The 72,089-nt window shown below is 43.3% G+C and overlaps 1 protein-coding gene across 2 annotated transcripts; it reads right to left on the bottom strand.

Moving 5' to 3' along the window:
- Nucleotides 1-745: 745 nt before the first annotated feature.
- On the bottom strand, nt 746-53,425 carry mxi1 (max interactor 1, dimerization protein). Of its 2 annotated transcripts, none has more exons than XM_015967566.3 (6): nt 53,059-53,425; nt 50,857-50,959; nt 42,262-42,291; nt 9,604-9,718; nt 1,448-1,640; nt 746-1,132 (listed from the first exon to the last, which is right to left on the bottom strand). In XM_015967566.3, the coding sequence occupies exons 1-6, from the start codon at nt 53,282-53,284 to the stop codon at nt 969-971; spliced, it is 831 nt and encodes a 276-aa protein (XP_015823052.1). In that variant the 5' UTR covers nt 53,285-53,425; the 3' UTR covers nt 746-968. The 2 variants fall into 2 exon arrangements, with proteins under 2 accessions (XP_015823052.1, XP_015823059.1); XM_015967573.3 differs by lacking the exon at nt 53,059-53,425 and adding an exon at nt 51,150-51,427.
- Nucleotides 53,426-72,089: the final 18,664 nt, after the last annotated feature.

Below are 72,089 nucleotides of genomic sequence, written 5' to 3' on the forward strand. Positions count from 1 at the left end.
ATTGCTAGTTACTGCTGGAGAAAGGGTCTTAAGAGATTTTAGCTGTTCTTTGTGTGTGTGTGTGTGTGTGTGTGTGTGTGTGTGTGTGTTGTGCCTTTTTTCACAATTACCTCTAAAGAAGGTAAGTGCTGGATAGCTTGTTCTTGCTTTTTGGGTGGTGGTTTAGGGGGAGGGACTAAAACAAAACACACAAAATTACAATTTCCATATTAAAAAAAAAAAAAAAAAAAACCAAAGCATTAAGAACCCACAATCGGCAGGAATGTATTTTTTTATTTTTATTTTTTTAGAGTTTTCTTTTCTGTTCCTCCACTCTTGTGGCCGTTTCCTTTCGTGCTCGGTTAAAAGCGATAGCAGACGAGCTCTGAGGCGGATCTGATCCCCCTCTCCGTCTGTTGGTTTGTGCCTCAATAGCACCAACGTTAAGGTCCAAGCCTCTGTGACGTAGAGCAGAGATAATAAAATAATAATAATAATAATTATAATAAAAACATTAAAAATAATCAGATAAGGGTTAGATTTATGCAGGTCGGGATGGTTTTCAAGGCCAAGCTGGACTGATATGGCAAAATTCACCCCGTTGTTAAGTAAGTTGATCTGAGACAGCAAAACCAGTGAGACGAACTAAAAGCGGGTCAGCTCAGAACAAAGCCACGTTGAACTCAGAACATCTATTTTAAGGTTTTAAGTGCCTTTTGAGTTAAATTAGGGGTTGTCCATCTTTTAAAAACTCTAAAATCGGAACTACTCGTATCTGATCTCCCTTCAGATGGAGCCAGTCTTGCATCACTACGTCTGAGTCCCTGGTACCGGCGAGGCCGGAGCTCCTGCTGCAGACCCACCAGCGTGGATGGAAGATGTGCCGAAACAAAGGCCAGAAGTAGCCGGCGACGGCTGGATGGATAGAGGGGTGAACAGATGAGAGGACAGGTGGGTTTGGCAGGGCGGTGGTGGTGGAGGCGGTGGTTTTAGGAGGAGAAGGCAAGTTTGACACTGCAGGAGGAGTAGCCCTCGTCACTGGCCATGCTTTGCAGGCTGCTGTGGTCGTCCAGGTCGCTGGTGCTGGCTGTGCTCACGCTGTCCAGCTCTCCATGGGAGAACTCCGTGCTTTCCACGTCAACCTCGATCTCTTCTGGAGGGGGTTAGAGGAAGAGAGCGCGCGAGAGAGAGCAAGAAAAGAGAGAGGGAAGGAGAGAGAGAGGAAGAGAGAGAGGAGAGGGAGAGAGAGCGAGATCAAGGAGAGGAAGAGAGAGAGGAACAATGTTACAAACCTGTTTTTATAACTCAATGAGTGATTTGGAATCAAATCAGAAACTTTTTTAACACAAACAAACAAACTAACAAACGCTTCATATTTTCTTCCTGCGCCCCTCCAGCATCACTTGGCCCGGTTCCAAACTGGGTGATGCCAGAGTGAACAGTGGCGTGAGGCCGGACGCTCGCTCACCTTGATCGGAGTCGGATCGGTCGGAGCAGAGGGTGGAGCCAACGCTGTCTATGCGTATCCTCTCGCCCTCCCCCGGGCTGCTCTGGACACCACCGCTGCCCCCCAGCAGCTCCAGCTGACGCTGTAGGTGCCTCTGCTCGCGCTCCAGAGACTCCAGCTGGTACTGGCTCTTCCTGTCCGCCTCTTCAAGTTTCTGGTGGGGTGGGGGAGTGGGGGATAAGTTAATCATCATAATTTACTTAGACCCTTTATTGTTCTGATGGAACCATAATTATTACACTATTTTAGAGGTTGGTCCCTATGGCTGACACAGTCTTGGATCTGCAGTCCGTTTTAATATTCTTTAAATGCTTCAGGTTTAATCAGTAGCTCCTCGGAGGGAGAGAGGTGGCATCCATTAGGGCTGTAGCGAAGCCTCGACGAAGTCGACGGCTCGATTCTAAAAATTTGTCGACGTCAGATCCGGAAGTCGACGCACCGCGCCCACTTGTTGCATCCCCAGGAGTTTGTAAATAGAGGAGGAATCTGCCTGTTTTTCCTCTAGTTCGCCCTCTTCTCCGCCTTCACTAACATCTCCGCCAAATACCGAAGACCCGGAACAACGTCCGTCCACTACTAGATTATTTTCCTGTTTTGCCCGCCTTCGTCTCCCGGCAACGGACAACAACTTCCGGGGTCAGATGCGCTGCTTCGTGTCTATCGCAGATGTAGAAAATCACCGGGAGCGTTTCTCCCTTCATAAAGGAGCTTCTTTCAGACATGAGGAGAGCTGTTTTGGTGGTAGCAGTCTCTCCTCCGTGCTGGTCTGTTTGCTGCTGGGTGTTTTTGGTTTATTTAAACTTGGTAACTTGAACTTAACGTTGGTAAAGCTACTGTTAGCAACTTCGCTAACAGCTTCTTGCGTTGGGATAAGCTGTTACGTTTTGGTTTAGAGTTCATCTTTTTTGTGGTGTAGATCTCCGTTTTATTACATTTAGAGTGTTGTGGGTTTTCGGTTTAGTGTAAAATACCACCTGAGTTTGGTTTAACCCGTAAGACCACTCGCCTCACGCACATAAGTGACCAAAACAAAGCAGCATGGAGACACTCCATCTTCTACCACCTCTCAGGCAGCAGCCTGCACTCCCAAGTTCTACACGTCACCAGAACATAACCAACCAACACAATAAACGCAGTGTTATACAAAATGGAAGGCCTGTAGTGTTTATTCTCTTACAGTAAAAATTTATCAATTTTTTTGAGGAATTTATTTGAGATTTTCTGGTTTTTGTTAATTGTGCAATAGAAAAATAATCATTAGATTAATTTTCTAAATAGTCATTAGAATAGTCGACTATTCGATAAAATAATCGTCAGAATAATCGTTTTAAAAATAATCGTTTACCCCCAGCCCATCCATGAACATCAACTCAACACAAAATCCCATAAATTCTTACATTTTTACTCATTGGGAGCATTAGCAGCTATAAGACAATGGAACGCCATAATAAAAATGTAGAAATGATAACACTGATGTTAATCACGTTTTATTCAAACACGCTCAAAGTATTTAGATTTTTTATATATTATATTTTACATTGTTTAACATTTCTAGGTATTTTTTAAAAGTCATTTTATTTTTGCTTTATTAATACAAAAGAACTCAAACGAGCTCTACAAAGTGGTTGACCTTGGCCAAAGGGTCGAACCAAAATACTAAATGGACGGACCAACACCCCCGTTTCTAGCGGTTACGCAGCTAAACATCTCGTGTCTGTGGATTTTCTTCCTTCCAGCCCTGAAAACGATTTTCCGCTCTTGTTAAGTTTCTCGTCTTTGCTCCTTTTATAATGTGTTCTGTGGTTATGATGCGGGCCGAGACGGCGCCTGACACAGCAGAGCGGGGATCTAACCTTCCAGCCTCGAGTCACACTCGCCATCGCCACCGAGCGTGACTCTGAGTGATGGAGAAACAACAATAGACCATCGATAAGCTAAGGAGAGACTCTGTTTGACAGCAGCAGGAGTGCAGGGAGGAGGAGGGTATGTGTGTGTGTACAACAACAATATCAGCTTTATACTTGGCCCTCCCAGACACGTGAACGCTCACTGAGTGGCGTTTTTCACACGCAGACTGCTCCATCTGAGGCCGGTTTTGGTTGGTTTTTTTACAACTCCATTGAAAACTGCAAAGCTGAATCTCTTTGTGATTATATAATATTCAAAGCTCCACTATAAAACAGGGAAGTTCCCCACAGCAGCATGTGACAAATGCAAATATCTAAAAGCAAACAAACAACGGTGCAACGTCAACCCACCGTTTACTCAGAAATAAACAGCTAAGCAGATGAGTGACAATTTAAGCGCAGCCCTAACAAAACCGCGTATACGTATGTCACGTCACCAGATGGACTGATTGTGAGATCCCACAGTTCATATGCACGGCCAGAGCAAATAACCCTGGCTACACACGTTCTGCTGTATTTTACCCTGACAGGAGATGGAATGTCTGCACGCAGGCTCTTTAATCAGATGACTTCATCAGCTGAACTGAAGCTTCATCAGATATTAAAGATGAACAGTAGCATTCCTTTCCCCAAGGTTCCTCACAGGAGAACTCCTAAAATAAACTTTTTACTCCCAGAAGAAAAGAAGATTTTATAATATAAGTGTCATGGTCTGCATCTGCCCCTTCATTCTGTGTCTTATGTTTGTAGCCCTTTAAAGTCAATTCCTCCCAGGTCCTGTGTCATTCATTCATCCCCTGCCCTCCAGCTCTTCCTTCACGTTCTGTAGCTCCAGCCTCTTTGTCCCCTGCTCAGTATTTTTGTGTGTGTGTGTATGTCCTTCCCTCAGTCTTAGGTTTAGGCCCTGTCCACACGTAGCCGGGGATCTGCCAAAACGTAGACATTTTTCTACGTTCTGGCCTGTCATCCACATGAAAACGGAGTTTTTTCACACGAAAACGGATCTTTTTAAAAACTCCGGCCAAAGTGAAGATCTGCGTTTTCTCCGTTTTGGTTGTCTGCGTGTGGACGGACAAAACCGAAGTTTTAAGGTCCGCAACGTCACTTTCCACGACAAAAAATGCTGACATCACGTGTGCGACCTGTGTTTACACTAGCCGACAGCATGGATGCCCTCAGAGCTGCGCTCGCTTTATCATTTGTCCAAGCGCTTTCTGCTTGTTTGGTTTTGCAAGAGGAATTACTGCTCCTTGTGGAAGACCACAGACGAAGGACGAGGTTAAGAACGGGGGAAGTACTGCCGCCTACAGGTCTGGCATGTCCTTAACAACGTATTTATCCGGGTACGTGTGGACAGAGTTTTTTTTTTAAACGCTGTGGTGTGGATGCAAGTTTTTGGAGGGGCGGATATTCGTTTTTAAAAAACCCCGGCTACGTGTGGACTAGGCCTTAGTTTTATGTTTTAGGTCTTTCTGCCCTCCACTGGTTCTGTTTTCCCCATTTAGATAATTTGTGTCACCTGCCTTCCCTCCAGCCCTCACTCCACACACCTGCTTCCTGTTTCCTTAATTGTTCTCCATGTGTATATAAGCCTTGTCTTGTCACTCTGTGGTTGTTGGTTCATTGTCTTGGTCAGCGTTGTTTTGTCTCCTGTCTCCTGTCTCCTGTCTCCTGTCTCCAGTCTTTAGTCTCTAGTCTCAGTCTTTAGATCTCTGCTCAGAAAGTGAGCTTTTGGATTTTGGTCTTAGTTTAGTTATCGGGTTTTTGCCTTCGCCCCTTGGATTTTTTGGTTCTCCTCCTAAATAAAGGATTTTTACTTTTCAACTGCTCCTGCCTGTGTGTTCTGGATTTCCTGCACCTTGGGTCCTAACCTCCTGCTCTCAACATGACAATAAGTAATAATTTTATATTTCAGAATAATCCTTGAAGAAAAGAAGATCTTACAATTAATAATCACTAAATATTGCCATGTATAATTATAAATGAAGTGTTTCACAAATATGTTCAATGATGCTAAATATGTTTGCTGGATTAGATCACTCACACCAGACAAGAGGTAAGGCTAAATTAAGAAGCATTACACATAAACTAACCTTGTTTCGCAGACTAATGGGCCATTCCCATCTGTACCGGGTCGGCCCGGGCCGGGTAGCCCCAGTCGGCCCCAGCCTGGCACGGTTGATTCCACACATCCTTGTCTTAAGCCCATGTGGGCTGATTCTACCCACCAATCAGAGGCTTGCTCTAATGGAAGGTGTGAATTTGCTGTCAGCAGTGGGCGTGTTGGCCCTGGTCGGCCTGAAGCAGTACCCCTCGGGAAGAGGGCCGAGAATGAGCCTTGGTTGGCCCGGGAAAATACCAGGCCACCCAGATATGTAAACAACCTACGCTACCCGGCCCGGGCCGACCCGGTACAGGTGGGAATGGGGCTTAAGCGGCTCTGCATCACAGAGGGTGCGTTCTGAGAATTCTTGATAACTTTGGTAATAGATAAACAGCAGGCTATAAAACCAGCCGCTCTGCTTCCACCCGGAGACAAGTTCGAACCTCCAACAGAACGAGGGTTTAAGACTGGCCACCTTTAGCTGAGCTACCAAAGGATTTTGACACACTGTCAAAACCTTAAGCTTTTGCACCTGCAAAGCTGAGGACAACAAGAGATTTTTCCTGCAGAACAAAGCTGATTTTGCAACACTCCTTCAGAGTGGTTTTGAGATGCTTGGTTTCATCCAGTCCACCTGTGTTACCTGGAGCGATCCTGGACCGACCTGGTCGTACTAGAAGTTAGTCTACGGACTTCTGTCCCCGGGATCTCCAACCCCCTGATACCTCGGATCCGCAAGGGCGTCTCCACTTGGGTACGTAGAACACAGTGAGCTAGCGTCTGTATGCAGTTTGATAAGACCAGCTTACAGGTCAGATGCAAACCAAATTCTTTTATTATCCAGAACTCACCTCTCTCTGAGATGCGGAGATTTTGACTCTGAAATACTATATTCACACCTAGTTCCAGACACCCATCTCTTAGTTCGCACCCACTCACAGAAAATACTAGTTTAAACCATTTGTCAAGGCTTAAAATTGTTTGTAGAATAAATTCTTATTTGTTTGCAAACACTGACTGGTTCCTGAATCAAAGCGAAGTGTGACGATCCCTTAATAATTAAAAGAACCCTAGAACCTTCTAATTAATCATCCAACGACCAAGCAAGGTAATAATCTATATTAATACAGTATTACAGCTATTGGTCACAAAGTAATGAGAATAGAAATAAATAGCTCTTAAGCAGTTTATTTAATCCAATTTACCCTCTATTGACTTCATTACACGTATGTCCTTCTGACATTTTAGCCGTGCACTAATGAATAAATAAATGTAGAAAATGGAATATGTTAAACTTTCCTCTTTCGTATTACGGAAGCTCAAAGTCTTTTTCCTTTGATGTCAGACATGGTAGGTGTTGGTTGCTGTGGATGATAGCTCTGCTCTCTGATGTATAGATTAGCATGATCTCGCTAATGGGTCGCTTGAATTCTGAAAAGGTTAAAAACAAAATCTGCACAACACATTTTTCTAGTCAAAGAGACGTCGCGGGTCAGGAAGCCGTGTGAAACAAAAATCTAAACTTAGTTTTTGTGAAACAGAAAGTAAAAGAACATTCTGGCAAAAGAAAAGGGGAACGAATGAGACATTACTAAGACTCTGAGACAAAGCTGCAATAAAAACAGTTTTTGTACGTTCTTGCTGTGTTTGTCTTCAAATTCCATTTTTGGTTCTTTTTTAAACACAAATAAGGTTTTTCTTTACCTTGCTGACTTTTCGTTTGCGTCTGCAAACAACTTCAGAGCTGACGCTGATGGTGGCGTCACTTCCTACTCCGTTTACCCGCGGGCAGCAGAGGACGTTGTCGCCCTCTGCTGCCCGCTCTCCCCTCCCTGATGATGCAGTCCCATGCGCGATCCAATGAGTAAACTCCATCGTCTCTGTTCATGGTCCCACATCCACGTCTCCTTATCTCTATAGTTTCTTTTATCCATCTTTTGTATTTCTGTTGTTCGGTGTTTATGATCCTTGTGTTGTCCCAGTCCATTATATGGTTTTCTCTTGTGCAGAAATCTGTTACGGCCGATTTCTTTACTGTACTTTCTGCTTCTTCTTTTCCTGCTCTTGTGTGTCTTCGACTTGTTTCTTTCACTTTCGACTGCGTCATTGGAGAGGGGAGAGCGGGCAGCAGAGGGCGACAACGTCCTCTGCTGCCCGCGGATAAACGGAGAAGGAAGTGACGCCGCCATCAGCATCAGCTCTGAAGATGTTTGCAGCCGCAAACGAAACGTCAGCAAGGAAAAGAAAAACCTTATTTGTGTTTAAAAAAGAATCAAAAATGGAATAAAAACATTTGCTTGACACCTGTGCAGCTGTTGTAATTCTTTTGCAATAACTTCACACCCTCAATTTAACCCTGCCGTATCTCAAACATGTTCTATGTACCATTTCTACAACAATACAGCACAATCCTACTAAGATTTGGAATATTTTCTTGTTTTTTGTGTCTTTTACTAGCTGCCAACAGTCACAGCCCATTGAGCTACTGACTTTGGGAGTAACTCAACTTTCTTTAAAGAGGTCCTTCACTGAGAAACCATCTTTTACTTATTATTTCTGAAAATGATCAGTCACTCTGACATCATCATGCAGGCTGAACGCGACAATAGTCTCCTGCACCTATCTCCTGCATTAGCTTCTGATAGAAAAGAAACGCGTGGATTTGAAAAGCCTGACAGATCTACATCAAGCTGTGTCTTGGACTCGCCCATCTTGGCTCGTGACGGGGAAGGCTGTTGCTGGTTGAGCGTCCGGGAAACAGCAGAGAACGACTCGACTAGCTAACTGCTGGCATCAGCAACTCCACCACACAGCAGAACTCCTCGAGGCGTGTGTTATTTGTGGAGATAAAACATCAACGTTGCAGAGGAAAAGGAGTCGGTGGTAGAATTGAGTTGCTGTTAGTCAATCTGAAGCGAGATGTCAGAATGTCAGGAAATGGAGTTGTCTACTTTCTCCTCCAGCTCAATTATCTATGCTCAAACAAGCGCAGCTGAAGTTCTGGCAATGGAAACACGGCTTATGAGAAAAGGACCTCTTTAACTTAACTGGCACTTTATTGCTTTTAGTTATAATTTCCAGCAGGTCGATGATCGTCTCTAAACTCTCTGCACTGTTTCGGGCCAGTAGATATTGGTTAATGCCGTTTACAAGAAGGGACACGGCAGACTGCACTTCTTGAGGTTTTGTTAAATGTTCTTCAGATTCCATTCCATTCCATTTATTTGATAAAGCACATTTAAAAACAGCATGTGAGCTGACCAAAGTGCTGTACAGGGGTAAAAACATATAGGGTTAAAATAATAATATAAAAGAATAAAACAACTAGAGCAAAGCACAAAGAACCAACCATGAGAAGTCAATAAAATCAGTAAAAGAACAATGTAAATAAACCATCGATAAAATAGCTAGGTAGTAAAAGCAAGCGAATAAAAGTAAGTAAAAGTAAGATAATGAATTAATTGACAAAGTTTTTGCAGGGTGTGACAAAAAACGTTCAAGGTCAAGCTCCTGGGGCTAAGCCCCCCCCTATATCTCAATCCTAGTGACGTCCATGGCTGCAACACTGACCGCTACTGGAGATCCTTCCTGCCAACAGCCATTGTAATATACAATAAGTCTTTGATGACTTGATTATTATTATTATTATTATTATTATTCTGAGCTACTACAGCAATCAATTTCCCTCTGAGATTAATAAAGTATTTTTGAATTGGATTGAATTGAAGCCTTCACTCTGCTGAGGCCAAATCATCAAAGACAGAAATCTCTAAGCATTGTTGACTCAGACCACTGTAGCACGATGAAATCACAACAATGACATATTCAGCTGTTTCTATCCACAGCTGCTGTATTCTACAACCACTGTAGACTTGGATATAGATAACAGTTTTGATGTGCTGTTGAACACCAGTTGTTTTACGTTCTAACTTATTTAGTTTCTGATGTCACACAAGAGGCAACTATAATTGCAAATGCTTTTTGGCGTTTAGGGTCACTTTCACTGCTTCTATTGAAGCTTGAGAAATATGAATGGACAAGAGACCGGTGTCTAAATGGGTGGCCGTAGAACTCAGTGTACAGGTGCCCAGTATCTGTAGATGTACCTTTATGTGTGCTTTGGCTTTGTTGAGTAGGCCCAGGGTGGTGTGGCGGCTGCAGTCAGGTCCCAGAGGTATGAGGGCCTTCAACCTCTCTAGACATAGCCGCAGGTGAGCTCGTCTACAAATAAAAGCAAACAGAAAGCAAAATGACAGCTGAATAAATAGAAAAACACAATAGATCTTGGCGACAGCATCACTGTAAATGCATGATGGCTGTTAACATGACCTGTTCTAAAGGCACTCTTTGTTCCGGCTGTTGCAGTAGTTGGTTAACTAATTACTAACTAGTTAATATAATGTAGCTGAAAGTTTGACGACACTACCTCCATTTAAAGGAGACTTAAACACTTGTTTTTTTCAAAGCATTTGCAGTGGTCTCTAGTATAAGTGAATGTCTTGCGAGAGGATCTCTGAGGAGGAAAAAAGCTCTGGCGCTCCTGTTTCAGGAAGTAGAAGATAGCAACAGCAGAGTTAAGTGGAACTTATTCCCTGAGATTTGGACATCTCACCTCTGATTGGTTAACAGAAATGGGACTCTACCACTGACTGTTTGCTCTGCAACACTGCTGTTTTATCTTCACAAATGACACAAGCCTGAAGGAGTTCTGCTGTGAGGTGGAGTGGCTAATGCTAATGGTTAGCGTCTACTAGTCGAGACATGCTCTGCTGTTTCCTGAATGCTAAACCAATAACAGCCTTCCTTGTTGTGAGTGAGGATGGGAAAGGCCATGTATGTTGATTAGACACTTCAACTGCAATTGTCAGGCTTTTCAAATTTGAGTGTTTCCTCATCTACTTTCTGTCGGTGGCAAATGCAGGAAATAGAAGTTGAAGAGTATTTTCATGTTTAGCCTGCATCTTAAACTCATCGTGACCGATTATGGTTAAAAAATAACAAGTAAAAAACAGAAATTGGCCTTTAAAATGCAGCTCAAAACTCATCTTAAGAAAAACTGTTTTTTTTTTGTACCTTTTACTTTTCTGTTTCTGGTGTTGTGAAGCTCAGAGGATTTTTACTACTATTTTTTTCTCTTTTGAGCATCTGTTATGATGTGTAACCATGGCAACAAGCTGGTTTACAATCGGGAGCAGCTGATTAACATTGGAAAAGGTGAAATAATAACTCAACTGAAGCCACAAATCTCAAATGAACTAAAATGCAAGAAGCGTGGATGCAGAGCGGGAGCAAAACGGGGACAGAGAAAGAGGAAAGTCAAACCATCTCTTCCATCGATCATAATGGGCAATGTGAGATCATTGGCAGACAAGATGGATGAACTCCAAGCCCTTTCAAGGACTCAGCCAGAGTATCGGCAATGCAGTGTTATGTGTTTCACTGAGACGTGGCTGCAGGACCATATCCCCGATTCCAGCGTCTCTCTGCCAGAATTCCTGACTGTACGAGCAGACAGAGATCTGAAGAGGAGCGGGAAAAGAAAAAGAGGTGGAGTGGCAGTGCTTGTCAACAACAGATGGTGCCATCCAGGTTATGTTTCAGTGAAATGTCATCTCTGCAGCCCAGATGTTGAACTCTTGGCAGTAAGTTGTCGCCCATATTATTTGCCAAGAGAGTTCACCAGACTGCGATGGACAGGCTCTCTCTCCAGGGTGTACCCCGTCTGATTGCCCATTGACCGCTGGAGATAGCCACCAGCAAGAAGCTGGAGAACAAACTACGGAGGAACAACATCAGAGATGTCTGGTCAGGGATGAAGAAGATCACAGGGTTCAAGCAGAGGAAGGATTGCACAGATGGCAGCCTGGACACAGCCAATGAACTGAACAAGTTCTTCAATAGGTTCAGTTCAGGAACAAACCCAGCATCCTCCTCGCCTGTCCCCAGCCAATCAGACATCCCATCCTCCTCTGATCCAACATTTTCCTGTCACACACCAGCTCTTTTGTCCTCTAACGCAGTCATGGACTCTTCTGGTTCTATAAATCTGTCTTCAACCAAGTCAGGAGATGCTGCTGCCCCATTTACCTCCCCCTCCCACCTATCTGTCTCTAGAAGTCAGGTGAAGAGGCAGCTGGAGAGACTGAACAGAAACAAGGCTGCAGGTCCATATGGTGTCAGCCCCAGAGTACTGAAGGCCTGTGCAGAGCAGCTCTGTGGGATTCTGCAGCACCTCTTCAACCTCAGCCTGGCCCAGGTGAAGGTTCCAGTCCTGTGGAAGACATCCTGCCTTGTTCCAGTTCCAAAGTAAACTCGCCCATCAGTCAATGACGACTACAGACCGGTTGCCCTGACATCCCACATCATGAAGGTCCTGGAGAGACTCCTGGTGGTCCACCTGAATAAGCAAACTAGGACATATCAGGACCCGCTGCAGTTTGCTTATCGCCATGGAGTTGGAGTTGAAGATGCCATCATCCAGCTGCTTCAACCAATCCACTGTCATCTGAACAAAGCAGGCAGCATTGTGAGGGTCATGTTCTTTGATTTCTCCAGTGCATTTAACACAATCCAGCCTGATGTACTTTGCCAGAAACCCCAGAAGACACAGGTGGGGGGCCTCAACTATCGCCTGGATTAAAGACTACCTGACAAACAGACCACAGTTTGTGAGGCTGAAGAACTGCACATCAAACCAGGTGATCAGTAACATTGGAGCACCACAGGGGACTGTACTCTCACCATTCCTTTTCACCCTGTACACCTCAGACTTCCAGTACAAATCAGAGACCTGTCATCTACAGAAATACTCAGATGACTCTGCAGTTGTCGGGTGTATCAGAGATGGACAGGAAGCTGAGTACAGAGAGCTGGTGGAGCGCTTTGTGGCATGGTGTGGAAACAATCATCTGACCTTGAACGTGAACAAAACAATTTGATTTTAGACTTCAGAAGAAACAGGGTGGAGCCAAACACTGTTTCCGTCATGGGAGAAGAAGTGGAGGTGGTTGAGGAATACAAATACATTGGATTTCACCTGGACAACAGACTGGAATGGAGAAAGAACAGCGAAGCCGTTTACAAGAAGGGGCACAGCAGACTGCACTTCTTGAGGACGCTTAGGTCCTTCAATGTCTGTAGCAAGATGCTGCAGATCTTCTACAAGTCTGTTGTTGAGAGTGTAATCTCTTCAGCCATCTTCTGTTGGGGTAGTAGCATCAGAAGCAGGGACCTGAAAAGGCTCAACAGCCTAATAAGAAAGGCTGGTTCTGTTCTGGGGACGACTGTGGAACCACTGGAGGAGATAATGCAAAGAAGGATTCTCCAGAGAATCAAGAACATTATGGACAACACTGAGATTTCTCTTCACAAGACTGTCCGACAACGGAAGAGTGTCTTCAGTCAGAGGCTTCTTCAGTTTCGCTGCAACACTGACCGCTACTGGAGATCCTTCCTGTCAACAGCCATTGTAATATACAATAACTCTTTGACAACTTGATCACTATTATTATTATTCTGAGCTACTACAGCAATCAATTTTCCTCTGGGATTAATAAAGTATTTTTGAATTGGATTGAATTGAATCTTTTCATGTGAACTCCTGTGGGTCTGCTGCTGCTCGTTGGCTTGTTAGCTCATTTCCTGCTTACGGTATGTTTCTCCATATTTATTTACATCTACTTTATTTTCTTTTTGTTCTTGTGAAGCGCTTTGTGATTTTCATCTTGAAAGTGCTGTACAAATAATTTTTCTTCTTTCTTCTCCTCAATCTGTTGTAATTATTTACTACAAATTAGCAACTCTTCACATGTATTTTCTACAATATAAACAGTTTTATCTGTGTGTGTGTGTGTGTGTGTGTGTGTGTGTGTGTGTGTGTGTGTGTGTGTGTGTGTGTGTGTGTGTGTGTGTGTGTGTGTGTGTGTGTGTGTGTGTGTGTCCATCATGAACCCTGGTCAGTGTGTTCCATCATCCTGACAATACCTCCCTCTGCGCCTGGAGTCAGGCCTCAGGTACTATCTATACAACTAATGGACCCAACTTGAGAGGTAAAGATAGATAATTGTAGCTTTAACCCAATCATGGATCCATTAGTTGGGTCTGCTCTTTCAGCTAGCCTAAGGAAAACGGTGGAGAGGCATTAAGAGTCAGTAGACTCAGTGGACTGACCCAGACTGGAGCATAATCTCTGGGGCAATCCAAGGGAGACGAGCCCAGAGGACCAGGGCAGGAATTCAATGCAAATCCCGAGCAGCGTGTCTCTCAGCTACGCTCTGCTGCTTTAAAACTGGCAGGTGCATGTGAGTGCTAGCCAGGGCGTATCTACCTCTGTGTGTGTGTATGTTGACAAGAGCAAGCCCTTACAGCTATTTCACTGGTCTTGTTTAGGTTATTGTATGTGAACAAATGTGGCATTTCTGCAGACTAAACAATGCAGCAGTCATCTGATGTGATCAAAGTCACAAGACACACACACACACACACACACACACACACACACACACACACACACACACACACACACACACACACACACACACACACACACACACACACACACACAGGACAAGGTTTGCATGATGTCTATCAGTCTGGCTCCGGTAATCTATCTGTTCAATCAGCTCCATTCATCCCATGTTTTTTCTACACCAATGTATATCTGTCCCTTTCATCTGTACATACAGATATCAATTGCCACCTTTTCACATCCTACTCCCCCAGCAGCTCGAGGGTGGGGGTGGCTAGGTACACACATCTCCACCTGGGACAGATCACAGATAAAACATGACTAAACGTTTCTCAAAGTGGTTTTGTCCGACTCCAAAATGACAATAGTTGATGATTCTGCAGGAAGGAGGCACGAGGCGTATTTTACAATCCAATGTTTCTGTTCCAATCAAGTATTTACATAGACAGCTGAAAGTGTGTTTAAAATTAAACACAAGCATGAAATACAGTATTTTTAATGCAGACAGCCATGAATTGCCTGATCAGAAAAAGAAGAGCAGGACACACTCGTCATGCGGGGGCCTGTCCGTCTGAAAGTTCCGCCTATCAGACATAAAGTTAACCATCTCCAGACACCGGAGACTCTGGGTTTAGAGAACAACCACCGTCTCAGCAGACAACCCAAGATAACCTCCTTTTCCAAGCCCTCCTGCTCTTTATCCTCCCTTTTGACATCACCCAGCGACATGTAAAAATGCTCAGAGGTATCTGAGGTGTGCTATGACATGGCGTAGTGTCACCATATTTCTAGCACCAGCAATGACAGCAACACCATTATGGTTAAACCACAACTGGTTTGAGGAATCACTTTTTGGCCTGCCGACTCACCACCTAATGCAACCAGATGGTGTTGATGTGGATGAGAAGCTCCGCCTCCGTCAGCACTGTCATGACTGGTTTTGCTGTTTGAAGCGACTTATTTACTATTTCATCCTTTTTCTGGCATAAAGAAACACTTTCTGGCAACTTTCCGACTCTCATTATACCTCTTACTGATGAGGATGTGTGTTAGACGCATGCTGGCATTTCTTCTAATCTCTGAGTGTGTGACACACCCATCTGTGTGGCACCCTGATAATTATAGATGGGAATGGAGCCCCCGGCGCATAAGAGGGAGTGCCTGAGGAGCGGTGTGTAATTGTGAGGGACGAAAAAAGAGAAGGTGCCCTATTCCAACTCACACAGGACGTCTTAGTAACGAAAAATCCAGGATTCACATCTTCTGAAGGTTTCGTTCTGTGACAATTGTTCTATATGAAATTTTTGCACACACATGCTTAACGTGAAAATCACCTGCATTTACCACAAAAAAGGAAATAGATGGGAAAACGAACGAGCTAGAAAAAGCCAGTCTCTTCTACGTCACAGGGAACATTTACATTCATGGCCCCGCCTACCTCTGCATTGATTTAGCGGCACGGAGTGAGCAGAGCACGTCTTGGCTGGCAGAAGCTAATATTAGCATTAGCAACCGCACAAGAAGTTCAAACACCTTCGGGCTTCATTTTGATCAACTCTGCATTTTTTTCACACATGAAAGAAAGAGCAGAGGCAGCGGAAGAGTTGTGCTGCTGTTAGCCAATCAGAAGCCAGATACTGGCCATGACTATTAATGAGGCAGACTCAGAATCTGGCCGTTTTCCGGCCCCCACGTGGGCAGCACTAGATCAGGAGGTAGAGTGGGTTGTAGGATATACATAAACACAAATACTGGCCGTTTATATATTTATGCACACCCCTTACAAACATCTAGCCCCTGAAACAGAAGCAGCAGAGCCTTTTTCCCACAGAAAATAACTCACAAGGTGTTGACTCATTCTAGAGAACACAGCTGATTCATCAATAAAGGAGTGAACTTGAGCTTTAAGGCTTTCTTTCCATCATTTGAGCTACCTGTCTGCAAATGTGAGAAATGGAGACTCAGTTGGATTCAAACTGAATTGGTGCACATGACACTTCAGTGTGCCCAAAAATACATTGTGTAATTTATTTAGCGTTCCTCCACCACAATGTAGTCAAAAACTGTCTTGATTTTCTCCGTTTATCACAGGAATGAGGCTTTTTTAATTTTTTAACAAAAGCTGAAAACCCTCAAGAACATGTTGTGACGTTCTGGAAACACCCACACAAATGTGCACCACGGTTTATCACCAATAGTGTCAGCCTGGTGAGATACTGGCTTTACAATGACATTTTTATTCACTTGTTTTTATGCCTGCCTGCAACACAAGTATCCAAAGTCTCTGGTTAAAATGATGGGTCAGCTGAGAAGGGTTGGACCTTCAAGCATCCCTCTATCAGAGTGAGGTTTAAGAGCTTCAGCAGAGAGGTTAAAGGTCATAAACTCCCAGTGATAACCCCAAACGCAGGACAGGTATCCCCAAAACAGCTTGTTAAATACATAGACTTACAGTTAGAAATCTTAGGCCACACAGGACTTGAAATCAAGCGGAAGCTTGCGACCATACCTGCACGCTGCAGGCACAATATCTATTTTTTTCCTCCGCCCTCTTGGAGTCACGTAAACAGAAACACGGGCTTCTGTTTGCAGAGTTCTTAGAAAAGGCAGACGCTAGTTACATAAACAGCTATGGATTTACTGTGAAGCCTCATAACTCTGTCCTCAGCTGCGAATGCTACGGATTTGCGAGATATACGCGGTAAAAGGAAGTGACATCACTAGGTCAAAGGTTGTTTCTGTGAAAGGTTGTTGCTTCAGCTGATGAGGAAATCGTCCTCAAAGCCAAGGAGTGACCACCGCAAGTGTGTGTGTGTTTAGATGGATGCTGTGAGTGAGTGAGTCAGAAGCAAAAACCAGCTCCTGTTTTAGTTTTTTATCTCCAGCGGGGAATGAATGGCGCAGTGAGCTGCAGGTTGCCTGAATGAGGAACCCTCCATCTGCCACGGATTACACAACACGTGGCCCTTTGCTACCAGGACCTCTCTAAAACTGTCACACATAGCGGAGATGTCAAAAATCTCACTAAAGTAAACAACGTAGGCGAATCATGGTTTGTTCTCATATTCAGCAGGAGATTCCTCAGAATCTAAAAGCATTTAAAAGGATTCATCCCCACCTTTTTTTTTTTCATCCCTAGCAGGTATACCTCTGCCCTTTTAAAGCCCATTCTCCCTTTGACAGCGCACATCTATGAACACATCGATCAATAACTGGCTATTAAAAAAAACCACATCTGAAGCTGCTGGTGGAGCTTCTGATCTCCCACCAGTGCATGGGAGTTACCTGGAGCTGACAAAGAAAACACCCACGAAGCCAAAAACAGGTGAATTTAGTTTGGGAAATCAGCAGAGTAGGATTAGAAAGCATCTCTTCTGTTTCAATTCAAATATGATAAAAAACATCAGAAACCGGAGCAACAAAGCTATCAGCTGATTTATAAATAGTTTATCAACTGCAGCATTATGCATAGCTCGGCTGGATCCTTAAGGAAACACTGGCGGGGAGTCAGGCTTTCCTTTCCTCCTGAGACAATGGGCTGCTTCCAAAGTGCTCACTTCACTGAAGTATGTGTGTTTCTGTCTGGCTCAGGACTGCGCGAGTGTGTGTGTGTGTGTGTGTGTGTGTGGCTAGGGACTCATGTTCCTGACAGGCCCCAGATGGGTGCACAGGCAGGAAGCTCTGCCTTTTGGCTTTGACATGTGAGCGAGCAGCCAGCCAGCCCTGGGTCACTGCGCGGCACCTTTCCTCCTGTCATGAACTCCTCCTCTTAACCTCCTCTGCGGGCCGGGCTGGCGCTGCACTCCAGTTCCCAGCATGCCTGTCACCGACGCTTCCCGGTGACGTCATCCCGCTGAGCCTATTTAAGGACCTGTCACAGCTGAGCCGGCACTCAGTCATCATCTAACGATAGACGCCAAGCCATTCTAAGACCTAAGACACTAACTCTACAGACCATACGGGAAGAGAACTTCCCACGCTGCCACATATCAGTCTCCATCCACCACTCTCTCCGCGCCTGGGTCTCATAACCACTCCAGCTCAGCCCACCGAACCTGACAGGATGACTGAGACCCGAGTAGACCCAGCGGAGATCGCACAGCTGCGAGCTGAGGTAGCGCAGCTGCTCAGCCGAGTAGAACGCCAGGAGGCGGACAACGCCCAACTCCGTGTGGAGAACAATCAGCTGCGTGCTGTTACTGATCGCCTCGCATCCAAACTCGATTCCGTCACCGAACTGGTAGTCCAACTCTCCTCAGCCCTCCAACGACAGTCATCTGCCACTCCTAACGTGGTGGAGCCGTATCTAAGTCTCCCAGAGAAATGGGATGGGATTAAAGGATCCCCGGAGAGCATGTTGGCCGTTCTGTCAATGACTTTTGAGTGTCAGCCGGCACGCTACCCGACTTCCTGCTCTCGCGTGGCTCTGTTAACCTCCCTGCTGACTGGGCGAGCCGGTGAATGGGCGGCTGCTCTGTACCATCAGAAGTCCCCAGTCTGCAACGACTATGAAGCCTTCGTGAAAGAACTGAAGAAGGCATTCGTTCATCCCAGCAGCGAGGTCGCAGATGAGACACGCCTGCTCCAGCTTCGACAAGGCTCTCAGACCGTGGCCGAATTCACCTCACGCTTCCGGACCACCGCTGCCCGTCTAACCTGGGGTGATGCCGCGGTGAAGGCTGTGTACTTGGAGGGATTGTCACCCCGCATCCGTGAGGGCATGATTGGTCACGAGGCTCCAACCACCCTGGACCAGGCGGTGGACCTGGCTCTCCAGCTGGACCGCTGCCTCCTCACCAGACCAGGAGTGAGGGCGGTTCCCGTACAATCCCGAACTTTCCCCCGCCGTCAGGAGAACCAACCCATGGAGGAACCCATGCAACTGGGTCATTTGCCCCCCGAGGAACGGGCGCGCCGTTTTCAGGAGGGACGATGCGCCTATTGTGGGGCTCTGGGTCATCCCCGTGCAACATGCCCCATACGCCCGGGAAACGGTCCCTCCGGGTCGGTGTAGGAGCTGCCTCACTCGGAGTTTCCACTCATGCAGCTCCTCATCACACCACCCTCTCGGTCTCCTTCCAGCTGAGCCAAGGACCGGTCCCCCTGGTGGCCCTCCTCGACACCGGAGCTGCAGAAAGCTTTATCGATCAGGGGTTGGTCAACCGGCTCAAGATCCCACTCACCCTCCTCGATCATCCCGTTCCCGTCACCTCAGTGGACGGGCGCCCTCTCATGCCATATCCGATCACGCACCGATCCCAGAACCTCCGGATGACCATCGGAGAACACGTAGAGACCCTTCATTTCTTGGTCATTCACGCCCCTACGACTCCTCTCATTCTGGGTCATTCCTGGTTCCGCCTCCACGACCCTCACATCTCCTGGTCCACCAGTAAAGTCATGGCATGGGGTGTTAACTGTCGCCTTCATCATCCGTCTCCAGGATCACAGCCTAGGGAGACACCACCCAAGGATGTGGATTTAACACTCCTTCCAGGATCACAGCCTAGGGAGACACCACCCAAGGACGTGGATTTAACACTCCTTCCACCCCAATACCACGATCTGGCTCGGGTCTTTGCAAAAGAGCCTACCACCAAGCTGCCTCCTCATCGCCCCTACGATCTGGAGATCAGGCTTCAGCCCGGAACCACCCCGCCTCGGGGTCGGCTGTTCTCGCTCTCCCCGGCAGAGACCCAGGCGATGGACGCTTACATCAATGAGGCTCTCCAGAAGGGGTTTATCCGACATTCCACGTCTCCTGGGGCGGCAGGGTTCTTCTTTGTGAAGAAGAAGGAAGGTGACCTCCGGCCCTGTATAGACTATCGTGGATTGAATAAAATCACCATCAGGGACCGCCATCCTCTTCCCTTAATGAGCACGGCTCTGGACGCCACTGCCCAAGCCACACTGTTTACCAAGCTGGACCTCCGCAGTGCATACAACCTCATCCGCATAAAGGAAGGAGAGGAGTGGAAAACCGCTTTCATTACACCCACTGGACATTATGAGTACCTGGTCATGCCCTTCGGCCTCTGCAACAGCCCTGCCGTTTTCCAGCGTTTCATCACTGATGTCCTCCGTGACATGCTGGGTCGTTGGGTTTTTGTTTATTTGGACGACATCCTCATCTACTCCCGCACGGCCGAGGAACACACCCAGCATGTTCGAGCCGTTCTGTCACGCCTCCTGGAGCACGACTTATTCTGTAAACTGGAGAAGTGTGCTTTTCACCAGGAGTCCACCTCGTTTCTGGGATTCATCATCTCCTCCCAGGGCCTGCGCATGGACCCACAGAAGGTTCAGGCGGTCGCGCAGTGGCCACTACCCAAGACCCTGAAGCAGTTGCAGAGTTTCCTGGGGTTCTGCAACTTCTACCGCCGGTTTATCCGCAACTTCAGCGCCCTGGCGTCACCATTAACTTCCCTGACGAAAACAACCAATCAGCCTCGCCCTTTCCGCCTCTCCCCGGAGGCTGTTGCTGCCTTCCATGAGCTGGTCCGCCGCTTTGTAAGCGAGCCCATCCTCCTCCACCCGGACCTAACCCGGCCTTTCGTTGTGGAGGTGGACGCCTCTGAGACGGGCGCGGGAGCCGTACTGTCACAACGTGGCCAGGACTCCAAACTCCATCCCTGTGCATTCTTTTCCCGGAAGTTCTCTCCTACCCAGCAGAACTATGGGGTCGGGGACCGGGAATTGTTGGCGATAAAGTGGGCCCTGGAGGAGTGGCGACAGTGGCTCCAGGGTACCCCCACTCCTTTTCTAATCTGGACTGATCATCAGAACCTCATCCATATTCAGACCGCTCGCCAACTCAACCCTCGTCAGGCCCGGTGGGCCCTCTTTTTCGAACCTTATAACTTTCACATCGCCTACCGCCCCGGCTCAAAGAACCTCAAGGCGGACGCCCTGTCCCGTCAACACACCCAGGATCCAAGGCCTCCTGAACCGAGGTCCATCCTCCCGACCGAACGGTTCTTGGCCGCCCTGCAATGGCCCCTGGAAGCCTCCATCCGGGCGGCTCTCCCGGCGGACCCGGCGCCCCCAGAGACGCCTCCTAACCGCCTTTACGTTCCGGCCGTGTGTCGACAGGAGGCCTTGAGGTGGGGGCATAGTTCACGGCTCGCGGGACACCAAGGCCAGGCTCGTACCTTCCAGTTCCTCCGCCGGGCCCTGTGGTGGCCCTCTATGAGAAAGGACGTGCGTGAATACACCGCTGCATGTGACACTTGCGCCCGGTCTAAGTCCACCACCCAACCTGGAGCCGGGGAATTGCAACCGCTCCCTGTGCCTAAAAGGTCGTGGTCGCACATAGGTGTGGACTTTGTCACGGGGCTTCCCGTTGCCGACCACCTGGACACCATCCTCACCATCACCGACCGCTTTTCGAAGGCTGTGCATTTAGTGGCTATGGCAGGGCTCCCCACGGCTAAGAAGACGGCGGAGCTCCTCCTCGATCATGTGGTGAGGCTCCACGGATTTCCCCAGGACGTGGTGTCTGACAGAGGGCCTCAGTTCATCTCACGTTTCTGGAAGGCTTTCTGTCGGTTGGTGGGCGCTTCTGCCAGTCTGTCGTCAGGCTATCATCCCCAGACTAATGGTCAGACGGAGAGAGCAAACCAGCAGCTTGGGCGTTACTTACGCTGCTTCGCCTCGTCTCAACCGTCCACCTGGCCTCGTTACCTCCTATGGGCGGAGCTCTCTCACAACCTCCAGACGTCCTCCGCCACGGGTCTATCGCCCTTCGAGACCTGCTACGGATACCAGCCCCCTCTTTTTGACCATCAGGTGCCGGAGGTGGAGGTTCCGGCGGCTCAGGATATGGTCCGCCGCTGCCATCTCGCTTGGATCAGGGCTCGCGCCGCCATCACCCGGGCTAATACGGAGTACTCCCGACAACACTGCCGCCGCCACCGGCCCGGCCCTGTGTTCCAGCCTGGTGACCGGGTTTGGCTCTCTACCGCAAACCTCCGGTTTCCGGCTGGTTCCAGGAAGCTGTCGCCTCGCTTTTTGGGGCCCTTCCCAGTCCGAGATGTCCTCGGTCCGGTCGCTTACCGGCTGCGCCTCCCTTCCACTCTTAAGGTGCACCCGGTATTCCACGTCTCACAGCTCAAGCCGGTGGTGTCTTCTCCTCTCCATCCGCCTCCGGCCCGGGTGCCGACGCCCCGAGATGTCGATGGGGACCCCGTCTACACCGTCCGCAAGATTCTGGACGCCCGCCGCCGGGGCCGTGGATGGCAGTATTTGGTGGACTGGCAGGGTTACGGTCCGGAGGAACGTAGCTGGGAGCCTGCCCGCTCGTTTCTGGATCCTTCCCTGTTGGCTGATTTCTGGTCGCGTCGCCCTGGGCCTTCTGGAGCCGTCCCTCGCGGGGGGGGTCCTGTCATGAACTCCTCCTCTTAACCTCCTCTGCGGGCCGGGCTGGCGCTGCACTCCAGTTCCCAGCATGCCTGTCACCGACGCTTCCCGGTGACGTCATCCCGCTGAGCCTATTTAAGGACCTGTCACAGCTGAGCCGGCACTCAGTCATCATCTAACGATAGACGCCAAGCCATTCTAAGACCTAAGACACTAACTCTACAGACCATACGGGAAGAGAACTTCCCACGCTGCCACATATCAGTCTCCATCCACCACTCTCTCCGCGCCTGGGTCTCATAACCACTCCAGCTCAGCCCACCGAACCTGACACCTCCCAATCCATCCCTCTCTCCAAACAAGACTCAATCACATTTTTCTATTTTCTTTCTTAAAAACGATCTCAGTCACCCAAAAGTTGTTTTGTGTAGAGCGTCTCCTTTTTTCATTTAGAAACTAGCATCCAGAGGTGTGGACTCGAGTCACATGACTTGGACTCGAGTCAGACTCGAGTCATTATTTTAATGACTTCTGACTTGACTTGATAAAATCTATAAAGACTTACGACTTGATTCGACTTGCATCTAAAGACTTGATGATGAGCATATTTGATATTTTAGCACAAAAGTGGCACGACGTGGACAGAAATCAGAAATCATTCTGGGTTTGATCTTGTTCTGCTAACTGCAGCAGCACTTTGTTTATAATCAGTTTCAGTTGCACTTTCTGCTTGTTTCAGCAAATAAATGAAGCTTTAATAAGCTTTATTTCTGGAGTTTATTTATTATCATTGTCATTAAATTGAAGTTGGACTGATGACTTGATTACGACTTGAAAATTCAAAGTTAAGGACTTGGACTTCCATATCATTGACTTTGGACTTGACTTGGACTTGGTTGTCTTTGACTTGAACTTGACTTGAGAATTGACTGGAAAGACTTGTGACTTGCAAAGGTGGATACACCTTCATTGCTTCGGTTGTGTGAGGTAATGCCGTGTTAATGAAATATTTGTAGATATTCCCGTAGTGGCCAGTTCTGAGGACTGTCGTCCCCACAGCTCTCAGCTATTCAAACGGTTCTGGAAGCTTTGCGCTAAACGCTAGCTTTGATCGTCCTCACAAATATGTTTTAGATGATGTAAAATAATATCTAAATCGGTTGGTATGACCCGTATACACATGCATGTTCACCATGCAGCTCCTGCTGCTTTTAGATTACCCACACGTGCATGTGTCTGGAAGGACACACACAAAAATACGCTTGCTAAGTCTAACACTAGGGTTGTCACGGTATGAAAATTTAACCTCACGGTTATTGTGACCAAAATTATCACGGTTTTCGGTATTATCGCGGTATTTTTTAAACGGTGTTGCATATGTTCAGAAAGCATTGATAGTCCTGTTCTACACAAACTGAAATAGTTTTGAAAAGGTTTAACAGTGTTTATTAAACCTAAAATAACACAAAGCCTTAGCAAAAGTGCAACTTTTCACAAGTAAAGGAACAAATAGCTTATTTTTCTGGAACATGTTACAGTAGTCAGTGCAGGTTTAAATTATACAAATCCAAACATTCAAAACATAAACAATATGTAAACAAATCAAAGAAACACCACTTGTTTTCTCATATACTTGTTTTCTTCATTATCAAAATGAAAATCTAAAACTCCAGTCCACACTTGACTTGAGCACTGTACAAGTCAACCTTAAAAAATATGTATTTAAAATAAATATCCACTTTAAACAAATTACTAAAATAACTACTACACTATGTAATCAAATCCAAATGTTCAAGTATAAATGGCATTGAATAAGTAAACAAATCCATGACAAGGAACTAATTGTATATTTCTCTTCATCATCAACAAATAAGATGCTTCATCCAGCAACAGGGTGTCCGTGACACGGTTTAAATGCTGGCAGAGGACGCTGCGGCTGCAGTATATAGTGACTCGTTGCATTCTCCCTCTACCAAAAGTCCTCGCGTCATGCATTTCAGCTAAAATGCTCATGTTGACTTACCTTGCACTGGCTGTGGAGACGTGGGTGATCGTCACGCAGATGTGCCATGAGATTTGAAGTGCTGCTGCCTTCTGCAGACAGTTTCCTGCACGTTCTGCAAACGGGATAGCCGTCTTCTATTAACTGTCCCTCAGCATTTTTCAGAAATCCCAAATATGCCCATACTTCCGATTTAGTCTTCTTTGAGGGCTGATGGATGTCCTGGGCGCTGCCGTCTCCTCCTTCGGCCATTATTTCAGCTTCAAAGTTTTGGTGCCGTTGCAAATTAAAAAGTGCGTGTGCGCGCAGCGGGAACTTCAGCTGAAGCGACGGTGGCTGGTAAGGGTCATCGCGCCGAAACCGCGGCCACGGTAAACCCACCGAGATAATATAGTTTTTTAAAAACTGGACGGTTATTTTTATTGTCAACTTTTTTACCGGGGTTTACCGCTATACCGGTTACCGTGACAACCCTATCTAACACAATATGCAATTATATCATAGAAACATGCAGACAAAAAGCCTTTAAAGGTTCGTCATGGTGAGAGAAGAATGGCTAGCCTAGTGAACTAGACCAAATTCTTGCTTTGCAAAGAATGGTCTAGGCATGCTCCATTGGAACCTCAGCAGCTCCTACCAGGACTCTGGCTGGCCAATCACAGCTCTCTAGAGGGGTTTCAAACACATAAAGAGCTGTGATTGGTCCATAATGGTGGGCCAATCATAGTGCTCTATCTTCTTAGTGAACAAATCACAGAGCTTTATCCACTTTGTGGGCCAATCAGGGCACTCTATATGCCTGGTGGGTGGGATGATGCAACAGAGTGAAACAAGTGTATGTCACATTCATTGTCCAGTAGCATGCGGAGATCATTTGAAAGACAACGGTAGAACCCGCCCCACAACCGAGAGCCGTCAATGGAGCATGGCCAGACTAAATAATACATTTATTTAGTCTGGCTTGCCAGGCTAAAGAATGGCGGCAGCTAAGCTCAAATTCTCATCTCATCAAAATGACGAGAGCAATGAGCAGCGATCAGAGCGTCCCAGAAATATGTCAGTGATTGCGGTGGAATAAAGGACGAGACAAAAGGGACAAGAAAACCTGAAAGTGAAGGCCAGTCGTGCACAGGAGCACACACACGTGCTCGCACGCATTCAATCACAAAAACTGACAACATGGTGATAGAACTTGTAGAAAAACTGAAACATAGGCAAGTTAAGGCTCCCTCTCTGTGCCAACCAGATACAATCAGAAAAATGAAAAAGCCCATCCTTACTGGATGGTCGGTAAGATATTTATACTTTGACTAAAAAATGTCAGAACAAACTGAGCTCAGAGTTAATAATAAATAAATAAATAAATAAATACTAAAGACATCAAATAAAAAAGAATTTCAAAACATTATGTTTCAATATGTTATCATTACAGTTGTTTGGCCGTGTGTGTTCATGCTCTTAGTGGGACAGTACAATAAACCACAATCAAATGGGGAATTCACCCAAACAGGAGTGAAAAAAAAAAAACATTTTCTTTAAAGCCGTTATGGCGAATCTACAAAACAAGCTAGGTTTTGAACACAAACGCGGAACACTCACCCCTCCCCCTTGGGTATCTTCCCTGAGACACTTCTGCTGGAATAGGAAACCTGTGATGCCAGACGAAACGAGATAGCGCTAAACACCAGTCGCCGTTTTCTAGGTCCAAACGTCTTTTGTTGTTCGTCAATTCGATTGGTGGTTTTATTTTTGGGACTCTGGTGGTTGAGCCTGAAGTTGAAAGTAGCAGCCGGCTGTTTCTCCTTCTCTGATGTTATAGAGCGGAGCATCTCTCACATCAGTGGTGTTCTGTTGATAAATACGCGAGTGTGTAATGAAGGGAGGTCCCAGGGAAGTGTGGCAGTTCAGCCAGACTGACAACCGGATGGTCCAATAGAGGCTTTTGGTCTGAAACGTGTTATTGGTGGAGGCTTTTGTTCAAATGCGAGAGAACCACTTTATTAATTTATTTTGTGTTGATGTTAAATCTCCACAATATAGTTATAGCTAGACTACAGTATGTTAGAACATTGTTAAGAGGCATTAAAAAATACGCTAATTTGTTTTCTAAATTAGCCATTGCAACTTTAAATGACAAAAATATTTATTCTTTCTCTTTGTTAAACTGTCAGTTTGAATCAGCCCCAGTAGGCTGAAATTTGATCTGAAGAACATTTTTAAATCACACATAGCTGCCCTAGATTCAAAACCCGTGAACATGTAAATAATGGATCGCTTCTCAGGCAATCCAAGATGTCTGACATAATAACTGGATGGGCTTTTAAAAGAAAGAGTCACATATCCAGCCTAGATACCAGTCAGTATGCCTCTCTGTGACAAATCCCCCACTCTCTAAAACCCAACCAACACACACACACACACACACACACACACACACACACACACACACACACACACGCGCGCGCATACACGCACGCACACAACTTAACCTACTTCTATTACACGTAAAGAAATCGTGACCCTTCACCCAGTTATTACACTAATTACAGATCAGCAATGATCGCTTTATGAGTCGATCTTTTAAATTGACATAAGAAAGCGAATTAGGACATCATTAGATGGGTCATTGGAGACGAGAAATCATTAGACTTGGTGAGAGAAGTCTAACTGCTGCGTCAGAGACTCGTGTTTAAGAGTAGATTCCAGCCGACTGTTTACGGTACAGGGTGGTTAAATCTGACAGAAAATGTAAGTACATATGTTTTATTTAGATTTTTCTGCTCTGTGGATGACTATCTGACATGCCAAAACCCATCAGATCAGTGCAGACTTATAAAAGGGTTCCATCTCCCAGGTCATGCGTAGTGAAACAACATGTGGCGCAGCAGATCACGCTCTGCAGATGGAGTCATGTAAAATATATAGAGAGGGGCAGGTCTCAGGGTCTGCAGCTAGACGCTAGCGTTACAGTCCCCGCCCCCACCCCACCCCCGACTCACGATGCTCAGCTCTGACCAAAGCACCTGAACCCATTATGCTGAAAGCAGATAATCACACAAGAATTTGACCAAAGAATCAAATAAGAAATGCTGTTTTGTTGCACATTTTGCACCTATAAGAGATTCAGATTAAACGAAGAAGTTTCGTTGGTTTCACTTCCAACTAAATGGTGTAAATCTGACGCATACACAAAGTTTCTCCCGATGACTTCACCGTCTTGTTTGTTGGTTGCGCCGCAGTAAATGATACTATAAAAGTCTTTTTTTTCTCTGTGTTTTATGTGCAATTCTCCCGCTCCCTGCTAGGCTAGCGGTCACATGACTGCTGTCAAGCTGCAGCAAAGGTCACATGTGCCCATAAGGAAAACGTCACCTGACTTAATCTGTTTTTCTCCATAAAGGGAAGCCACGACTCACTGGGTTCACTACAGCAGGACTCATTAAAGAGGCACCAGGCTGGCGTCCTTCATCAACATCGATAGCATTTTTATTGTCTGGAGTTATAAATGACTAACGCTGACAGGGTTCAAAGTTAAATGTTGACAAACACTGAAAAGGCACATTCATTATTCTGAGTTTACATTTTATGTGTAATCTAGTTTAAAGAGCCTCCTTAGAACAGATGTTTAGAGAAACATAATAGCAACTTATTCTAAATAGAAATGTACACATACAAAAATTATTTAGGCTTTGGAACTCATTTTTGTGAGAAGAATTTCTTTTTTTCTGCCAAACCAGAAGTGATGCAGACCAAGGCCTGTTAGCTTGATCTAGAGAAATATATGGATTTTAATGCCAGCTCTTACGCAGAGGAAACTTTAAATGTTTATAATTCTACTTATGATGGACCACAACCATACAGCTATGAGCCTGCTGCATGCCCCAGAGAGCAGAGACAAGCCAGAGGGAGAAACGATGGCCCATCGACGAGCTGTGGAGTCAGGAGATTCTGTGGAGCGAGCAGGCGTCTCGGTGAGTGAACGACGCTAGCTAGCAAGCTCGTGTGCTAGCGTCACAATATTGTACAGATTATTGTCACGGACCACACAATTGAAAAATAGTATTGGTCATTTAATATGATATTGATCCTTGACAATAATAAATTATAATGACTTGTCAGCTGTTTCATACTCGTTAATATCCGTTCACGTAACGTCGCTTAGAACTTTAGAGAGAGGGAGACGCCTGTCAGTCTATTCAGGGCAGGCGGTTCTGACCTCGGTCTGACCCAGAAACCAGCTTCCCTGGCCCGCTAGCAATTTTTAAAAACTTCTCATCCTCTTCTGGAGCTCAGTGTGGACCTCCCTGACCTAGTTATGATGCTGATCTGGGATCTTGGAGTTCGCTGGTATTTTTCAAAACTCTGCCACGAGGCTCTGGAGGATGGGAGGCAGGTTGAACTCCCATCACATCTCTGGGATTGTATCCTCCAGGCTGAAGTGCGCGCCACAAACGACCGTGTTTTCAGCTGCCCCAAAACGCACCAGGAATGGAAGATAACGCCGTTCATTCTCTTGTTTGGAAACCCATGGACTCGATGGCCAGACCTGCTGGAGTTTATACAGCCTCCGCAAACACAACAGTTCATCATTTATAAGAAAAAAGAACGCAGTCCAGAACAAGTGAACACACTTACTGACTCCATAACAACCTATCTACCTGAAAACGACCTACTCGCCATACAGAGCTTGAGGCAGGACTAGTTTATAACTCCTCCTTGTCATTACGTAAGGGGTTAGGATTGAAAAAATAAAAAACGTTTTAGCAGCTTTGCTGAAAAAGGGCCACTTTTTATTTGAAATAAGGGGCCATTATGAATTATAAAACAAAATACCCATGGGCATAATTTTATATGAAATAAAAAATAATTAACCTAATGGGCTCTGTAAGCATTAGGCCTAAATCAGCATATCAAGTGTTAGGGTATACTAGTTATTATATAATGCTATACGGGATTTAATAAGATGTGAAATAATCCTTATCAGCGTTTGGAGAGCATGAAATAAAGTTTAGAGGATTTTTTTTACATAAGTGGAACTCTAAACAAAAGCCCAGAATTTTGCATCAAAATCTGTTATTTTATCATTTTCTAATAATAAAAAAGAAAACAAAACCAATCAAATTAAATAAGTACATATACATTTATATATTTTATTTATTCTTTTACAAAAATACAAAAAAAATTAGATTCAAAAAGCAAAACATATAAAAAAAAATTCATCGATTTTTGTCCGCTTATCTAATTAAATTTGCTACTGAATTTAAATTTTTTTATAATAAAATTAAATATTTCTCAAATAAAACAAAGAAAAAAATTAAAACATTTTAAATATCTGCTACTTCAGGAATAAAAATGGAATATAAATCCTGTTAAAAAGACAATAATCTAAATCAATGAGGCTGACCAGCCCTCTGCTGATTTGCTTTATACTTTTCTACTTTTACCCACAAGACTTGAACAAACAGCTTTAGTCTTTTTGTTGTTAGCAGACAGAGTCGTGCCTTCCTCGTCTACTCTCTGAAATATGGGCAGATGGGGAAGATGAAAGGATATTCATAGTGAGATATAGAGAGTGAGAGATGTATGCAGCATGGGGCATGGGGGGGGGGGGGGTGTTCTGACTGTGTAATCTGCCCAGAAACTGGCCACGGGCGCAAACATGAATCGCTCCATCAGGATGTTCACGTGCTTTGGAGAGGGCATCACGGCAAATGACTAAAACCTGCTGTTTGCTTCAAATTTTCTAATATTAATACTAATGCATCATGTCTTATTGAATTAAAGGCCATTGAGTATCTATTAAACATATTAACTTTGACCTTTTTGAGAGTGAAGCTGATAAAATGTGAAGAAGCCTCGCCAGAACTTACCTAGCAGCCAGTGAAACATAGCAGAAAAAAGGGGCTAGACTTTTAGTCATCTCTGTCGTCCACTGATGGTGTTACTGAACTGACGGTCAATCCAACTGGCCAAAACATTAATTAATTAATGCGCATAAGAGGGCTTTGTTGCATGAGGGTGGATGGTAATGAGACTAATGAGCCTCCAGGCTGCTGTGACCTCGCAGCCCCCCCCCCCCCACCCCCCAAAGTTTAAAGTAACATTCATATGGATTCACCGCTAAAAGTGGGAGCAAAAAACCTTCAAATGAGAGCTCACAAAGCAAAGGCCTTGAGACCACAAGTAGTGAGTTAAGTGGATTGCTGCTAATTAGGAGGCAAAACGCCACTCATGATGCACGCCAACATGGAGGAGAGACCCATGCTCACTTACAAGAGAAAACAAATGGACGGGACCAAAGAAGTGAAACAATGTAGCTATTTACCCTCTGCAGCCACCACAGAGACAACAAAAACACACGTGCTTACACACACGTGTTGGAGTTCAGAGAAGGGGGGGGGGGGATTAGTTCACACGTGCACACTGCCTTGTAATCTGTTCCACTGACAGCAGCAGCAACTGAGAGCAAAGGATGGTGAGAGAGAAGTTGGAGTGAATGGGGGTAGTGGGGGGGGGGGGGGTCCAAATCACACCACCTCAACGTGAATCCAAATCTCACTCCGGTAAAAAAAAACGATGGAAATATCCTTCCCGCCCAACTTTTTTTATTTTGTGGGACAAGAAACAGCTGACTCAAGGTGTCTCCTTGAATTCATCTGCAGTGAGCTCCTCTTCATCTACTGACCTCCTATAACTGGAGGTGTGTGTGTGTGTGTGTGTGTGGGAGGGGGGGTTAAGAGCTTTGGATTAGAGCTCCGACATAGCCTGCCTTCAAAGATGTGCTGATCTCAAACCCCATCAGATCCAGCCAGATGTTGAGGACAGGGTGTGTGTGTGTGTGTGTTAGGGCCTGCACGACTTTATTTTTTTTAAAGTCGACAGTCAAGTAATGAAAGTCAAGTCGACTTCGACTAGTCGTTGATGACGTCATACGCCGGAAGCGGTGGCGGGGGGGGGGGGGGGGGGGTCGGTAGGTTCGCTGGAGTTTTTGACAATTAAAATTGCGCCCACATTTTCTAAGTTAACACATCTCTTTTATCAACGGTAGTTTCTGCATCCTACTGCAGCCATCTCCCCCCTCCCCCTGCGCAGCGGCCGCAAACTCACTGATGGCCTGCAGCCTTTCCTGCTGCTCTAAACATTAAAATAACTATTAAATAATTAAATAATAATTATTTCATTTTCTGTTCCTCACTTCTGATGACCTTCAATGGTGTCTGTTTGTTGCAACCAGCAGGTACAAAAACTAACTTGTTTTTATTTGACTATTTTTCTGTCCTGACTGTTTATTATCTTCCTGCATCTCCTCTCAATCCTAAAGAAAAACTGCTACCTGGGTTCATATATATTCACCTTATGAGTTACCTTTGAACTGCAGTTCTAAAAGATCTACCGACCACAAAAACAGCGGAGTGCCGCTGCTCGCCGGCTGACTACAACAGGACCGTTTTTGCTGCGGAGTTCGTGCCGGAGCGGAGCGGAGCGGAGGTAGTGGAATTTTGGGGGTGCGTCACCGGAGGACAACAGGTGAAGAGCCTCGCTCCGCAGCAGCGAAAAGCATCAGGCACAAATAACAGACAGAAAACATGAAAGGAAATGAGCCGACATGAACGATCGCGTGTTTAATTTGTTTTTGAAGTGGTGACACCTGATTTGGCGGTGCTCAGGACGCAATGTCTGAAGCGCACGTCAACGATCAGAGCTTTGCATGCACAAACTGGTTAAGATTAGGATGGGGGTGAGGGGAAGGTTAAATTGCAAGAGGGAAAAGGTCAAAGTTTGGTTAAATGTCCGTTTCACCGCCGGTGTTAGTACCGCACAGCGCGTCGCCTCTGCCTCGATCCAGACGCGCAGGGGCTCATCACCTGCTGTCTTTTCCGAGGACTGCATCTTGTCAGTCATTATCACGTGACAGCGACTAGTTGATGACAGGCATAAAAAGTCACTACAGAGCCGTGAAGTCGACTAGTCGACTAGTCCCTACAACCCCTAGTGTGTGTGTGTGTGTGTGCTGGGACGTAATTTGGGGGGGGGGGGGGGACGGGTGGGACATGTCCCCCCCACTTTTTCAAAAGGCAGTTTTGGTCCCCTGCACTTTTTTCCATCCAAAAACAATGTTACGCTCCATTAAATGGATTTGGTTGAGCACTAGGACCGAAACGGAAACCGGTTTACTATTAGACCCGCCCAAAAGCTAATCTATTGGCTCTGCTGATACTTGCTAACGTATTATTGGCTGTTGCTGCTGTCACTCAAGTTGTAAACAGTCAGAACGTGCTCACGTTGTTTTGCTAGTTTGGAGCCGCTAGGGAACACCGGTACTGAGTCACATCGTCAACTAGACGCTGTGTAATATAAGAGCTCAGCTCAGCTTCCATTACATAACATTTGAATAAGTGTTCATTTGTGGGTTTTTGGTAGTTAGGCACAGCCAGGAGGCAGCATGTCAAGAAAACGAAAAGTGGATATAAGAGACTTCTTTCAAAGTCTAAACGTAAGTTGGAACATGTGACAGACCTGCATTAAGCTCAGACTCACCTCCTCCTTCACAAACATACTCAAAACTAACTTTTACAAACTCATCTCCTCCACATAACTGACTCCTCAGACACAATTTGTTCGTATTATTATAATAATTATTTTTTATTATTACTATTATCATCATAATTATTATTACTAGTAGTAGTAGAAGTGTAACTTCAAAACTTTTATCATTTAACTTTATTGTAAACTTATCTATTGCAATGTATATTTTCACATTAAAAAGCTCTGAAAAATGAACAGTATCATCATCGTCAACAGATTTTTTAAGCTTAATGTCAAAGATGTACACTTTTCATTAGATTTATCTTATTTTTTCCATTTATTTTTTGTGTGTTGAAATGCAACAACTGTTTAAACACTTTTAAGGGAAAAACATATTTAATATGTTTTTATACACTCAAATGTTAGGGTGATGATCATGTGTAAAACATTAGTTCAGCATGTCCTCTAACACAGCAAATGAACAAACGGTCAGATCTCAGGAGGGACCGTTTATGTATAAATAATTTTTATACTTTTGACTAGGCCTGGGAATGTAACAAATTTTGCTGGACGATATTTTGTCCAACAAATTGTTGATGATAAACGATATTGTCAACATTATCTAGACCAAAATAACCACTAATATAATGTTAATATATCATAATAATGCAAGTACACCCTTTAAAATGCAACAAATAAACCTTAATTTAACATTGAAATGTCCAGAACCAGAACTTCTAAATGAATAAAAATAACAAACAAAAATTGAATAAAAAAGGAATCTCACTCCCTGTTAGAAAATGTTGCACCAAAAACAATAAAAAAGACCCAAAACAATAAATACAATGGCCTATCCATTGTCAACAGCCAAAACTGCACTTCAATAATGATAATAAATAAAAATAATAATAGAGTTGTACATTTTTTAACTTTGATATATATATATATATATATATATATATATATATATATATATATATATATATATATATATATATATAGAGGATGGAAAAATTATTGAGATGGGCACGTGACGTGTCAAGGGGTCTTTACATAACACCCCCCACCCCAAATCCGCACAAGCCTGCTGTGTCCCCCCCACTTCTGAAATCAAAATTTCGTCCCTGTGTGTGTGTGTGTGTGTGTGTGTGTGTGTGTGTGTGTGTGTGTGTGTGTGTGTGTGTGTGTGTGTGTGTGTGTGTGTGTGTACGGTGTATCGGGGGTTTGTTCCCGTCAGAACACGACCTTCTGACAGTTGTTAAAGCATCCTACATCCTGCAGAAGAGAAGTCCAAACATGTCTCAAGAGACACGCGTTCTCCAACCCAAGCATGTTGGTATGACTCAAATCACACACAACGCCCATCTTTATAATGCAGCACATTAAATAGCTGCTGTTGTAATGAGGGGAGGACGCTTCCCTCTCTGATGTTCCTGCTCACTGATCATTGGTAAAAATATAACTTCCGTGATTGGTCTGAAGGCAGCAGTGTTTCCCCTTTTTCCCCAGCTGTGCCACTGAAAACAGAAGTCAGATTTAGCCAAATCCAAACACCCTTGCATCCTTAACAACCTTTTTTCTTTTTTTTAACTTTCTCCTTCCTATTCCTCATTTGAGGTTAATTAGCATGGAGCTCGTGCACCAACCTGTAATTAAAGACGGGGCACATCTTTTAGGAGAAGTGCATAACTACCTCCTCCTAAACAAGAACAGCACAGGTTGGATAGCTCACAGTCAGTGTGGGAGGAACTGATTACTGTGCATGATAAAGCTAATAAATCAGAACACATTCAAACGTAACGCACGCTAGCTGTACTACTTCTTGATGTTGAGGAAACAAGCAGGAACCATGGTGAGCTGAGTCAACAGTTAAAAGTGACTGATGGGTAATCCATTAATTGCTGCCATGCCATCACCTCTGTAGGACTTTTTTTTAACCCGTCAACAGAAGATCTGTGTGAGGATGGACACTGAGGCAGAGAGAGGAGGATTTCTGGCTGGATGCTGTCCTTCAACGTTTGACAGCAAGCCAGTGGGGATGCCAGGGTTTGCTCACAGGGTTGTGCAGCTCTGCACTTTTGCTGTGAACGCCACACAAGGTGCTTCGTAAGCACCTGCTTCTGGTTTCAGGTTACGAGAATTTGATATGGAAAAAATGTAAATAAAAACAGATTAGCTGGCTGAAATGAAAGCAAAAGAAGTGTGGCGTTACCGCAGTAAACCTTCAAAACCAATTCTTCATAAAAACCATTAACCGGCTGCAAGAGCTACTTCTGCTCCATATAACATCAGCACAAATGGTTTCTACCATCTTTTAAAGGCCTAATTGACTAACTTTTAAAAAAACATGTGGTTTCTAGTACTACAGTATGAGTTCTTCTCTGTTCCTGTTTTAGCGGGTTGAAGCTCGCTATAGGAGTGAGGCGCAAAAGACGACGGGATATTGAGTCTTACTCCTTAATAATCATGATATGAGAACATCTGGCCTCTGACTAGTTAATTGGCCTCTGCAGCCTTTGTTTGCATTATTTTTTAGGTAAACAAAAACAATGCTGATTTGTTATCTTTACAAATCACACAAGTCTGAAGGAGTTCTGCCATGTTGTGCAGTTGCCATTGCTAGTGGTTAGCTTCTGCTAGCCAAGATGTGCATTGCTGTCTCCTAGCCGCAAACTCATCACAGTCTTCCGTGGCAACAAACCAAGGTAGGCGGGGCCATGAATGCTAATTTTCTCTGTGACGCAAGAGGCTGCCTTTAACTGACCTGTTTTCTTGTCTATTTCCTTTCTTCGGCTAATGTGGCTGATGGAGGTTAAGAAAAGGATCCCATTCAACATTTGGGTGGAACTTGTGTGTGTGTGGTTCACTCGTTTAATCAATACATATGCAGTGGTCTCTGGTAGGAATGAATGCCTTGCCAGCAGTACTCGGGGCAAAAAAACCCAGAAAGTCTTGGATCAGCAGTTTAGCTGAACATGGCAGGATTTGGAGACTTATTTCCTGATATGCGGACATCTTGCCTCAGATGGATAACAGCAACGTGACTCTACCACTGACTCGCAACGTGGATGTTTTATCTCCATAAATAGCACAAGCCTGGAGAAGTTTTTCTGTGTGGTGGTGTTGCCAATGCTAACGGTTAGCTCCTATCAGTCGTAAAAACTCACAGTGACAGATTATGATCAGAAATAATCATTAAAAAATGGGTTTTCAGTGTTCCACACTTTTAAAAACTAAAAAAAAAATAGTGAAAAGGGCCTTTAAAGAGCCTCATCCCATTCCAGAAGCCTCGTTTTTGCTTGATTGTGAATTTAAGAATCACTTGTTTTACAGTCTTAAAACCAGAAATTCTTCATCCTAATCGAGGATTAACAGATTCAACACTGTTCTGTTGCTACACTCAGCATGCCACAAAGATAAAGTTGTCTATCTTCAAGCTATCTGTAAAGCAGCAAATCTGGAAATCCAGTGGGGAGGTAAAAGACAAAAACATTATGTCACAGCCTGAACAGGTGATTTGTCTGGGCTTGTCTTAAAGGAACGTAAACAGGGTGCTTATATTCATCATATTATGAGCTGGAAAACACAACGACATCATCAGATCTCTAACAACACCACCATCTAGCTGTGGTGGCAGGTGTGAATATCCTTCTTTGATACCAGCTCATTCCTCACTGTACACACATCGGGGGCACAGACCAGGCTCGCGTGCAACTCAAGGCGCCCCTTAGTCAGGTGTGTTTGGCCGATCCCTCTACTCATCCTGTTAGCCTTTCATTCACTACCTCGTCCTCAGAGACCGTCGTTAATGAAGCCTGAGCTAATCTAGGCTGTTCAGAACAGGAACCTAGTGGCCTCGGCGAGAGGGAAGTTCAAATGCCCCAGCACATGTGCTCGCTAAAGCCGGGCTCACCGAACCAAAGATCAGGTCCTTTAAGCTGCTTTCCTAAGGCAGGAAAAGCTTACAAGTCATCACGTTGGCCAGAACAAACGGTTCCAGTTTAAGGCCCCGCAGCGGAGCCTGAGAATAGGTTGTCCTCACTGGGCGGACAGCAGAGAGGCTACTTTTGCTTTCTTTGAGGAGCATCGGATCAGCCAGGAAAAGAAGCACAAAGTTTATTCATGTCAGAGTGCTCGTTCAAGCCTAAGGCTGGAGTTTATACTCCACTGGTTACACAAAAGAAATACGCCAAGACCTTCAGCACCAACAAAGGTTACGTTCTTCTTTTCAAAGATGGAAATTCACTTTTGAGTAATATTTCATTTTAACCCAGAAAAAAAAAACACGGTAGAGGTTTATAAAAGGGTGTAAATGGTCCACAAATGCAACATAATAGATGAAGTTATGAGGAATTTAGAAATGTAGGGTTTTTTAGGATTTAAGTAAGAGCTTGCTGTATTGAAGCGTCAAACTGGGTCACCATGCGCTAGGTAGGTAAAACCACGTGATTCAAAATACCCTAAAGAATAAATATGGTTCTGTTTCTATTATCATGCCACAAATATTTCATTTCACTTCCTTTGTAAAGCCCCTTCCACGATCTTATCGTACACTCAAGGTGTTGGACAATACAGCAAGCAACAGGTACAAATAAGACATAAAAGCATAAAACCTAATGAAAATGGCCACTTTACATACAGACAATGATGCCCCACTATAACATCTACTCTTGGAATACCAGGACATAAAAAATGTGTCCTCAAACGAGACTTAAAAACCAGCAGAGAAGGCGACTGGCGCACGACTAAAGGCGACTCATTCCATAGCCTTGGAGCCAACACCAAGAACGCACAAACCCCCCTGTGACTTGAAGGGTTAGGGCTAACCCTAACCCTGAAGGGCCTTCTACACTAAAGCTAGCACCTTCAATTTTGCCCTGAGGATCAACCAAATATTTGATGTTGGGAATCTGTTATGAACATGTTTAAACGTCTCTTTCACTCACCTTACAAAAAATCTAATAAATAAGTTTCCAGTCTGAGTGAATGCCTCGCAAGTCATTTTCTGTGTCAACAAAGCTCTCGTGTTGTTTCATGGTGTTGACGTTTGTCGATGAGGGGAGTGGAAAATGACAAGTTTACGAGTCTTAATCACTAATATTCAACAGCAATGCGACTCTTCTGCTGTTTTCTTTCACTCTTATTCTTGGGTAAAAAATACAATGTTGATTTTTCATCTCTACAAATAACACAAGCCCAAATGTTTTCCACCAAGCTGTGGAGTTGCTAGTGTAAATGGTTAGCGTCTACTAGCAAAATCAACACGTTTTTCCTGTGACGTAGAAAAGACCGCCTTTTTTTTCCTGACTGTTTCCCACCTCTTTCTGTTCTGAGGCCAATGCAACGTTCATATATGCAACTCAGAGTGACCAATCATATATGTATAAAAAATACATGTTTTTCTGTAAATAAGACCTTAAAATACCTAAAATGTTGAATGTTTTTAGGTCAAAGTGGTAGAACCATGGCTCTATGTGCTTGTTCTTGATAAATCCCCCTGAAGCAGCATCATTTAATGTAGTACAGACATGAGGAAGTAAAATAAGGTGCAGGATCAAAGCTGGTATGTTATCTGGTCCTACTGCACAGGCTGAGTATCTGGAATGTGTTTGAGTCTTTTTTTTTTAACTTTCGGTGCCTTTTTTCCACCTCCTGACGTCTCCTTTGTCTCGATGAGGCTACATTACAGAGGTTATCAACACCTGCACTAGTCATGCGAGGCAAACCGTCTGGCTGGCTGCAGATACACGAGGGTGATAGGTGCTGGAAAAAGCTGCCGTCAGGTCTTCAGATGAAACAAAAGCTGCTGTAGCGGTAGGATCATGCCATAAGCCTGACACATTTGGGTGAACAACCATGCATGATGCACATAACCAAACGTCAGGCATGTGCTGTAAGGGAATTGGATTAGCTGCCGGCAAAGAAAGGGGATTATAAATGATTCTGACTCTAAATGCGCTGCTAAAGAATGGATTACCAGCATTTTTTTTTTTTTATTTTTTTACCTCTGATGAATATTTGAATTACTTAGCAACAAAATTAGCCTTACTGTAGCAAGATCAACACAAATGAAAGTAATGAAAACACAGTCATGGTGAAAATAACATATAACCTCTTTCAGTTTTAGGGTTTTATGTAGCAAGGCATAATCAAAATAATCAACTGTACTGTTTAAATGTAGCCTCAGACATAACTAATTCTACAAATGTCCTTGTTTATTAAAAAGATGAAGTCAAAGTGGAAAGACTGAACATGAACTTTAACCTTTTGGATTCCTGTTAAGTCTGGTATGGTGCTTTTGGGCTTTTCACAATTCCTATGAGCGTTGCATGGTTTGACCTTGGAGTAAATTTGGAAGACTGGTAGCCAAGTAAGTGTTTTCCACTTCAGAATAGAAGAATGATTACCTCCAATGTGCTGTTTCCCCTTTCCATGTCGATGGTCTTTCCTCCTTTGTGTTGTGTTACACACACCTGTATGCTCCAGACGAGCCAACAGCCAAAACGTCTTCTTTTATAGAGGCGGTCTACCTAATCAATACATCTCGATAGCAGCAGCTGGCTGCTATTTCCCTCTTAAATCCCGAGCACACTAAACTTCTCACACACCGATTTTCCAGTTTGGCTCTGCTATCGTTCTCGGAGTGATTTTTTTATTAGATAGAGAACTAAATCACAAACATACGGCTAAAATGACTTTGCTAAATGCACAAATATGTGGGCAAACCACCTACCGGCTTCTTTTTACATTTCATTGAATTGACTACAAAAGAGGGCTTTATGTAACCACTTTTCAAATGGATCATAATCTAGTTGCTAATAACTCTGCGGTAGCCTTTATATTCAGTGATTTTGTACCACAGACATCCAATCCACCTTCTACCAGCGTTACGTCTGTCGGCTCTGATTGGCAGCGGTGGCTAAATGCCATAAATGGTCACAGTAACAGGCCATACAACATAGACATGCGTAATATTGTGGAGCGAGCCTCAAAAGACAGTGTCCACGCAGTGTTTTAGAAATACATAAATGAGCTGGCACTATTTTCCACTTGTATTTGTGTGGGTGGAGGGCTGAAAAATACTGCCCTGCGTTTGTGCTGCAATCTGCTGAGGCCAGTCGGCCGAATGGCTGGCTATGCATATAAGCACCAAAATGACACATCAACTCTAGTCTATATTTAACTCACTGGATCTCCTTCCAATGTTCCCATCCTTTGAGAGGAGGCTGCCAGGGAGCATGGTGAGAAAAGCAGGCTGAGGTGATATGTAATTACGCTGAATTGATCCAGCCTCCCACATCCCTTCATCATACCCACACACTCTGAGATAATGAAATGGAAGGAGGGCTTCTTCTCTTTTCTTTCCTGTTTACAAAAAATCTTTTAGGAGCAGTCATTTTTACTTCAGGTGTCAAAGGAAACCCTTTACTGTTTGAAGTCACAGAATAAGCTCACACTTGATTAGGTTTGCAGGCATGGACGTAATTTTCACTTTAGAAGTGGGGGGACACGGGTGTGTGTGTGTGTGTGGGGGGGGGGTATCTTTACAGTATGCTCTAATGGGAAACAGGCTTCAACACAAACAGTTGTTTTCCGCTTGGTCCTAGAGCTCAACCAGTGTCAATTTAATATAGCGTAATATTGTTTTTGGATGGTAAAAAGTGCAGGGGTCAAAACTTGACTTTGGAAAAAGTGGGGGGGGACATGTCCCCCCTGACTCCCCCCCCCAAATTACATCCATGTTTGCAGGGATTAACCGGTTTGACTAATAACCGCGGAGTGAAACGCTGCCGTTAATCCACCATTAAAACGTCTCCAACACCAAAGGAACAAAAATAAGAAAATAGCGCGCAACCCGCACAAACAAAAAAGGAAAGGGAAACTGAAACAGACGCACATGGCGGAAGCTGACCCAGCAGCGAAAGCTACCAGGACCACTCCATTTCCACATAGGAAGATTTTAAGTCTCCTGTGTGGGAATATTTTAGATTCCCAAATATGCCAAAGGAAACATTCAGGACAATGTCTCGTCCATCTGCAGAGCTGGCAGAAAGAAACGTTATAGACACCCCAACGGCGTTTCATCATCTCTCAGATCATCAGGCGGACAAAAAAGCTCCACTTGAGTCAGATTATGTTAGTGACTGAAGGGATTTAACAATAATACTAGAACAAACCAGTGAACGCGGGTTCCGTTAGTAATGTTGTACTAAGTTTCCCCTCTATGTGTCTCTAACAGCTTGTACGGCAAGCCATTTTAGCATTTAATCAAAAACACCTCTTTATAATTCCTGTTTTACATAGAAAATTATAAATTTGCCTGGTCCAAATAATACAAACTTCTCAGTGGCCTAGTGGTAGAGTGTCTTCCCTGGGACTGGGAGGCCGGGGTTCAAATCCAGTTGAGTCATACCAAAGACTTTAAAAATGGGACCCACTGCCTTCCCGCTTGACACCAAGCTTTAAGAGGTTGGATTGGGGGTTAAACCACCAAACTATTCCCGAGCACGGCCACTTCTGCAGCTCACCGCTCCCCACGGGGATGGGTCAAATTCACCAGTGTGTGATAATGACTGATGAGACTTTAACTTGAAATTCTCACTAGTCAACTTTGAAAAGAAAGATATGAACAAGTAGAAATTATATTTATGGATATTCACTAATTGCTCTAGTAGGAATTTAGCATCTCATTTCATTAAGGTGTCTCCATCCTTGTTCAAAATAAGTTATATGGCCGATCTAATGACGGGTATTTTAAAAGTTCTAAACTGCAATTTAAAAATTACAGAGATTATTTTGATTTTACAAATGAATGTTTCTAAGCAGACCTCTTCTGGAGTCCAAAACCTTTATAGAATGTAATCGTGAACTTAATCAATACTTTATAGAATGTGTTTATGTGATTTATACATGTTTATACAATGTGAAAACAATTCACGTATAATAACCGTGGTAATTGTGAAACCGTGATAATTTTTCAGACATTATTCGTTCAGCAAAATTTATAATCGTTGCAACACTACACCCGATGTTTGTGGCAACCTCATACCGATGAGGGCTTCTCCAGAAACCAGCTCTTGTTCTCTTCAGAGGATGTGGTAAAAACTTATGAACCAGAGCATATCCGAGTTCTCCACTTCTTACACAGTAGACGGATTTTCTCTTGAATCTAGAGAAGTGACTTTTTCTTCTTCTTTTTTTTAAATCATACTATGTTGTACAGAAAGAGTGTATGAGGTGAAAACCAGGACAAACGCAAAGACATCACATTTTCAAAGACCTTGTGAAGAAGCTCTTACTTATGGAATGAAGAAAAGTCTCTACTAAGGAAATGAAAGTAAAACGAAGCAAACTTGTTTTATGTAACGTGGCCCAATGTTGTAAAGTGATTACTGCCAAGTGCCAACTCACCTGTTCTTTTCCAGCTCATTATGCGTTGACCTGTAAAGGAAAAAGAAAAAAAAAACACAAGATGTCAAAACAAGCCTGGTGTGTCTTGCTGAAAAATTCAAAACACATTACTGGAAATGAGTAGCAAATCTAGACAAATACAGGCTCAGGGATGCTTGGTGAAAACCAGTATGAAACCAGCAAACTGGTGACGTCCCATTGACAAATGTTCAAATGACATCCAGACATGCTACTTGGCGTAACACAGCCTCTTCCTCAATAATGCACAACAGAGCTCTGGGAGGATGTGTGTGACTTATGCCCAAGCTGAGTACAGTAAAACAGGATCTATGTGTGTGCACATGCATTCACTCACACACACACACACACACACACACACACACACACACACACACACACACACACACACACCCAGAGTTCAGTGTTCCGTTAATAATGTAAAGTGAATCAGCTGGTCCCTGAGAGTGTCTTTGTATGGCAACAAACGGAAGGGAGACAAGCCCTCCTCCTGATTCCTAAATGGCCAAGTGCCATTCTAAATAAACTGCCTCAAACTGGGTGAGGCACGAGGTTCGAAGAATCACTTCCCTGTCACCGCCACAATAAACCTTCCTAATTTTCTTTTACCTGTTAAATGTATTTTAATGATCTAGAGTCCTGCAATGGGATTGGGATCCCAAGAGACCTGAAGCAAATCTGGTGGGAGCGGGCAGAAGATGGAGAAAAGTAACTGAGGTAGCTAATGGAGAATGAAGGAAAGAAAGGGAAATTAGATATATGGGAAAACTTTCTAATTGTTACAGACAACATAAGTGTGCCATGGTAAAAATAACTGAACACCGTCAGGCAGCTTCGCTTGAAGACCTGATTGGACCCCTTCTTGATGTACAGAACCACAACCCAAACAGACGCTTGCTGCAGATGCAGAGGTCTGTTGCGAGACGGCGTGAATAAAGGCGTGTATGATAGAAGTTTCATCAAGTCTACCTAGTAAAAGAAGAAACCAAAACATGTTTCTGTTTTCACCACGCCTCGTTTGCATCCAGAGTAATTAATTTATTCTAAAATTAATAATAAAAAAAACTTGTAAATTCCACACATCAACTACAAAAGCCTCCTCTGTTCATGCGGTTGGACGTGAGAGGTTGCATGCCAGGAGCATCCGTTGTAATACTTTTTTTCATTACAGATGAAAACATCTATGGACAGGCTGAGTAGCTGCCATCACAGCAGCTCTCACATATGCTGGCACAGGCTATTTCCTGAAACTCAATGAGTATGTAAGTGCTCACATGTGTGCTTTTGATTGGGTTCAACTTACACACTCGACATCCATGTAGTGCTCACAAACGGCTGTGCACTACGACATCCGCACTGAAATCACAGTGATCGAAACTAAAAGCTAAATTCATTTTGCACACTCCTTGTAACAAAATAATCATAGTTTCTTCATTTGCGGTGGGGCTGTTGATGTCCACATCTGTGTGTGAGTCAGAACAAGTGTTTCGCCAAACGGAACATGAATAAATAATTTGCATAATTTGCGTCAGTAGCTGTCATAATGCCTGCTACTGCATCTGTGTTGCTAAGTAACTCACATCCTACTTTGGACTCCAGTCCTAGTCACTTATTCTTTTTTACCAAAATGTGTTTTTGTTTTCCTTCAGAAGGACAGAAAGAAAGGTTTACAGTATAATTACAGTCATGGCTGCAGCTGCAGCCGTGTGCAACGATTGTAGCAAACTTTTAAAGCAGTCAAGAAAATTACATCTAACCAAAAACAAGAAACAACGTTAGAATTAATATCTACCGTACAGATGTAGTTGTCTATTCTGTTCAGCAAGTGTTAGGAAAAGCATTTAAAGGTGTGGTTCACTCGTTGAATCAATACATTTGCAGTGATTTCTAGTAGGACTGAATAGAGAGCCTAAGTCTCCTCCCTTTCCGGTCGGCTCATGGGTCCCCGGAAGAACGCAAAAATGAATGCAAGTCAACAGGGCTAAAAATGCTATTTTCTTATCTGCTTTGCCTTTCGCCCTGGATCACACAAGCTGTTTTTACAGGACCATGGCGTTTGCAAAACGGGATTTGCCGCGGTTCCCTGAGGAGGATAAAGGTCGTTTATAAGATCAGACCGTGGCGGTAATGTGGCGCAATCGCAATTTTATATAAGATTAGGTGATGGCGGCATAAAGGGGGTATGGGGGCGGTCTCTGTGCTGCTGAAGACTTCCGTTTATCTTGGACATAACTTGCTTTTTATTGCGATTGAAGCCGTGATCGTTAAGTTTTTTTAACAAGCAGCTCCTAAAGGTGTCTGTCCCCATCAGTCCCTGTGCAGTCTCTGGTGATCTGAGCTTCAGCTCCAACAGAGAGGCTCGTGGAGCGCTGCAGCGCTCCAGTCTGCCATCTTAGCTGAGTTTGTTCAAAAAGCAAAACTTATTGCCTGTGTTTACTTTCAATTTCAATAAATTTGCCAGCCGCAGCTCAGCAATAGCTCCCCACGTCATCATGATATCTGCCTCTGTTGCGCCAGGGCGCATACGACAGACCATTACCGCAATATCACTACCAAGTGATGCGGAACGAATGCCGCAAAATTCGCGGAACGCCATGCCGGCATGGCGCGTTTATAGACATAACGTTGGCGGTAATATTACGCCGATTTGCCGGCATGGTCTGTCTTATAAAAGCACCTACATATGATGTAATGCAATTTAAATGAAAACTAATGACGGGTGGTTCGGCCACGCCTGTCACATACTTTGAGATTTATCAGCTTTTAAAAGTTCGTAATTAGCATGACTACACTGGCATGTTGCATACGTGACGTCATCACATAATCTCCTCTCCTCTAGCGTAGCCGCTACTTACCAAATTACCAGATTTATGGTGGTTCTTTCCGCCTGTGGGAAGTTTGCAGAACTTTTCCCTCAGTTTTCTCCGTGTCTGGTTCAATGATGTCACTTTCGTGAAGCGCATTTGTAGTCCTGGACTTATTTTCATACAAAACCTAAAATAATGTTTCCCCGCTGTTCGAAAATAAGCACGTTCTTGGTATCAAAATGGGTCTTTAAAATTCACGGACATCATATGTGAAATCCATGGCACAAAACAAGCGGAATTAGAAAATAGCGTTTTTAGCCCCTTTGACTTGCATTCATATTGTGTGTGTGTGTGTGTGTGCGTGTGTGCGTGCGTGCGTGCGTGCGTGTGTGTGTGTGTGTGTGTGTGTGTGTGTCTGCTCTGTCTTCTCCATCCCCAGTGAGTCGTGGAGGATGGCTGCTTATACTGAGCCCGGATTCTCTGGAGGTTTCTTCCTGTTAAAAGGGAGTTTTCCTCTCCACTGTCGCTTTATGCTTGCTTAGTATGAGGATTGCTGTAAAGTCACTGACACTAGTCAGTGACTTGATGCAATTTGCTGGGTTCCTTATATTGGAAACATTTTTTCTGTTTGGCTTAATGAACTGACCTGAATTGGAATGTTTATTATGTGAAGTGCCTTGAGATGACTCTTGTCGTGATTTGGTGCTATATAAATAAACTTGAATTGAATTGTTATTCTGCTTTACTAAGGAGGTATATTGGCCCAGCATAAATCGGTCTATCTCTAGAAGCGACCCACATCGCAGCTGAGCTTCAGATGGTGGGTTTTGGAGACTTATTTTCTGATATTTGGACATCTTGCCCCGATTGGAAAACATCAACGCGACTCTACCACTGGTTCAGTTTGCTCTGCAACGTTGAAGTTTTATCTCCACAAATAACACAAGTCTGGAGGAGTTTTGCCGTGTGGTGGAGATGCTAAAGCTAACGGTTAGCTTCTACTAATCGAGACGTTCTCTGTTGATTCCTGGATGCTACAACAGCCTTCCCTGTCAGGAGCCAAGATGGGTGAGTCCATGAATGTTAAATGACAGGGTGACGTAGATCTCTCAGGCTTTTCTAATCCTAGAGTTTCACCAGGTGTAAGAGACTATTTTCATGTTTAGCCTGCCAGAGAAACTCAGAGTGACCTATTATGATAATTAAAAGTTTTTTTTCAGTGTCTTGCTCCTTAAAAACCAAGCAACTGACTTCTTGCATTGACTAATAATCTGTGTTCGATTATCATTTACTCATTTTTTATGACCACAACCTTTTTCTTTGTCTCTTAAATCAAACATCAGCATGTTTACAGTTTGACAACAAAGCAATTTAGATTATAAACTGGCTCAAGGCCAGACATAACAGCATCCAGCTTTCTCTTGCGGTCATGGAAGAGTATGTGTGTGTGTTTGAACGCACACACACGCGCGCGCGCACACACACACACACACACACAGTGAGAGACTGGGTCAATGAGATAAAGCATCCCTGCTATAAACGGTAGGCAGGAGGACGGAGTCAGATAAGCCCTTTAAGCTTCGACATATTAAAGAGGAGGCAGCTATAACTGGAGCAGGACAGCCACAGAGAACATAGTGTGTATGAATGATACTTTAATGTCTTGTCAAAGTTATTAGAAATCATTTATTTTCATAATCTCAAAGAAAAAAAAGCTAAAAGTACATTGGAAAGAACTTCATTGTGTTTATACCGTAAATCCTCTAATACAGGCCCGGGCCTTTATTTTACTCAAGCTCATCAAGCCCCAGGCCTTTATTGGAAGGAGGACCAGAATTAGAGGCAGGCCTCAATTTCTAATTGAGCAAAATGAACTAATGGTTCGCTGGAGTTTTTGACAATTAAAAATTGCGCCCACATTTTCAAAGTTAAACACATTTCTTTTAACAACGGTAGTTTCTGCTTCAGCCCTCTCCCCCCTCCCCCTGCGCAGCGGCCGCAAACTCACTGATGTGCCTGCAGCCTCTCGGAGTTCCTGCTGCTCTAAACATTAAAATAATTATTTCATTTTCTGTTCCTCACTTCTGATTACCTTCCATGGTGTCTGTTTGTTGCAACCAGCAGGTACAAAAACTAACTTGTTTTTATTTGACTATTTTTCTGTCCTGTCTCTGTTTATTATCTTCTTGCATCTCCTCTCAATCCTAAAGAGAAACTGCTACCTGGGTTCTTATATATTCACCTTATGAGTTACTTTTGAACTGCAGTTCTAAAAGATCTACCGACCGCAAAAACAGCGGAGTGCTCGCTGCTTGCCGGCCACATCACGTCACCAAGGACAAAACAGGTGATGTGCCCCGATCCACAGCAGCGAAATGCATCAGGCACAAATAAAAGAATAAAAAAACAAAAACATAAAAGGAAACGAGCCGACATGAACGATCGTGTGTTAAATTAGTTTTTGAGGTGGCGACACCTGAGGGGAAGGTTAAATTGCAAGAGGGTAAACGTCACAATTTGGTTAAATGTCCGTTTTACGGCGGGTGTCAGTACCGACGCTCTGGCACAGCGCGTTGCCTCCCGACGTGCAGGAGCTTGTCACCTGCTGACAGCAGGCTGCTGTCTTTTCCGAGGGCTGCATCTTGCCGGTCATTATCACGTGACAGCGACTAGTCGATGACAGGCATAACAAGTCACTATAGGGCAGTGAAGACGACTAGTGACTAGTTCATACAACCCCTGCTACTGCTCCCCAGAGTGTTCTGCAGCATAATCAGCACGTTCTCTTTGAACTTGATATCAAATTTTCGCCTCCTCTTCGTCTCCGCACGGTTAAAGTTACCCTCGCGGTCTATCACAGGCAAATTAAAACTGAGACGGATGACACAACCGTCCCCCGTACTTGCTTGTTACCACATTCCACCCGACCACAATAAAAAAACGGCCATTATTCACCTCCGCCGACTCCGACACCGGCCAAAATATGATACCCGGCCGTTAATTGAATACAGGCTAATATTAGAGGATTTACGGCAAATGAGAAATAAAACAGCGGTTTGATAAAATGCCTCAAAACATAACTTCTGTGTTTATCATCAAATAAACACACACACACACACTACTGAGCTACTCAGTCAGCTCAATAACCAATCAATACCAAAATTTAGATTACTAACATTGACCCTCTTTTATTTTGTTTTGCAAAATGTTTTAGTAGATGCCGAGTCTTACATAGCATCTTGTGATCTGAATCAGCAGAATTTGTGACTTATTTTACCTTCCAGTGGTCATAATGTTATGGCTGCACAAAACATAGATGGTAAACAAAAAAAAAACTCTCTGACATTTAAAGTGAGATCCAAACAATGTTGTTTTTTTAGGTGTGGGAAAGTTGGAATATACGTGGAGCTTTTAGAGGGTGTTACAGGCCAAATGTGTACAATTATAGGGTGAGTTGTGAACATACCGAGACAAGAACAACATCAAAGTTGTTCCAGCTCAGCCACTTGGTTTTGTGTGTGTTAGGAAGATCTAAAAGGACGAACCCTACAGGAGTGCCTCTTGCAGTCATTTTGAAGCATATTTCTGTGTTTTAAACAATTACAATCTTACTTCGGTCCTGAATGGTTTCAGTTTGAAGAAATTTAGTGTAAACAGGACTGACAAGCTAACGGCTAGTCTGCCATCAGCCGTAAATACTGCTTCAGTCTCCTAAATTTCATACTAGTTCACGCTATGTTATTTTCTAAATCTTTACTTTAGGTTTAGTTTCATGTGTAAAGACGGGTCCACACTGGAAGCATCAGCGGAGCGGAATGGCAGCAGAACGTTGCGTCGAACATTTCAGAAGCAGCTCGCCGCGTCGCTTAAGATAGGATTGGGTAAGATTTTTGCCGCAAGGCTCTTCTAGGGCACATCAATTTCCGCTGTTAACATATGACTACACAGGAAATCACATACGGTTTCAGTGTAAAATGTCAGGTAAGTTTCAAACTAAAAGACTATTGCAGAGATGTGATTCTTATCTACTGTATGTAGATTACATAAAAACACGTGACCTAATGGCTTATTTACTCCTACCATCTTTCGAGAAGCGCAGCAATGTGTTTTTCATGGCTTTAATCCTGGCAGTGGAGGCACAACATTATATATGACATCAAACGTGATATCATTTGGTTCCGCGACTGAGACGCCCCCGTGTGAACTGACGCACTGCAAAGCACGCAAGAAAACTGTCCCGTTGCCAGTCCGCGCCGCTGAGGCCCCCAATGTGGACCTGGCATAACTCTGTGGTTATATGAAAGCATAAATATGACCAGCAGATAGAAAATGGTAAAGTCCAGCAGGAATCTCTGAATGTTTCTGCCCGACAACAAATGAGTGAAAAGACAGTTTGGTAACTGGAACTGTTTTAAGATTGTACCAAATCACTTAGGACAGTGGTGTCTAATTCTGGTCCTCAAGAGCCACCGTCCAGAATATTTTATAGGTTTCAGCTTCAGTACATCTGATTATAATCTTTGGGTGTTTGACAGGGTTTTGCATAGCTTCATGATCTACTGAACAGATGATTTAACCATTCAACCAGGTATGTTAGAGCAAGGAAACAACTAAAACACGCTAGATGGGGGGCCCTCAAGGACCAAGATTGGACACAAACCATGCAAATAATCTATTAAGATCATCATTTCAGATCTGAGTGCACATCCCAAGTCTGGTAAAACAGCTCCAATTGCCTAATTTTCATGGACATTTATGCAAATCTTATTTTGTAGGCCGTCAACAATGATGTCTGTTTCACTTTACTAGGTTGTTTTAGTACAAATATTCAAGTATTTCTGCTAAACTTGACTCCTGGATAAACCAGAAGTACTCCAATTTCCTGCTGCTGGTAAATTTTGCATCTTAAATAATCCTAATTCACTATTAATGACAATGTAAGCCAAATCTGAAGACAATGTAAAGGTTTTAGGTTTATAAAATAATGCTGCAGAGACTGCTATAAATCTTTGGACGGTAGTGAGGTTTTAAGATGTCAGCAAGACGGAGTCAATTCAGGTAATAGTACTTAACGATCATTTTTATACAGTAACACACTATATATTATTTTGAAGCAACAAAAATACGGACACTGACTTTCAGTTCATCTGATCATGACTGTTGCCGTGCAGATCGAGGCAACATTCAGGCCGCATGATGAGTAACAAGCAGTTCCTGTTAGTGGCCTTTTTTAATATTTATATTAAAATAGAAAAAGAGGGGAGCTTGTGCGTGATGTGTGGCTGTCAACAGCACAACATCAGAAGAAATCCCATCTTCAGTGGGCCTTCACATCATTTAGACGACGAGTTCCTCTAAATGACAATATTGTGTTGTGACATGTCAGTTAAACCCAAAGTGTGTGGAATTATTCACATTTATAAAATTAATTGTTTTATGTCAGTTAAGTGTAAAATATAAGACCTGTGCCTGGGCAGTCAGCTGATCAAATCATGTCTATGAGACACATTTGATCAAAGCTTTTAGCTCTAATAAAGCAATCTGAAGGGTGGAAATGCTCCCAGGCAGCATTTAGTAACAGCTCATGTGTTTACCAAGCGCGTTGGCAGCAATCACATGTTGTCTGTGGTTCACTCATCCCACAAACAGAGGTGTAAAAAGGCTGTTTAATAAGAGACGCCTATAATTAGAAATAAATATATTTATAAAGGCGCTCGTATTTAAAAAATGATTGCTTTATGTGGATCAGCAGACAGGAGAGGTTTCTTACCTGTTATGGTTACTGCTGAACTTCTTATTTCGGAATTTTCTCTGCCTCTGGAAGTTTGTGCTCTGATTAGAAGGAAACGTCGAAGCATATCCGTGTTCGCACTCTGTGGAAAGATAATTCCGGTGGTGAGACATGAGCGGTTTTTAATCCTTTTGTACAAAAAAAGGTTGACACCTGCGTGGATAAATTGCGTCCAGATGGCGGATGACGTGTTTTATACATTATTCTTCCCTTTAACAAGCTTGTTAATTATTTGTTAGACAGCAAATTTAAAAATTAACACCCATAATTACCTCTTTCTCTCCTTTCTAGATATTCCGCTGCCTCCAGTAACCGTTGGATGTTTATTAGCTGAACAGCAGTCATGATTCTTCCCTTAGGCTTTCTTTCGTCAACGTTGTTTTTAGTCTGCGGTAAACGTTGGTTTTTCTTCTTACAGTAAAAATAAGTAGCCGCTATTATGTGCAATAGAAAAAAAGATCATGCACCGGTTCACTGGATGAAAAACGACGTGTTATTATCGCGGTTACCGCCTTTACTAGCTCAGCATTTGTCGAAAATGGAGCAAAAAGTCCGGTGTTTTTTCAGCTAGCAAGCTATAGCCGATTGTTTAAGTCAATGTTGTTATAAAATCTATTTTTAAAAATCCGCGTATCAAAGTGTCATTTTTGTAGGAATCGGCATATCAAATTTTTTACAAAAATAAATAATCATTAAAAAAAATCCCCTAGGGGCCGAGAGACAGTAACGTGCCTGCCGCTGCTCGCTTCCTCTGCTCTGCTGTTTGTTTACCTAGCTGCTCAGCTGGGGGGGCGGGAATCAAGTTGAGGAGGAAAGGCCAGTTTAAACGCGGTGCATTCTGGGAAATGAAGTATTACTGTGCATTTGAAAAACGCTGCTTAACCTAACGGGCATTTTGTTTTATGCTTTTTGCATTCTAGTTCGCCTTCTGTCAAATAAAAACACTCCGGAAAATTGTTCAGGCAGACTAAAACAAACTTGTAAAAGAGTTTAACTGGACAGTTTCTTCTTAAAAGTAAAAAAAGTAACATGATTTAGACAATAAACAGTTACTGGTCATACTAATTAAATAAAATGAGTTAATAAAAAAGCGACATGTGCTGTTATTTCATGTGGTAATTGTTTCACATATTCATTTCAATCTAACGAGCAGAATGTTGTGTAACCTACAAGTCCCAGGATTCATAGGACCGTGGGAGGACTTTTTCCCACTAAAGCCAGGCCCAGCAACACATGACGTAGAAAACATGCTGGCGTCTGATTGGTGGAAGTCCTTGACAGAAGTCGAGGGCCGAGCCAGCGTATGGCCTATCACCGCCTATCACAGAAAGGATTTACGCCATGTGGAAACCACTTCAACACGCCCCCAAATAGCAGGAAGCAAACAAGTGAGAGGAGAGCTGTCTCCTGCGGACTGAAGAAAATCCACCCGAAAAGACACAAAATTACATATAAGTAGCTTGATTAGGACGTGTCCATTAACGTTATCAATACGTGTGCTCTAAAACCCAACAAGGAACGAGCTGTCGCGCGTGACAATAATTAATAGCCTAAAGAGATGTTACAACTGATTGTGGAGAAAAACGAAACTATGGCCTACATGTCATCGCCAAAAACACTCATAACGTATTTATTATCGTAAAATTCCGCTCATGAGCAGGTAATATAATATTTAACACATGTTTATGTTTTATGAACGTGAGATTTAATATTCAACTTTGGCCAATGCGCCTTTTCTACAAAGTTTTCAATTTATTTTTTCTTTCCATCGAGCCTGCGGGGGCACAACAATGACATCATCCAAAAATGAGCATCAGGACGCCGCAATGTGATCAGATTTTGTTATAAAGGAACGGCTGCAGCCAAAAATTCAGGTCAAATCATCAGGTTTAATCTGATATGCTGGGTAAATGGCTGATTCCTGCTTGGAGAGTTGTGAAGGAGGGAAAAAAGACGCAACACTAAAACGTGTATGAAAATAGCAGATAAATAAGAAGTATCGTCTTCCCTAAAATGCAAAAGAGTAAATATGTCCTTCCACATGCTGTTTTTTCTGTACGCAGTGGTGCTTATTGGATGAACTCAGCCCTTTGTTGTCTGAGACCGTTGACAATGAACTCCTTTTTTCCTGTTATTCTGATGTAAGATGTAGAGGATCAAACGCAGCACACACAAACTCACTTCCGTCCTTGCGCTCGGCGCTCTCCAAAAACCTCGCAGCCTCCAGCAAAACTTGTACATTTTTCAGAAAAGTGTTGATCTCCTCCATGTGGGAGTCGTTGGAGTTGAAGACGTCATTGAAAGGATAGCTAGACATCTCGAAATCCTGCTGGCCCAAAAGAGACGCATCGGAATCAAGAAAGAACTCATTCTCCAAACTTCTTCTCTGGCTCTCACTTTTGGCCATTTTTCAAATTGTTTTCCTCTCAAGTTTCCGGTGACGTGCAGAGCGCAGCAACAACAATTAAAGCAGCTACCAGTGATGCTGCTGCTGGTTGATGGTTTCTCGTTTCTTCCTTTTCTTTTTGTAATGAATGCAGGGTGTTTAATGTGGAGCTGTGGCCAATGTCAGTGGATGCTGCTGCATGGGAAAACTGGAGTCCAGCCCCTCAGAGTCTCAAGAGTCTGCATGGTCCCTGTGCCCGCCCATTTTCAATAAAGACAAAAATAATCCTTTCAAAATCTCAGCATCACAATTTAACTTTGCGTTAAAAGACATTTTACTCTATAGGCTGTTAAAAAATAAATTTGGTTTAAGAAGCAGGATTGAAAAGCAAAGAAAACATTATTACTAATAGTGTTATTATTATTATTATTATTATTATTATTATTAGTGATGCACCGATATGAATTTTTTTGGGCCGATGCCGATATCCGATATAAAGATCACTGTTACGGCCGATAATCGATATTTGCCGATACCGATATACTGACATTACTGCTTCTAAAATCAGCAGATTTTGTACAGAATGAAAATTATTAAAGCTGAATTTACGTTATTGTGTACACGCACCACACACATTTACGTTTCTGAGATGATTTCATTCAGTGTTCACATGACTAAACAATCACACATATCCCCCTCACCCTCTGAAACAGGCAAACAAATGGAGACAAGATGGAAAAAATATCAGTTGTTAATATCGGCTCGATTTTAAATATCAGACCGATACCGATATGTTAAAAAATGACTAATATCGGCCAATACTGATATTGATGCCGATATATTGTCCATCCCTAATTATTATTATTGTTGTTGTACATTATGTATTTTGTTTGCAGATATCTTCCACTAAATAATAATTTAGCAAAAGAAAAACATTAAAACCTAATTAGATTAAATTAATTTATCATTAGTATGAAAATGTCTCTGTAAACTCACTACAAATACTTTGCTTTTGCAGTAAAGTAATTCTAATTCTGGAAGTGTCTTACTTGCAACAAACAAACAAAAAATAATTTTTGGTTTGCTCATCTCCAAATTATCCAATTCCACAAAGGCATGCAAAACTTTTAATTAAAATATATATTTTTTATGAGGCAAGCAAAACTTAAAGGTGTGGGAAACTCATTAATTAATAGATGTGCAGTGTTCTCTGGTAGGAATTAATGCCTTGCAAGCCGTACTCGAGGCAAAAAAAGCCCAGAATTGCTGCAGCAAAGAATAGCAGCAGTGATTTGAGCAAGATTAGGAATGTTTCAACTATCAGAACTTGCAGATAATTTTACCATGTACGTTAACGGTACGTGCATGTCTGCATTTCATCAGGCCGACTCAAAAGGACCACTTTCTGGGCCATTTCAGAGACCAACCAGAGTTGCTATGTGAAGGACTTGTGGTTAACTCATGCATCATCTTCAGTTTTGCATTCTATGTTTATTTCAACTGAAATATCAACAAACTGTTGTCAGACATGACCTCTGGATACAGCAGAGGTGATGCATTTTGCACGGTTCCATACAATACCTGTGCAATGATTAAAAGGTCAATAAAATATTATTGCTGTGAAATTTGGTTTCGATGCACTCACCCACTCTTATTTCTCTGAACAGAGGTCATCCAGGAAAGTAATTATCTGTAATGTTTCTACAATAAATAAACAAATAATTCAAACTGGCCCAAAACTCTGCCATATTGTTTTTAGATTCTTTGATATTTTAGATAAAACAACAAAACTAGGATCATTTTTTTCCCATAAAAACACCCACAAGCCATGAAGGGTCAAGAACAAAGAGGATCCCAAAGCTGTGTGTGTAACATTTGAGTGCATCCACCTGATGAAACAGGCAACTCACAGATACACTCTCCGCCTTGATCTGGTGCCATTTCCGGTGAACCTTTTGATGAGCTGCTGCAGCAGAGTTCGTTTTGACAGAGAACGCGTTGAGGCAAAGGCCCGTGCTAAGTCCCATCAACCCCCTCACCAGCCTCCCCCCGCCCCCTTGCCACTTCAAAGAGCCAGCAGCAGCCAATATTCGTTTGATGTAAAGTTCAGAGAAACAGAAACTTTTAAGTCCGACACACGGGGGAATCTCTGAAGGTCCCTCCTTCTCCTGCCCCTTCACCTCTCCAACCTCAGAGAGGGGTAGCGGCAGAGGAAGGCAACCAGTTTGAGTTGGGAAGCCGCCAGGGCCATCACATGTCCAAGTGGGTGGATAAACACTTGGTTTGAGTCTCTTTCAGATCATAGCCCATATTTTCTAGATTCTAGGTTACTCAGTGAGGTCTTGCACGTTTCAGATCGCTTTTGCATTTTGCTGTTTTAATCTGCACATCTTGAGTTTCTTTCCTGCAGCTTGTTTTCTAAAAATGTAGGTCAGACAGGTCACGTGCTGCAGAAAAGGAGAAGTAAGGAACTCTGTAAAGCATGAGTCTTGTGTCCCAGTAGACAACTCTACCAGTGAGAAAGCAAAGATTTATGAGAGACTTAGAGTTATCGAGGTCCTACAGGCAAACCATTCCTCCCCACTCTGATTAAAGACCACCCCACTTTTCTTTACTTTGAAAGCAATGCCGGTGTCAAAAGAAACCACAGGGAGACAAGCTCAGAGCTCAGGAGAAGACGGATTTGGGGTTTAAAGTCTCTGTGGCGGACCTCAACAGTCATTAGCTCAGAGGTTAAAGAGGGGTGGAAATAAACAGTGTCAAGGCTTTTGTTACATTACTTGAATGTGAATGAAATAGGAGACAGCAGCACAAACTGGCCATCGTCTCTTAAATTAAATGCCACACGTTTTTTTTTTCCATAACTTGTCCAAAATCGGAGTCATCAAACCGCTCTCGGAAAGAAAACCCACAAATAAAAACGTCGGCTAGATTTAAAAAGCTGCAGTAGGATTTATCCAAATGTGTGAAATGCTCAAATTTACATGGTTTGTAACCGTTTCCTGGTTAGGTGATGTGGCACTCAAACTTAAGTATTATTCTCTTTTTGGTTAGCGCAAAGAAGAGGTGGAGCTATGAATATTGAAACTGTGTTGCTCAAGGATGAAAGCCCAGTTCTTTTGTATCCTTTTAGAAACAAAAATATAGAATATTTATGCATATTGTACCTTCAAACGAGCTTGTTGTGCCCAACTAATAGTGAAGCAAGTGCAATTTGGGTACTAACAAGTTAAAGTCCCATTAGTCATCATCACACACTGGTGAGCTGCAATGCTGGCGCCGCACTCTAGAACTATTTGGTGGTTCAACCCCCCCCCTTAATGCTGAGTGTCAAGCCGGGGGGGCATTGGGTCCCATTTTTAAAGTATTTGGCAAAACCTTATAAACACCATTTATTTCCTAAACCTAACCAACTGATTTTAGCTGGTGTTTAATCTGTTTAACTCTAACGCTCCCCAATTGGGGGCCTCTACAGTTTCATGTCCCAAACATCTACAACTGTCCACATTCTCCAAACACAACTAAAACCACAATCAAACAGCCCAGATGGGAAACAAGGCCATTTTAAATTGTAATAAATTAAGATACATTGATATTTGAACTTTATTTTAGAAGAGCATCTGACCTTCTCTGGTGTCTGCTGGGAAAAAAAACCCTTGAACAAATTTAGTTGAGAACCCCTGGAATAAATAAAACAATTGACTAAACTTCCTAAATGGAATTTGAACTCACAACCTCCATCCTGCCAGCGATTTCACACAGGGCAGCTCCTCTAAAATAAAGTTCAAGTATTATTTTATCTTAATGTATCAAAAACCAAAAATTGCTTTGTTTACAATCTAAACTGTTTTGATTGCAGCTGTAGCTGTGCTCGGGGAATGCAAACAATCACTGACACTTGGGACATGAAACTCCAAAGGCCCCCATTTGGGAGGTGCCAGGGCCCAAAGAAAAAAGGTCTAGGGCCAAGAGGAGAATCCATCAACACCCACTTGATTATTGACAAGTGTTTGTTTGATGGTTGATAAAACTGACAATGTTGTCAAAATTCACTTGTCCTAAAACATTGTATGACAATGACTAAGCTTTTGTTGAATGATAAAATTAACTTACATGAATAGCAACAGGCGAAACTGGAACACTGCTGTTTTTAGCTCAGTCTAGAGGCACAAAACAGCACTTATTGAGAAGATTAAGGAGAATTTTGGTGTGGATGCTTGTAAAAAACTTTACTTTCTCCTTACAGACAAAAATATGTTGTTTATATTGTTTGGCAAAATCCACAGATGGATGGATGGATGGATGGACAATTGGGCAGATGGATGGATGGATGGATAGACAATTGGACGGATGGATGGATGGATGGACAATTGGACAGATGGATGGATGGATGGATAGACAATTGGATGGAAGGATGGATGGATGGACAATTGGACTGATGGATGGATGGATGGATAGACAATTGGACGGATGGATGGATGGATAGACAGTTGGACGGATGGATGGATGGATAGACAATTGGACGGATGGATGGATGGATAGACAGTTGGACGGATGGATGGATGGATAGACAATTGGACGGATGGATGGATGGATGGATAGACAATTGGACGGATGGATGGATGGATGGATGGATAGACAATTGGACGGATGGATGGATGGATGGATGGATGGATAGACAATTGGATGGATGGATGGATGGATGGATAGACAATTGGACGAATGGATGGATGGATGGATGGATAGACAATTGGACGGATGGATGGATGGATAGACAATTGGACGGATGGATGGATGGATGGATGGATGGATGGATGGATAGACAATTGGATGGACGGACGGATGGGTGGGTGGACTAATGGATGGATGCATGGATGGACTATTTTAGCGTTATTTTCAATATGTCAGCATAATTTTCTGCTTTAATCAGAAACACTTGAACAACCATTGTCCACGTTTCTTTTAATCATTCTCTAGAATTCTCTGTCATTAATAAAAATGAAAATAATCTAGTTACTTTTTACCATGGGATAAATCTTTCTTTTTTTCTTTTTGCTAATTTTAAAGTTTATTTTGCCAAAATCATTCTGCAACATCCCTGACTCAACTCCCCATCTAAGCCTCAGCAGACCGAGACTGTACTCAATGAAATAAAACTCCAAAATGAAACTCCCAAATCTTTTAAAGACTGCAACATGGGAATGGAAGACACATTGCCACAATAAAATGCTTTCCTTTAATGGAGTTTCATCATTTTTTAATATTTCTCCTGAAAACTCACTGGCATGATCATAAATGTCAGATTTCCATCATTCTTAAAGGACCACTTCAGCTGCAATGTCAACTGTGTTAATTAGGCACTCAAGGTGGCTCAGTGGGAATGAAAAGGATTCAAATATCCAAGATGGGTAAGAAAAATATGCAAAAAAGTTTAAAGAAAAAGCTTGAAATGAAGTCAAGTGAATAAATCTCCAACAATATTATGGGGCTGTCCAGAAAAGCCCTTCTGTTCGAGCAGCGGTGCACAAAATTTTGACAAATCACCATTATTGCTGCTGACCTTTGTAAAGCTCTTTAAAGTACTATAAGTACTGTTTAATTTCAGTCCACCCAATGAGACTGGTGACTATAAAGAACTTGGTCTCCATAATATAAATAAGGGTAAAATCCTTTTGCTTTAAAATCCTAAAGGTGTGGTTCACTGAGAAAACATTTTTATTGATTGTTTCTGATTATAATCGGTCACTCTGAGTTTCTCATACGGGCTGAACATGAAAATAATCTCCTACACATATCTCCTGCATTAGCTTCTGATAGAAAATACGCTAGGATATCCTGACAGTGGCTGCTTGGACTCACCCATACTCGCTCATGACTGGGAAGGCTTTTGTTGTTTTAGCGTACAGAATCAGCAGAGGATGTTTTGGCTAGCAAAAGCTAACTGTTAGCATTAGCAACTCAACCACACAGCAGAAGCTCCTCCTAGCTTTGATTATTTGAGAAAACATCCATGTCGCAGTGTGGTAGAGCCGCATTGCTGTTATCCAATCCGAGGTGAGATATCTAAATATCAGGAAATAAGATTTCAAATCCTGTTGCATTAAGCTCTCCTCTGATGTAGAAATGTCATCCGTGCCGATGCAGGCGTTTCTGGGCTTTTTATGCTTGCAAGGCATTCCTAAATCTAACCCTATCAGAGACCATTGCACAAGTATTGATAAACGAGTTTCCCCACACCAATAAACATATTTAAAACACATTCCACACATATCAAAGAGATTTACCATAGGCCTGGTTACAACATAATAAGGGAATAAACGTGTTTGTGTGTTCTAGTTATAAATAATAATTCACACATTATAGGAAGTTATATGAATGACGTCAAATAGTAGTTTGCGGTCTTGATCCTCGAGTACCCCTATCCAGGTTGGAGCATTCTGAGGATGATGGCAATACAGTTAGGTCTCGATTCTACTCAGAGTAGTCTTAATGAACATTGTGTACAAATAGGTAAAACCGAATGTGTTAATTTTGCACATAAAAAAGGCTTTAGATTGATCAGAAATCCCTTTAAATGTGTTCATTGGTTTGCTGAAGAATGGAGTCAAGTGAGCCCTACAAGAGCTCTGTCATAAACTATCCTAAAGTAAAGTTTGTCTTGTTTTTCTTTAGTGTGGTGAACGAGGCCTAAGACCATCTCTGGAAGAGACTCTTATTGCTAGTCTGTATGTCCCCATCTCATCAGAAACAATAGGTATTTGCCTTCCGTGGGAGGTCGAGCTTGATCGCACAAACACTGAAGACAGGTCACGCTAACTGTGTCTCCCCTTCACACACCAACCACTCCTATTCACAGCTTACATGTAAACCTCCGGCAGGGTTTCTTTACATTTACACACACACCACAAAAGCCCAGTTTGGATGTCTTAGCTACACACATACACACACAAAAGAAAAGCGGGGCTGTACAAGTTTCAGCAAGCTCTTATTTACAAAACTCGCTGTACAAACAAAACAGCAACCCGGCGCAGGTGTCTGCTTTTAATTGGAGCCTTTTCAAAACTGTATCAATCAGACAGAATGAACACTTGTCAGAGGAAAATGTCTGGGTGAAAGTGACAAAGTGTGTTTTTGTTGAAGCCTCTTCTGTTGACCTTGTGTTGACACGGCAGCCCATGCTACTGTCTGTGTGCTTGCTTTCCCAAGAGCCACAAGCTGTGTGGCTCTCTGCTTTGTCAGGGCTTTTGAGCCCAGATACTAATCTGTCTTCCATCAAGATTGCAGTCAGGCTTTTCTTTTGTTTGGTGTGAACTGTGCAGCCGCCTGGGGAAATGCTTCCCTGGGTATTATCTCCATTCCAGGATACTCACAGCTATTTCTTTTTGATGCAGTATCAAAACAACACGTTACAGTCAGCTACACCTCACCCTGTTCCTCAAATCAGCAGCGCTGATGCAGCTACAACTGTGCTTCTCAATCTCAATTCACACTTCTTTTCACAATGCTCTTCCCCTGAGCATATTTCTACCACATGTTAAACTATCGTTTCAGCATCCTATATTGGGCAGGAAAACCCCCAAAACACCCACTCGTAAGTATACCAATGAATGGCCATGGTGGGTGAGTGTAAACCTGTTGCCCCTCTCCGGCAAACTGCCTTTTGACTCTTAGTAACCATTGTTCGCCTGCGTTCCCAGGCACTGACATCTGGTGACAATAGTCTGATCTGGACAGCAAGTGCACACGAGCACACATTCAAAAAAGACACCAAAGACTTGAGCTTATCTGTTAAAGCTCACTCATAAAGAAAAACCATTGCACGCACTCCCACAGGCATGATAGAAATGACACTGAAGAGGCTGCCAGAGATTCACACACACTGATGATGGTAGCCCTTATGAAATACAGGCATTCGGGTGTGGAAATGTTTATTATATGGGAGTATATGGGAATCATGCAAGCACACAGTGACAGAAGAAAAGCTTAACAAACAGGTAGTGTGGAGAAGAAACACACACAACGGGCCCCCTCCCCGCAGGACCATCTATGACACACCAATTAAAAAATACCTTGAATGCTAAGCTGCCATTTATCCACAGGGGCTTCAGACGACTGTCTCTGTGCTTCCCTGCAGCTCCATAGGAAGGTGTGGCTCCGTACTCCCCTGCAATATTACAACAACCCTCCCTTGAGCCACCCGCCTGTGTCCCTCTGATGTGGGGCATTGTCAAATTAGCCAGGAAGGCTTTGGGGCAGTTGCTCTTCTGCAAATTAGAGAGGAGAAAAAAGGTACTAGTGGAATATTAGAGAGGTTGTGCACAGGACAAAGGTAGACAGCTGGTTCAAAGAGCAAATGAGCTGCATAGGGGGCAGGGGTAGGTGGGGGTGATGGACGGCATGGTAAGGGACTTCTTAAGAAAGAGATCTGACCCCATCCCAGCTGATTGTTTGGCTCAGTCAGAGGGACAGAAACAGATTTTTACACATTCTCACAAGAAGTTTCTGCTTGGATGTTGTCAGAGATGGTCAGACACCGGAAAAAAAACTACCTCCGGTCATCGGAAGGACCTTTATTTAGAAGATGAACTCTTGTCTTAAGACTGACTGTGTGCTAAAATGAAGCTAAATCACCTCTGGTTAAAAAAACATGGTGGGGCAGCACATTAAGAGGAGCTAGTTCAGGTGGCTCAGGCATCGATATAGGATGCCCCCTGGACGCCTCCCTGGTGAGGTTTTTCAGGCACGTCCAACCAGGAAAAGACCTAAAGGAAGACCCAGGACACGTTGGAGGGTCTATGTCTCTCACTGGGCAAGTGGCAGGCTACACCCAGTGCAAGTCACCGGTCTATTACTTGGCCTTTGGGAGGAAAACTGATCACCCATAGAAACAAAGTCAGTGCATGAATGGGAAGAACATGAAAATTTCATACATAAAGGTCCCAGCCAAAATTCAGCATCATCAAAAACATCTGCACCATGTTTACATCCATAAGGATGCGAATGGACTGCTGCAAATTTCGAAAAGCTCCTTCATTGTGAAAGCAGTCAGACTGGTAGTTGACTTGCTATTTCCCGTGAAAGTCTCCTGCACCCTCACCACGCTTAGATTAGCATTGTCCCATGACAATCCTATCACATATGCCCACAATTGTACTATGTGCTGGACACTGTCCAAACATCACTCCATTGGACTGCATCAGAATGCAGCTACATAAAAGATCAAGCTTTCTGAGCATGAGACTAATAGTGTAAATGCTCTTTTACCAAAACGTATTTCTAATTCATGAGGAATGTATACTGTACTTTCACAGACATGCAAATTTTTGATAAATCACAATGCACTCTTAAAATGTCCAAAAATACATTTGAATGAAAGAAAAAATGTTTCATTTAGACCTTTGAAAGTCATGGAGCAGCATTTTTCAGCTAATCATTGCTGGATGAAAGCTTGTATAATGTTCTTGATTGTCAGCTGAGTTTGATGTTTGACTCAGTTCATTGCAATGCCAATTTTTGATGACGAAACACGTCAGACAGTGCAACAGCATGACTCAGTGAAGAGCTGTCAACAGCCTCGGGGCACCAATGGATTTCTGTGTCTCAGTAAAACAAAAGCTACCAGGGATTTGCCGTATTTATTCAGGCAACAGTTGTTTATGGGAATTATTCATATGTGGCATTTAGTCAAATATATGAAGCAGAAACTCAAGAACATCATGCTTCAAAATCCCTTCTGGAAACTGGTTGGTTGAGCATATTATGCCAGTAAACAATCAGCTTGACCTACATATAAATACATTTCGCAGCTTCAGTGATAATGTTTATGTTTATGTTTATGTATTTAGCAGACGCTTTTGTCCAAAGCGACTTACAAGTGATAAACGACATGTTGCCCTTGAGGCTAACAACAATAGTAACAACAACAAATTGACATCAGTCATGGAGAGGAGGGAACAAGGAGTGGACAGTAGAGAGGGGGGGGACAGGTGCAGGCAAGGTGCTAGTTAAGAAGATGCTCTCTGAAGAGCAGGGTCTTCAGGAGTTTCTTGAAAATAGAAAAGGAAGCCGCAGTTCTGGTAGTGTTAGGAAGGTCATTCCACATTTGTGGAACGATGCATGAGAAAAGTCTGGATTGTCCTGAGCGTGGTGCAGGCACTGCTAGTCGACGATCCTGTGATGACCGGAGCGGCCGGGCCGAGACGTAAGCCTTTGCAAGAGGATTCAGGAAGATGGGAGCCGTACCGTCTCGGACTTTGTATGCTAGTGTTAGCAATTTGAATTTGATGCGTGCTGCTAGCGGTAGCCAGTGGAGCTCAATGAACAGAGGGGTAACGTGTGCTCTTTTAGGCTGATTGAAGACCAGACGCGCCGCTGCGTTCTGGACCATTTGAAGAGGTTTCACAGTACAGCCTGGAAGACCAGTTAGAAGAGCATTGCAGTAATCGAGGCGGGAGATGACAGTAGATTGCACCAGGAGCTGGGTGGCATGTTGTGTTAGGTATGGTCGGATCTTTCGTATGTTGTACAGCGCAAAGCGGCATGAACGGGCAACAGAGGCAACATGATCTTTAAAGGCCAGGTGTTCATCAATCACAACACCCAGATTTCGAACTGCCTTTGAAGGAGCCAGAGATAGGAAGTCATTCTGGATTGAGATATTGTGCTGTATGGATGGTTTTGCTGGGATGACAAGCAGTTCAGTTTTAGAGAGGTTGAGTTGGAGATGGTGGGATATCATCCATTTTGAGATGTCAGAGAGACAGTTTGATATTCGTGCTGAGATAGTGTGGTCGTCCGGTGGAAATGACAGATAGAGCTGGGTGTCGTCTGCATAGCAGTGGTAGGAGAAGCCATGTGATCGAATGATCTCACCCAGTGAGTTGGTGTATATGGCAAAGAGAAGAGGTCCCAGTACAGAGCCCTGGGGGACTCCTGTGGCAAGGTGGTGCACGGTAGAGGACTGTCCAAGCCAAGATACGCTGAATGATCGTCCTGTGAGGTAAGATTCAAACCAGGCGTGTGCTTCAGTCACTGTGTGATTCAGTCACTGCTAACAGAGCAGTTTCAGTGGAGTGGCCCTTTTTGAACCCAGATTGGTAAGGGTCAAGCAGACAGTTTTGTGAGAGGTATTCTGTAATCTGCTTGAAAGCCACCCTTTCAATGATTTTGGACAGAAAAGGGAGGAGAGAGATAGGTCGGTAGTTCTCCACATGATTTGGAGGAAGAGATGTTTTTTTTTAGCAGCGGTTTAACCTGAGCATGCTTGAGAGAGATGGGAAATGTACCGGATGTCAGTGAAGCGTTGATCACATGTGTGACTGCTGCGGCTACTGTGGGAGCAATAGCTTGGAGCAGCTTAGTTGGAATAGGGTCAAGTGGGCATGTAGTAGGGCGGCTGCACGTGAGAAGCTTGGACACACAGTTCTCAGTGACAGGAAAAAGAGGAAAATGAAGCAGTAGGGTCTGAGATGGTTGGGCTTGAAGGAGATTGTGGTAGTGAATGTTCAGGAGTGGCCAGTTGAGAAAACTGTTTTCTTATCGCTGCCACTTTGTCAGTGAAGAATGAGGCAAAGGTGTCAGCTGATAGATTGTTGGTAGGAGGTGGAGATGGAGGGTTGAGCAGAGTTTTGAATGTTGAAAATAGTTTCTGAGAGTCTGTAGAGCTGAGAATTTTGTCAGTGTAGAAAGCTTTCTTTGCATCAGCGATGCTGGCAGAGAATGAGGACAGTAATTCCTGAAATTTCAATAGATCACCAGGATCTCTTGTTTTGCGCCATTTCCGTTCCGCAGCTCTAAGATTGGTGCGTAGAGCCCGGAGGGTATCATTTAGCCAAGGGTGCGACTGAGAGGCTCTAGCAGGTCTAGTGGCTAAAGGACACAAGTTATTAAGACAAGAGCCAATTTCCTTGAAGTTAGTTTGGCTAAATCTCTACACTGGTTACAAGTAAACTACATAACCAATTTCAAAGTGCTTCTACTAGTATATAAATCACCCAGTGGCAAGGGGCCAGAATGCATGTTGGATCTCCTTCCTATATAATGCACCTGGCAGGGCTTTGAGATCTTTAGGAAGCAGTCAGCTGGTAGAACCCGGGTCAGAACCTAACAGGGTGAAGCTGGTTTTAGCTACAATGCTGCACACAGATGGAATCAGCTTCGATATGACCTCAAATCTGCACCAACTCTAGTAACTTTTAAATCAAAATAGCTAATTAGAAACCACACTGAATTGCTTCTGTGTTGAAATGTGCGGTAAAACTAAAGCTGCCTTGCCCTACCTAAGCCAAACTGTTAGCGTCAAGTAGAATGATAGCTCACATTAGTACATGCAAACACTTCTAAGCGTTTGCTTTTTGCCTTCAGATGAAGGTAATAAACATAATCTGCATCAAAGTTGTTTTCTTCCTATTTAAATAACAGAACATTTTCTTTATGTGTAAACAAGATCAGGTCTGAAGTCACATCTTTGCTTCACGGTGTTCCCCAGGGCTCGGTCCTTGGCCCAATTTTGTTTCTTTTATAAATTTGCCCTCTTGGGGAGATTATTAAAAGCGTTACTAATGTGTCCTACCATTTACAGTATATGCAGATGACATTCAACTGTACTGCTCTTTCAAGGACACGGAGTTTAACAAGTTAGCTGACCTACTTGACTGCATTGAGTGTATTAAGGACTGGCTAGCCAGTAACTGTCTTCAGTTGAACTCAAGCAAGACTGAAACACTGATCATTGCTCCTGAACAGAAAGTGCTTTTAATCAAACAACACCTCGGTTCCCTGAGCTCCTCAGTCCAGACCAGTCTCAGAAACCTTGGTGTTCTTTTTGACCAATCCATGTTTTTGAGCTGCCACTCAAAACATTTAGTAAAAACCTGCTTTCATCATTTGCCATACATTTCCAAATTGAGAGCTTTTACTTCAAAATTGGACTTGGAGATGATTTTATGATGCTTTTATTTCCTCTCGTTTAGATTATTGTAATTCTATCTTTACTTGTTTTAACAAATCACATGTCAGTCATCTCCAGTTGGTCCAGAATGCTGCAGCAAGGCCTTTAACAGGAACCAATAGAAGGGCTCACATAACACCGGTTTTATCTTCTTTCCATTGGCTACCGGTCAAGTTTAGAATTGATTTTAAAATTTTAGTTTTGACTTTTAGAGCTCTTAATGGACAAGCTCCACAATATTTATCAGACCTTTTAATCCCTCACTCTTCTGGCCGCACTCTATGGTCCTCAGGTCAAAACCTACTGAAGGTCCCTAAGACCAGATTTAAAACTAGAGGGGACCTGTCCTTTCAAGCTGTAGCTCCCAGACTTTGGAACGCCCTGCTCTTGTTTCTTTGTGTGGCCGACTGTTGATGCTTTTAAAAAGCAGCTGAAGACACTTTTATTTAGACAAGCTTTTCTGTAAGTTACCCTTGTGCTCCTGTCCTATTTTGCCCTTTTATGTATGTTGTGCAGCACTTTGTGATTTTATCTGTGAAAAGTGCTATATGAATAAAGTTTTACTTACTTACTTACAAATCTTTTTAACAGTAAACCTACACTCAGCACACACAAGCAAGATTTTATTACCCAGAATGGAGGCACGCTTAACACTTATATTGCTCTCATCTGTCTTTTAGCCGTGAGTAGTCTCTGACCCCCGGAGACACCCTACAATCAGAGACACTGAAGGAGAGGTGAACAGAGGAGCCAAAGGCAACGAAGAAAGCAGTGAGACAAGCGATGCTGTGGGAATCCAGCCTCTATCATTTTCACACCGGCTTCCTGTTGTCACCGCTCCCACTTCCTGTCCCAAAGGAACTGCTCTATTCTGCTGCGCGCAGATCCCACAATTATCCTTACAGTCTGTTTGTTTTCTCTGCATGGTTTTCTGAAGATGTCTTAATTTGGGGGAGAATACCTGTGGTATTTCCTTCTGTGTTTATTAGACACTTCTCATACCTGTACATTTTTAGGGTATATTCTTATCGTACAGAAAAATTCTTTTTGAAAATAAAACACGCTTATTGTCCCGCCTTGAGAATTTGGTTGGCAGGGTTAGGGTTGGCATTAAGGGATCCGCGCTTGACTGGTTCCGCTCCTATTTCTACAACTGGTCTATAAGAGTTAGGATGGACGATTGCTCATCTACCTCTGCTGCTCTTCCTTGGGGCGTGCCACAGGGGTCTATTCTCGGCCCCCTTTTATTTAGCATTTATATTCTTCCACTGGGACTGATTTTTAGGAATTTCAACATTAATTTTCATCTTTATGCGGACGACTGCCAGATTTATGTTCCATTGAAGACTTTTACCTCCATCCAGCCGCTCCTTGATTGCCTGAGTGAGGTTAAAGACTGGTTGGCAGCAAATTTTCTGCTGCTGAATGATTTTAAGACACAGTTTATTGTTTTTACTCCTAATGGCTCATCTTCCTCTGTTCCTGATTTTTCTTTCTTCAGTTGATACAGAATGCGACAGCAAGATTTCTGACTAATACGGGCCACCGGCAGCACATCACTCCAATTTTAGCAAGACTTCACTGGCTTCCTGTGCACTATCGCATACGTTTAAAAAATTCATTGTTTGTTTTGAAGGCCTTGAATTGCTTAGCACCACCTTACATACCTGAGTTACTCACTCCTTATATGCCGGGCAGGACTCTCTGTTCAGGTGACCTGTCTCGCTTCTAATTCCCTTGCTTTTACTGCCCAGCTATTTTATCTAGGTTTGATTTCCACTATTCTTTTACCTATTTTATTGACTTCTCTTGTTTGTTTCTTTGGGCTATATTCTAGCTGTTCTATTTTTTTTATATTATTCTTTTAACCTTATATGTTTTTACCCCTGTACAGCACTTTGGTCAGCTCACATCCTGTTTTTAAATGTGCTCTATCAAATAAATGGAATGGAATGAATGGAAAACAGAACATTGGCAGTGTGGAGGTAGGAATCAGGAAGAGGAAGGTTGACAATTTAACAAATGATAGGGTGAAGGAACCAGACACATTTATCTCATCCTCCCTTTGAGCATCTTCCTCTGTTCTTCCAAATGTCTCTGATTTTTTTTTTTTTTTTTTTTGCTTTTCTTCTTCATGTCACACTCCTTTACCTCCCTCCCCCTTGGGACTGTCTGTGAACCCCCCTCTTGTGGTTTTCTGTCTGTTGTCAGTCTGCAGGGGGGAGGTTTACAGTCTGGCTGGGGAAGCTGCCTGCAAGAGGAGTGGCAACCTTTCTTTACGTCTTTGCTGATTTCATTATTTTCATTATTGGGAGACTTCCACCATGGCAATCCCATTAGGATAAAACGGAGCCCAGCAGGAGAGGGCATGCTGCCTGGAGGTGCTGGTGCCTGTGTGTGTGTGTGTGTGTGTGTGTGTGTGTGTGTGTGTGTGTGTGTGTGTGTGTGTGTGTGGGTGGGTGGGTGGGTGGGTGTCCCACAGAATTTAAGACAAAACTTAAGCACGTCTGTATTCAAGCAGATTGTCAGGGGTTTTAAACTGTAAACGTCTTCGTCGTTGCCAGTCCAGCTGCTTTGGTAACAGGCAGAATGTTCGTGTTATTCATCTTGATGATCTAGCTTAGCCATAGTTTAACTTTACACTGTTTCCTGGTGTATAAAAGCCTAATTCAAACATGTAAAGTGTTATCATAAATTTTAAACTAAAGTGATGCTGTAGTTTGTGGATTTTTGGTTGAGTCATCTGCAAATAGGTGAAAAGACAGGGCTTCCATTAAAGGTCAAATATCAAGTTGTCCTTGAAGGAATGCATTTCACCTTTCACACAAAGTTTTTAATCTAAGATCATTTTCTGATGAGACATTACTTTAGTTTGGTCAAACCTTGACAACAATGGAACGTGCCATCTCAAACCAAATTACAAGACCTCAGGTGAACTGTAACCACATAAAGTTGAGAAGGATTCTCAGCTACTCAAGTACCAAACCTTTTCCTTACAAATCTAGAAAAACCATAGCAATAGCAAAAAGATGTTGTTCTGCAGGTCAGTCTAGCCACGCTCCATTGTAACCTACCATAATTACCCCAAACAGTTTTGTATCTGGCCAATCACAGTTCTCTATGTTTGTTGGATGGGCTTAATGCTAGAGCTGCAATGAAGAAAAACAACAAAGATGGCGTCAACTCAGGAACGACGCTCCTTTGAAATGGTCTTGGCATCAATTTTGGACAATATGGACTTGGGTTTTTCTTTTAGACATGAGCAGATAGAAGTACTTAAGTCCTTCATTTAGAAAAAGGATATATTTGCTTCTTCTTCAGCATTGTACATCGGACTGCTCTGCTGACTGACATCCATAGCTATAAATACGTTACGTTGTTCAGTGCTCTGATTGACCGTAGCAATGGCTAATTGCATGCAGAGATAATCTGAAAGACAACCGTAGAGTCTGCCCTTATTAGTAAGCTGTTTTAATAGTTTGAGGCCAGACTATATATTTACATATACAATATGTTTAAGCCATGTTTGTGTTCTTCGCCATTCATAATCTGGGGCGGCCATCTTTAATTAGGTTCATGCTGTCATAGTTTTCAGTTTTTTTGATTGAATTTTTGTTATAAATCTTAGATTCCCACTTCCTTTGCCCTTCGGAGCAAAATGTAATTATAATAGTGATAAGCCTCAGGTTCTTTTTAGCTCTTTGAAGCCCTGTGACTTCTCTGAAACGTTTTTAAACTTTCTTAACAATAACGTGAGCGCTCTCAGATCATCTCCCTCTGGTCCTATTAATGATCCTGCCATGCACCCAGTTTCTCCTGCTGTTTTTGACCAGCTTGAACCCGTCTCTCTCATCCAGGTATCAGAAAAAGTCAGGAAACGACGAGTTTCCCCCCAGGCTACTCAAGGAGGTCTTTAGTGTCGTAGGTACAACTATTGTTAATCTGATTACCACCTCTCTTTCTGTGGGTTGTGTCCCAGCTGCTTTTAAACATGATGTGGTCCGACCTCTCCCTGAAAAGAGCAATGTAGATCCTAATGTTCCGTCAATCTTTAGGCCCACATTCTATTTTAGAGAAGGTGATTTACCTACTCCAACTTCAGGATCGTCTCAGGACTCATGGAATTACATAAAACTTTCATTCTGGTATTAAAATGGCACATAGCACTGAGACAGTACTTCTTTTAACTGCAGATTCAGAAGACTGCTGTTTTAATTTTGGCCGTTGCATTTGACACTGTGGACCATAAGATTTTTTTAATAACAGCTAGATCAGTCTGTTGGTATTAAGGGCATGGCTCTTATTTGGTTTCAATCTTGGTTTCAGCAGTAGTTCAGGAGGTAGCGCGGGTTGTCCAGTAATCGGAAGGTTGCAGGTTCGATCTCGGCTCATACCAGAAAATGCTGCTGTTGTGTCCTTGGCAAGACATAACCTGCCTTGCCTGCTGGTAGTAGTCGGAGAGACCGGTGGTGCCAGTGTTCAGCAGCATTGCCTCTGTCAGTGCGCCCCAGGGCAGCTGTGGCTACATGGTAGTTCAACCCCACCAGTGTGTGTGTGTGAATGGGTGAATGACTGACTGTGTTGTAATGCGCCTTGGGGGGTTGTAGAAACCTAAGAATACGTTATACAAATGCAGGCCATTTACCATTGCCATCTTATCTTTCTGATAGGACATTTTTTGTCCATCTAAGGGAATTCTCCTCATCTGAGGTCCCCTTGAGCTGTGGGGCTCCTCAGGGCTCCATCTAGGGACCTATACTTTTTTACCTCTATATGAGTCCCCTGGAGTCAATCCTTTGCATTCCATTTGCAGATGATCTGCAAGTTTACCTCCCAACAGGAACAACTGATAGTCACTCAGTGCAAATTCTGGTCAAATGTTTAGCTGACATTAAAGCTTGGAAGGAATAATATTTTGTACACTTGAATGAAAGCAAGACTGAAAACTGACCTGCTCCCAGAATGCAGCAGTTCTATTGGTCTTTTAGGTTCTTTTAACTGTACTGTTGCCAGAAATGTGGGGGTGCTTCATGATAATGGTTTAAAATGTGACAAGCAGGTCAGTGCAGTGGTCCAGTCAAGGTTAAGAAGCAAAGTCAAATCATACTTGCCAAATGAAGGCCTTGAAACAGGATTCATGCTTTAACACCCTCCAGACTGGACTACTGTAAGTCGCTCTACACTGGGTTAGACGCCTCTCTTGTACCTCGGCTACAGCGTGTCCAGAATGTTGCTGGCTGAGTGCTCACAGGTTGTAAACAATGCAACCACATCACCCTATCCTGTCCTATCTGCCCTGGCTGCCTGTATGTTTGAGGATTGAATATAAGATTTTAATCTTGGATTCTAGATGTCTAAATAGTGCAGCACCCTCATACCTATTGGAGCTACTACACAGGCATGTTTCCAGAAGAGGTTTGAGGTCAGCAGCTGTTAGATGTTCCCAGGACTCCCCTTGTGACCTGGGGAGATGAAGCTTTTTCAGCTGTTGCTCCCAAGCTGTGGAAAAATCTCCCTTTTAATGTTAGGATGGCTGCAACTGTGGATGACTTTAAGTCTCTTTTAAAGACCCATCTTTTTGGCTTAATACTGATGAGAAGAAATCTTCATGCTGTTTCATTGGTATTTGTGTTTTATTATTTCTCTTTTATTCTTGGCGTTGTATCTTTGAATGACTTTAGTTTTACCAACCCTAACCCTTTCTCTGCAAGTGTGTTAAGTGCTCTGTTAATAAGGATTGATTGATTGACTGATTGATTGATCCCAGTTTCACCTGTGTGCAGCACCTAATCAGCTCGTTTCAGTCTCTGTCCCAGTGCTGGCTTATTATCCATTTTATTTTTTCTTTGTTTACCTCTCAGACCTCAACTAATGGAT

Source organism: Nothobranchius furzeri, chromosome 4 (assembly GCF_043380555.1).
Source record: "Nothobranchius furzeri strain GRZ-AD chromosome 4, NfurGRZ-RIMD1, whole genome shotgun sequence".
In the NCBI taxonomy this organism is placed as follows: Eukaryota; Metazoa; Chordata; class Actinopteri; order Cyprinodontiformes; family Nothobranchiidae; genus Nothobranchius; species Nothobranchius furzeri.

Bases quoted from the DNA above. Each gene is read 5' to 3' on its own strand.
- mxi1 (XM_015967566.3), bottom strand. From the start codon at position 53,284: ATGGCCAAAAGTGAGAGCCAGAGAAGAAGTTTGGAGAATGAGTTCTTT. The intron at 9,719-42,261 runs GTGAGTTGGCAC...TTTTATTTGTAG, and splicing joins AATGAGCTGGAAAAGAACAG to ACGAGCTCACCTGCGGCTAT. The intron at 1,641-9,603 runs GTACATCTACAG...CCACCCCACCAG, and splicing joins AAGCCAAAGCACACATAAAG to AAACTTGAAGAGGCGGACAG.